This window comes from Dendropsophus ebraccatus, chromosome 6, assembly GCF_027789765.1.
Source record: "Dendropsophus ebraccatus isolate aDenEbr1 chromosome 6, aDenEbr1.pat, whole genome shotgun sequence".
NCBI classification, from domain to species: Eukaryota; Metazoa; Chordata; class Amphibia; order Anura; family Hylidae; genus Dendropsophus; species Dendropsophus ebraccatus.
The window spans coordinates 40,402,925-40,475,013 of NC_091459.1; the positions used below are offsets into that span (position 1 = coordinate 40,402,925).

The 72,089-nt window shown below is 42.1% G+C and overlaps 1 long non-coding RNA gene across 2 annotated transcripts; it reads left to right on the forward strand.

Moving 5' to 3' along the window:
* Window positions 1-2,031: 2,031 nt before the first annotated feature.
* LOC138794774 (uncharacterized) lies at window positions 2,032-47,353 on the forward strand. Of its 2 annotated transcripts, XR_011363497.1 has the most exons (8): window positions 2,032-2,106; window positions 3,242-3,358; window positions 4,156-4,274; window positions 8,841-8,933; window positions 10,312-10,551; window positions 25,485-25,691; window positions 46,442-46,608; window positions 47,119-47,353. It is a non-coding gene; the product is annotated as an uncharacterized lncRNA (long non-coding RNA). The 2 variants fall into 2 exon arrangements; XR_011363496.1 differs by lacking the exon at window positions 10,312-10,551.
* The last annotated feature ends 24,736 nt before the right edge of the window (window positions 47,354-72,089 follow it).

The window sequence follows — 72,089 nt, forward strand, 5'->3', positions numbered from 1 at the left end:
GCACAATGCACACTACGTATGAGCTTACGGCCGGATCGTATACGGCGCAGTGAAAAATGAACAAGACCATTGTTTGAGGACGGAAATGTTCCAACTCACGGCCGTGGATTTCCTTGCGGTCCCGTACGGAGTACTCATTTCAGCCAAATTGAACGTGATTTTTAGATCCAAAAGGTTCTGTGAGTTTTATTGGGCTGGGCGAAGATTTCCAAGTAAATGACCTGTTTCAGATCGCTTCGAAACAAGCTAGGGAAGCATAACTCTACTACGGGTGTATGTTCGCGGTTCGCCCGCATGTTCGCAATCCGGCCGCATGTCTATTTTTCCCACGGCTGTACTTTCAGCCGCACATGTACGGCTGCGTACGAACTACGGCCGGAAAGATATAATGTGTAACTGCAGCTCAGCTCCTATTCACTAGACTGGCACCTGGGCTGCAGTTACAGATCGTCACTGGTATTGTTATATCCTTACCTTCCAGCGCTTCAGCGACATCTTCGTCAGCTGCAACGCAGTACCTGACCTCCAGGAGCGCGCTCTAGCAGCTTCACAGTAACGTTGGATGACGTCAGGGATACCCAACAGTGTCCCTAGTTACCAGAGTGCGGTAGGTTTGCGTCATCCAGCCGGAATTTTTGAATCCCACAGCTGGGCTGCTCCCTGTTGTCTGTGAAATCTGCCAGTCAAGTATAAGTTGATACAGCTGATATTGCTGAGGATCAGTTGGCCGGTCCAATCATGTTCTAGAATGGGCCCCTGGTCTTTTTATATTATGTTTCCTAATCCTCTCAGTAATTATTGGCTATTAGACTAGCATTTGTAACCTATCGCAAGTTAGGGACTGTTGCCCAGTTGCAGACAGTCCCCTAGGGCTGTCTGAGGCAAATAGGCAGGGACCAGCGGGAACAAGTTCAGGGTTCACTGTCTGTGTTCACCCCGTCCCTTTCCTGACCATTCTCTACCTGCGGCATTGTGACTTATTCTATTTGGTCTGTAATACTGCTGAAAAGTGCTGAAAAGTTGATCGCCGTGGGTGCTGGGTGTCCATAAATATCTGGTGGAGTATTAGCTTTGGACAGGGCCACTACACATGTTTTTTAGCCCACTGGGTCAACATCGTGCAGTCTGATGCTCCACCGCAATAGGGCTAGGCATTACTGACACCTACACAATTGTGCCAATCCAGCTCAACTTGGCACACCTTCAGGCTCCTCTCCGCCTCATGCACATCATTCTCAACAGACAATTTAAAGTCCTCCACAGGCCACTGGGTAGCATACCCTCCTCCTCCTCCAAAGCGAAGCCATGCCATGCTGTGTTTATTACATTCTTCTTAAAAGATTGTAGAAGTTAAAGCATGGGTCTCCAAACTGCGGCCATCCAGCTGTTGTAAAACTACATTTCCCATCATGCCCGGACAGCCAAATCCAAAGCTTTAGTTGTCCAGGCATGATGGGAGTTGTGGTTTTGCAACAGCTGGAGGGCCACAGTTTGGAGACCCATGAGTTAAAGGAATGAATAAATAACAATGAAGTCCTACGGTCCTTGTAAATCTAGAAAATTCATCTGTTGGAAGGCATTAACAAGACATAGGAGCTCTGAGCAGCTGCTGCTTAGCCTATGTGTCTCAGGAGACCCTCACCCTACTAACACTGTAGTGGTTACTTCCCGGAGAAGGCCATGATGCCCCTTCCAGCTTCTACGATGGTGTCTGCCTCCAGTTTCTTAATTTTCAATTCTATAAATCTCAAAACTAATTTGGATTCACATCTAGTCTAATATGAATCATTGCATATATCATACTCCTACCTTATGGTCTGGCATGTTAGCTTGTGAATGTGTCCCTTTCTTTCTGAGTAGATATATAGGGGGAGATTTATCAAACATGGTGTAAAGTGAAACTGGCTCAGTTGCCCCTAGCAACCAATCAGATTCCATTTTATTCCTCACAGACTCTTAGGAAAATGAAAGGTGGAATCTGATTGGTTGCTAGGGGCAACTGAGCCAGTTTCACTTTACACCACGTTTAATAAATCTCCCCCATGGTTTACATTGAATACAGTATATAATGCTGCACTGTGTGAACACAAGAATGTAAGCATTCAGGTAAAGCTTGTCATTTTCAGTAGGATATAGCTGCCACTTTACCTTGTTCCTTGGAATATTGGGTTATATAGCAATTGACCCTTTTATACCCAAATTGTAGATAGTTATTGTCATGACTGTACCTGTTGGGGCCTTGTTGCGGTCCTTGGCTCGAAAGGGATGACATAGACTGAACTTTTGGAATTGGTGCTTATTCTGTGTTTCATATGCTTCAGTGTGAACACAGCTTTATCCGTCTGCTCTGGTATTTATATTGCACCACACCCATCTCCTCCCTGTTTAGTTCTTATTGGCCACTTCACAGTTCACCTCTGTTTTACCTAGCTGATTGACATCTGTATTTCCACTTACTGTAGCTGGATTCTGGATCTCTGGTCCAATACCAATCTGGACTGGACCCCGACCTCTTATATATATATACTTCCTTAGTCTGTTAACTCTTTGCCAGCTACTAGTCTTCTTAGTTCTGTAAAAAAAAAAAAAAATTAAAAACAAGCTGCTAGTTTCTGCAGGGACCATCCCACAGCCATACAACTTGTCACTGGCCCACTGGAGGATCCATGAGGTATATGGGCCCCATAATGACAATAAATGATCAAAAACAACTCCCACACACTCCCCCATTGCTGCAGCTTTCCCTGCATGGGCTCTCCTCTTCTGTCATTCAGCATAGGCAGCAGGAGTTACAGATGTTGCCTGCACTGGAAGTCCCATCCACCTGTCAGTGTTCTGAAATTGACCTACGTGCATGCCAGGAGAGGTGCAGCAACGGGGGAGTGTGTGAGAGGTGAGCTGTTATCCCCCCCCCCCCATTCTTTACTGGGGGGGGGACTACACAGGGGTCATCTACTAAAGGGGGACATACTCATCTACTATAGGGTACATTTAATCTGCCACTGGTCCTACGCTATACATGGTATAATTTATGCTGGATCACATTCTATATTTGGTTAATGTACTAACCCTTTTTCTTCTTTCAAAATGTTTTTTAATCATTTTGAGAAATAATAAATATACTTGTACAAAAAATAATAAAAGGATACACTAGCATATACTAGTATCTGTGAAGCTGCGTGCTACAACTAGTGGTTACTGCTACCACTCAAAAAAAATCGTATCCTTTGTGACGTCACAGGTACTACGGATCGCTATCAGGATTCGTAATTAACCTGTGGGAAAGCCGACCCTATTGATGTTTCTACCAGAGACGTAAAGGACTACAAGTCAAAGTATAACCAGCTAAGCGGACTTGGTTAGTGGTGTTTTTTTTAAACCATACTTATGAAATAGAAGTGTAGGCAGTTCTTTTATTAGCTTTCCCATACTATTGGACATTTTATTAGCGCAGCACAACATGGTTATGTTTATTTGCAAATAATAAATACAGATTTATTATTTGGTGGCTCTCTGCATTTTATTAGAGTTCTGTTAATTATGGTTTGACCACAAAGAACACATAATAGGCACAATATAAGCACATTAATAGGCCATGCACTTGAGTGCCTTAGACAATTGCAACAACTGAAAAAAAATATTGATGCATGACATAAATTTTGCTTGTGGGCACTGCTGCACATTACAGCCAGTAGTTTCTCAGCAGACAGAATTAAGCAGTTTTATTAGTTTTATCAGTAACCGTCTACACCTTTTTTCCCTGATGGAACACATTTTGATTGGTTGGAACCAATAAAGATTATTGCCAACAAATGTTTATGGCCAGATTGTCAGTCTTAGATTTAATGGGATGACAACCCTGTGATAAAGCTGTCAGACAGGACTCACATAGCACTGTATCTATAAATGCTCCAAGCCTCTAAATAATATAGAAGGTAAAAGCAGAAACATTCCCTATCCAACTGGTTACATCCAATAAAAGGTCATTCAATTATCATTATACCTTCCGACAACCAACAATATTTTATAGAAGAGAATTTTAAATATAGTCTATAGCTGTTAGGCCCTATTCACACATCCGTAGCTCTGTCTGCAATTACTCATCCGTATTTTTTATGGATTTGTGGACTGATGTTTCTTCTGTAAATATTACAGATCTGCAAAAATTACGGAGGTCTCCATTGACTTCTATGGGACTATCCAATGTGTTGTAATTACGGTGTGTACTAGAGCTTGTCAGTAATTTTTGCGGCAACAGGAGTGAAATAATTCAGGTAAATATTTGCTCTTACTCATAGCCGTTTTAACCCTCTCATAGATAAAAATCTAAGCGGGAACATAAATAGGGGCGTAGTGTCAAAGGTTAGTTGTGATTAGACTAAGTGCTGTTCATTAACCTGACTGCACCTACTTTATGTACAGTAAGAAAGCCTAGGGGAGAATCACCTTCTGCTTATAGACAATGACTAGGCAATATCTTATCTTACTATACATTAATGTTCACACATCATATTTGTGCAGGAATACAGTGGTTCCTTGGATTACGGGCATAATTCGTTCCCGGACTCTACTTGTAATCCAAATCCACTCTTAAACCAAAGCAAATTTTCCCATAAGAAATCATAGAAATACAGACAATTGGTTCAACACCCCAAAAATAATGATTTATTATTCTGAATAACATTTAAAACAAATGAAACAAACAATCAGAAACAGCAGAATATGTGATATTATAAGTTACTGTACAGTAATGGAGAGAATGGGAAACACAAGGGCTGACAGAGACTGCAGGGAGCATGAAGGAATGAGCAGGGCAGATGTGGGCACAGTATAGCAGCACTCTCTGTCTGGGGAGAGAGGGGTTACAGCTATGAAGAGATTACCCCCACTGTCCTGTCCCCTGATGCAAGCCCAAGCCTGAAGTGGATCTGCTATGATTTGGAAGGTGAGGGAGACTTCCTGGGTCAGAGTACAGGGTTGTAGACCCTGCTATGCAGACCATGCCCCTCCTCCATGCCCCCTTGCGCTCCCACACAGTACAGGGAGCTCTTAAACCAAAGCAATGCTCTTAATCCAAGTCACAATTTTAAAAAAACTGTGAGCTCTTAAACCAAAACATTCTTAAACCAAGTTACTCTTAAACCAAGGTACCACTGTAGAGACCTATACCGAAAATAAGACCTGGCTTCATTTTACAGGCTTTTTGGAGTAGACTTTAAATATAAGCCCTAGTGCAAAAATAATCCTTAGTTATAGTCAGCTGACCAAATTCCTGACACTGGGTGGCTGAGCATCGGCCAATCAGTGCCAGACTTGTTATGCCCCGCCCCACCTGCTCAACACAAACTAAAGGGGAGGCAGAAGGGGGAAGAAGATGCACAGTAGGGGACATTGAATATGGGGAGATGGAGGATACATGGGTTAACTAAAGAGGGGGAAAGGAGGTATCAAGTATGGGGGAAACCACTAAAGAGAGGAAAGGGAGGTATACGATATGGGGGCCTTACTGCAGAGGGGGGGGGTATATAGTATGGGAGAAGAACTACAGAGGGGGGAGGGAGGTATACATTATGAGGACTACCTGCACAGGGGGGACAGAGGTATATGTATATGTATACAGTATGGATGTCTAGTTACAGGGGAATTTACAATATAGGAGCCTAACAACGGTGGGGCATACAGTATGGCAGCTAACTACCGTATAGAGTGGGGCTACAATATAGGGGCATACTGTGTTTCTCAGAAATTAAGACCTACCCCAAAAATAAGCCCTCAACCTTTTTTAGGGGGGGGGGGGGGGAAATAATATAAGAACCTGCCCTATTTTCAGAGAAACACAGTGTAAACATGAATAAAGGACAGGGAACATAGGCTGGAATATTCTTCCCATATAAAAAAAATAAACTTATAGGCTATGTTCATACTACGTAAGTACCAGAGTGATTATGGCCGTTGTTGATCACGGCCATGATTTCTACGGTACATACGAAGTTCTGCCGCTGAGGGAATCCCAGACGGAGTGTATACACATAGTATACACTCTGGCCGGGAGCCCTAGCTGCACCGCAAGAAACTGACATCTCAGTTTTCTGCGGCCGCTATTCAATGAATAGCAGCCGCAGAAAACCCTGTCAGTTCACACAATGGAGCATGCGGCTCTAGCCACACGCTCCATTGTGAGCAACGGGGAATTCAGATGCAGGCGCGCACAGATGCGCCCGCATCTGAATTGAGCGGCAGTAAAGATCATCCAGCCGGAACTGCAGGTCTCTTACGCCATGTGAACATTTTTTGCTGCAGAATTTATGCAAAGATCTGCAGCATATTACAGTACTATTCCTATACAAAGGTAAAAGTATGGAATTCTTTATTACTCTCAATAAAAATACTATGAAATACACGTATAGTACAACAAAGTGGAGTTAAAAGAAAATCATGCACACAGGAAAGTACTATCATAAAGACATATGTATAACACTTTAATTCCTTTTTGTGGTACTATATGTATTTTTATAGCATTTTTATGGAGATTAATAAAGCATGACATATTTTTCGGATTGGTATTGCCTTTGTATAGGAATAGTGTTGTCATGGCCTGGGGCAGGCGGTATGGTCATTGTAGGAGTATATATAAGCATATTACAGTAGCAGCAATGTGGCCGAGATTTGAGTAAATCTCATTCACATGGAATTTCACATCCATAGCGTGTCAGTGTATGCTGTAGAGTAGTTGTGTTTTTTTCCTGTTGATTTCAATGAGGATGTCACAATGAGGATGCAAGAAATAAGCTATTCTATTGTATTGTTGGGGATTTTGCTGAGTAAGCGCTGATTTTCACAGCTGCAGATTTTAGCACATTGATTTTTTTTTTTCATTTACATACATCACACTTACAATCCACAAAGGCAAGTCTGCAACGAAAAATAAAACGATCATTCCATATACCTCTGAGCCTTTACCCATGAAAACAATGAATCATTTACACTGAAGAGAATCAGCATTTTGAAACTATCCTTAGAGTGTATAAAATATTATACTTTCACATATGCAGCAGCTTTCTATTACCTAGAACCAATTATGTTCATAACATACACCTATTGATTAGTATTGATTGTCAATCAATCAAACCAGATCATTGACTAAAATTGTTACATCTATTACTTAGTCAAACGATTATCAATGTCTAGTTGGCTGATATCAACTGGCCATTTAGACACCGAAACATTTTGATAGGACCACTCCATCCCCCATCTTTCTGATTTACGTGTGACTAAACAATGTCACTCTGGCATTGGGTCAGTGCAGTGCGTTCCTATGGAGGAGGATGAGTGACATCATGGTCACATGTCCTTCCTTCCCCCATAGTGTGCCTTCTTATGGACTGGATCTCTGTCCAGCTTTACCAGACAGACAAGGGATGGTGGGGTAGGAGCTTTTTCATAATGCAGAACAAGGACAGAGACTGACTATAATCACTTTATAAGGGTCTTTTTACATGGTCCGATAAAGGACACAAAAAAGTGCTGATCAGTGAGATCATGCAGTCATTAACATGCATTGTTAACCCATGTTTTAGGAAAAATAAACCACTCAACATTTTTTTGGCCGTTTGACAGGTTTTTTTGCAGACGTCATTTTGTGCCCAATGTATTAAAACAAAAAAATACAAAAAATGTATTATTCCAAAAATGGCCAAAAACAGAGAAAAAAAGACATTGAGCATTGCAAGACATTTGAACGGTTGTAATCAATTGTCCGTTGTTCTATACTGTGTGAGTCTGATCGTTCGGCATTCATTCATGCAGTTGTTTGCACCCCTAGGGAGTCTGGGAAATCATGGATACAGCCATAGGCCATTGAAATGACACACGTTAAGACTCAGGACATGCTCGAGTTGCGCTCATCTCTAATACCCACACATTTTCTTGCACACATTAAAGCCATAAAACCTCTTCATGTTTTATGGAACAAAACCTAGATGACCATAGAACTCTATAAGAATCTATCTATGTTTGGTTTATTAGAATTACATTTATTATAAGGACTCTGTGCATGTAAATCCAGTTTATGGTGGTATAACTTGCCATTGACATAATGATCAATGCTATTAATCTAAATGATTATATGATCATTAACAATAATTGTCTTTTATTGGTTCTTCTGACCAATTTAAGTCTATTGCGTCAGTTGAAACCCTTATTATCCCATAGTTCTGTTACTGGAAAATGCTCTGACAGTTTTAGGCAAATACGTGTGAGGAAACATACAATATTTCCTACAATACAAACTATTTATACTTATTAGCGGGAATGGGGTAAGATTTATTTCCCTTTTTTTATGGTTTATATTTGTTTTGTAAATTTCTTAGAATTGGACATCTCTGCTGTGACGTTTATTAATGCCGCTAATTTGGCCTGTTTTGTTTTGTAAAAAATAAAAAATAAACAAACCTAAAAAAAATATAAAGTAAAAAGCTGCAGTAGATTTTACAGGCCACTTTTTTTTCAGATGCTTCTGTAACATCACTTTCCTTTAGGGACTAGATAAGTCTTTTGGGAAGAGTTTACAACATATAACATCATACAGAAATGATACTGAGGTTAATGTTACATCAGACCAAGCAGCGTAATAACACTTATAAAAGTTACAAAATGCATCAAAAGTACCTACTCTTTTTATATACATGAAGGGATGATGTATATTCCCTGAGTTATTTACTGTAAATCCTCAATTCTATTTTTACAACCAATTTATTTCTGAAATCTTGGATTTTTTTAAAGCTTTATCAAATATCACTATTATGTAACTACAGTACACAACAACATACTTATTGCTTTAGGCTCGTGCCAAGGATGTGATGATTGAAGGAATGATGGGGCTTCGAGTGTTATCATTGATACAGAGTATCTGACTCATCCACTAACAACTAGAGGTGAGTGTAACTCGAGCATGCTTGAACCGGATCGCTCGGCATTTGAATACCAGTGGCTGAAGAAGTTGGATGCAGCCATCAGAATGCCTGGAAAATATTGATACAGTCACCTATGCTAAATCTAACATCCTTACTAAATATGTACTCCACCTATCCCTGCCTGGCACTACCTTCTTAAAGGGGAACTACCTGTATTGACAGGTTAGACAAATTTAACCTGCTGATATGTCCCTATTGCTCTGTGCCGTTCTGGTGCAGTTAGTTATGTTTTCCACTGACCATTAGGAATACTGGGGCACCCATTAGAAGCACTGCCCACCCCATAATGCTGGTCTGCCCTGCCCCTCGCCCTCTTCAATAATTATCATTAGAAAGGGATGAGATGTCCGGGGACAGATCAGCGCTATGGGGTGGGCAGTGCTCCTAATGGGTGCCCCAGTGCTCCCTTACAGTTTTACTGGACTGCAAAGCACACGACTAACTGCACCAGACCGGCGCAGAGGAGGAAAGACAGAGACATACCTGCATCCTCAGCGTCTCCTGTGCAATAGGGACATATTAGCAGGGTAGATTACTCTAACCTGCTGATAGTTCCTCTTTAGGGCTACTTCACCAGTTTATCTGGTAGTTTTGCCTTTGTAATGGTGTGATATTACTGATCTGCTATCTTGTACCTCACCTGTGCCTGTTTATTGGATATCACTTCTGCCTAACCTGTGTGTGCTACATTGATCCCCACCCTGTATGGCCTGACCGCTGATCTTGAACTAGTGCCGCCTGTCACAACTCTTCTGTGAGAACCTGATGCTGTACCTGTGCCGTCTTCCATAACTCACCTGCTTAGCCCTGACTGTGCTACCAGCTGCCAGCCTACCACTCCCACTAGCACCGGCTTATGTTCTTTCAGTGTCCCTGGTTCTTTGGCCCGGAGCTGTTTGGCCCACTTGGCCAGCCATTACCCATATCATGACAACTGTTGGTGTAGCAACCTGGTACACTCTACAAGCAGAAGTCCAACTTCAGGAGACCATAACATTTTTGTGGGGTGTCCCAATTCTCATTAAACATTAAATGTCATGGAGAGAGGGATCAAATATGTAAGATTTGAATGTACCTGGTGCTAAGTTTTCACGAGCAATGCATGCTTAGCTTTGCTTGCATGTGGGGGAATGAAGAGCTCTGGGCTTTGGCAGCTTTTTGAGGTATTAGGTGTCATCTTCTATGTATAGTTCTTTCACTCTGATATCATTCTGGAAGGAGCCGAACATTCAAACACTTGATTTCAAGTTATATAACCTTTTGACATGTTTCGAGGCTTGTTTTCTGAGAACTTCTAGACATCCTTGTCTGTTTTCCTTCTATTTCTTTTTCTTCTCAGGGATATCCTATATTTTACATGACTGATGTATGTGGTGGGTGGCTCAAAGTGTATATCTGCTAGCAGAGGGAAACAGGAATCTATTCCTCCCTTGTGTCTATTTACTCGGATTTCCTCGTGTCATAAATCAATGGGACTTCCACTGCATTGTTTACTGTGCCTTGACACAAATTAGGAACTTTTCAACATGTGAACATTTGCTGCTTCCTGTTATCTCTTTGGTGGAATTCGAAACAAAAGGTATCATGACAAGTTTAAAATTCTATATACAGCTATGAAATACCATATATAACGTCATTATACTGAGGTGGTCTATGCCGCCGGCGAAAATTAATAGGCATATGATAAAGCAATCGGTAATTCATTTTAAGGGTACAAACACACACGCCGTATACGCAGCAAATACGCAACAGATATGCAGCAGATACGTAGCAGATTAGATCTAAATAACTGAACACAGCATCAAATCTGCTGCAGATCTGCTGCGTATCTGCTGCATATACGGTGTGTGTGTTTGTACCCTAAAAGGTGGTGAAGATTTAAAAACAAAAACAAAAAAAAACTCTAAAATCTTAAAATTGCTGTATCTAAATGTAGCCAGAATGAATATTTTATGTAATTTATAACTGTCATCGTAAAGATATTACCTCCTCATATTATTGTGCTTGTCCATCAAAAATGTGTTGAAAATATTTTCCTGCTTGATTAATTACCCCTCGCCACAAGAAGATTCGGCACAGCCATTACTTATTTATGAAGAGAAAGGTCACATATTTGAAGCACATATTTCTTCAATGGGTGTTGGTAGGATCCGAAGGAAAAGTAAATAGAATATATCAAAATATAGTATACAGTATTACAATTTATTATATTATACCTAAAAGAACGTCAGTGCTTACTGCATTAAGCTTTGCATGCATTTTGTCCAGTATATTTAGCATTAGCTTATATACACCTCAACATTGCAGCTAATAACATATGTGAAAAAAAATACTGAGCACATCAAAAAAAAAAAAAAAAAAAAAGGAAAGATAGAAATGTTTGTGGCCCTTAAAGGGAACCTCAGATTTATCTCCTCAGTACGAATGTCACCTTCTTGCTATCCAGGGTCCCAGAGTGTCTATCGGCTATATCTTCCTTCTTCTCCTGTCACTTTCTAAAGCTCAACATGGACAAAACAGAATTAACCATTTTTCCCCCATCTTGCTAATCTGTCAATCACTATCAATGGCTGCACTCTCTCCCCTGTCCCTCAACTCCGCTGCCTTAGGGTACCCTTTGACTCTGCCCTGTCTTTTAAACTGCATATTCAGGCCCTGACCACCTCCTGCCGCTTTCACCTCAAAAACATTTCCTGAATCCGCTCTTTTCTCACCCATGACTCCACAAAACTGCTGGTCCATGCTCTCATTATCTCCCGCTTGGACTACTGTAACATCCTCCTTTCTGGTCTACCATCTAACACCATTGCTCCCCTCCAATCTATTCTTAACTCTGCTGCCCGACTAATCCACCTTTCCCATTGCTTTGCCTCTGCCTCTCCCCTCTGCCAATTCCTTTAATGGCTCCCCATTGCCCAACTTATTCACTTTAAATTGTTTACCATGATGTACAAGGCCAGTCACAACCTGTCCCTTCCCCTACATCTCCGACCTGATATCCCGCTACCGTCCCTCACGCGACCTCCCATCCTCCAATGACCTCCTTTTGTGCTCCCCCTTGTTTGTACCTCACACAACCGCCTCCAAGACTTTGCCTGAGCCTCACCATACTCTGGAACTCACTACCCCGACACATCCGGCTCTCATCCACCATCAAGACCTTCAAAAATACCTGAAAACCCATCTCTTTAAACTAGGCTACAACCTATAATAATTCTGCATCACACTTGGCTGGCTGCACTTTACCTCCTGTTTCTCTCCCAGTACCTTATAGTTTGAGAGCTCTCAGAGAGCTCTCTCTCCTCCTGTGGGAGTATGGACCACAGTCTGGCCCTATGCATAACATTGATTGTTGATTTCTTTAAAAAAAAAAAAAAAAATTGCAACAGGTATGCTTTAAGAGGTTACATCGAATATTCAAATGCACAAAATAGAATATATAACTTTATCCTTTTTACTTTGGTTATTTTTTTTATTTTTTCATTTAAGACCAATAAAAATGTCTCTTGGGTTGGGTAATAGCTGGAACTATGTTTGTCCAAATATTTTCCAGACAATATCTAATTCAAACTATTGATTTATATGTTATTTATTAAAGACAAATTAAAGAGATCCCACCATGTGAAAAAAATGCAATTTAACTGAATGCAATCCAGGCCTTGGCAATCCTTACTTTTCAAAAGAGTCTCATGACAATAAGCTGATTGTGAAGAGTTTCCTTGCTAGACCCTTACCATCAGCTTTTATCTGTCGGAAAACAAGGCAGTTACACCCTGATGTACCAAAGTGTGTCAGAAACTGGTGTAAATTTTCCACAGCAACCAATCACAACTCGGCTTTTATTTTACCAGAGCTGAAAGATGAGCTGTGATTGGTTTACATCAGTTTTTCTTTTACCTAGTTTATTAAATCTTGGTCTTTGTTTTTATTTTTCTGCAGCACAATAAAAAGAGAGAATTTCACAGTTTCCATTTAAATCAATAAATTGTCTTTGTAATGCAGGACAGGACAGTCCCTGCATAGTAAGATAAACTAACAGGGCTTCAGAGGCATCCTTTGTCCATTAAGTACAGCAGAGGGTTCACTGCTGACAAGGATTTTGTAAATATATTACATTTCGTCTTGCACTGGTCTGAACACTGCTTTATTTTACTCTTTTCACTCTTTTCTGTGTTAATTGGATTCTACCGCATCCATCTGTTTTTCCTGCTAACTTTATTCTGGGCTGCAGACGGTTAAGCTAGTTGTGATCGACATTTACTTCACTACTGATATTTCTTTCTTACCTGTCTGTGTGGTCTGGATGTTTGAGGACTGGTCCAATCATGCCCTGGACAAGGACTCTACTCAGTGCTTGCTATAAGTTGTTTTGCTTAGAGTTAGATTTGGATTCCGGTATAGAACATGAATAGAAAGTCAGACAAATCATCAATAGTTTAACATAGTTTATTGAAAATATAATATATCACTTACCACACTGTCACACTTTATTAATGAGTTCCGAAATGGGTTTCTTCAGGAAAATATCACCAAGCCTTAGCGACAGGTCACTTCAAGGAGCTTTAGGCGTCCCCAATCACTGCTATCAATTGATGATCACAAAGGTATGGCTATATTTAACATCTTATATACCCTTATTTGCGTCATTAAAAGTAGGCAGTTGCAGGTGGGTTCCCACATCTGTAAGGCATCACTTATCTTACTAGGATGTTGTTCAACAAAACTGGCCAAATTCCGCCGAACGGCCTCCTGGAAGAAATACGCTTCCCATAACATATCAAGTCTGACAAAGTTCAAATTTAAAAATATTGTTCACTTACATAAAATGAAAAACAAGGTGAAAAACAAGGTTACATGAACTGTTTCACAACAGCCATCTTTGTATGGTGCAGCACCATTCTGTGTGGTTTGGCGGACTCTGACCGCCATCTTATATGCCACGGCAGTCATTTTAGCTTTTGTATCACAAGTCGAGTTTGGATTTGGCTTGCGTATACCTGTATCGCTATTTTGGTTCTTATGACCTCTGGCTTACCCTTCTCAGACTTCCCATTTCTACTTATTTGGTATTGTATTTGTCCGCTTGGTTTTATGACCCATTTCTGTTTGACTATTTTTAATGTTTGTTTGTCTTGTCTCGTTTCAGCATGCCCTTTGGCGTAGGAATAAAATGGTCCGTTGAGCAAGTAGGTACAGACATTTGGGGGCCTAGCACTAGGGCTCACTAGGGCCGTACGTTCCTAACAGAGACTCTTTATAGCTACTGTCCACCCTGTTCAGGAGATGAGGATCCAAAATAGGGAACCTCTACTACCTCAGAATTCTAAGAAAGGATATATGAAAATAGGTTTTCTAAAAATAAGACAAACCCTTTATGGCTGTCATTTCCTAACTACATCAAATTTCCACCTATTACTCAAAATTACTTAGCATATTTTGTGAATAAAGGGTGACTTAACCAAAGATAACCATATTTCTCTTAAGTTGAGGTCAGTCCTATTCTACCATACCAAACTCTACAAACCATTTTATGGACATTTCCTTTTACTCACCCAGGAAATAATAATCACAGACCATTACCTGTTCTTCATTAGACTTAACATTTATTAGTTATACTTCATGGAATGTGTTTATAACATTAAGTAAACCTAGATTTGTTAACAGACTACCTAAAGAGTGATTTATCACTCCAGATAATGTACATCCACTTCTCTAGACTCTATTGGTTATGTGTTCTCCATAACACTTGTCAACACTTACCGTTGCACGCAGTCATTTCAAGGCTGTATGTTTCTGCTCAACAATGGAATCTAAATCTAATATGATCTTAATGAACAGTTCTGCTGATGTTGCTTCCTTAGGAAGGTTAACACATGCCAGTTACCTCCGCAGTTACTCAGGAGAGTTACTAGCATTTTTTTTTTGTTCAAATTCTATATGTATAGCTGGCAAAGCTGTTGATCTACAACAGTAAATAAGCTCAACATTTACAAACCTTATCACCCTTTTGATTCTAGAATGTTTACATTAAAATAAAAATAAACCAAATGCCAAAGGATTGCTGAGTTTTGGTCGCACCATACATAAAAAGGTCCCATCTAAACCAAAATGGTACCAATAAAAATATGAACTATCCTGCAAAAAAATGCAACTTCTCTAAATAAGATGGCCCCATAATGACAAATAGATATGAGCAAATTTACAGTAGGACTTCGTTCCTATCTGCATTCTGCTCATTAGACTCTAAAGCTTTGAAGTTTTCTCTGCTTCCTGACGCTCCTCTCTGGGTACTGGGAAAAGATGGATCCAGACCTGGGAAACTTCTCCCAGTTTCCCAGGATTGGATCTATGTTTTCCCAGCACCCAGGGAGGAGGGATAAGTGGAGAGGGGCGGCACAGAGCAAACTTCATAGCCCGCAGGCTGATTAGCAGAATACAGATAGGAACGAAGTGCTTTGCTTCATTCCTATAGTAAATTTGTTCACCTCTAACGACGATAAATGATGGGAAAAAAACACTCCCCCGTTACTGCAGCTCTCCTGGTGCGCTCTGCTGTTCTGTCTTCACAATTAACCGAGAGCCGACAGGCGGCAGGGACTTGTGGCCCACGCAGTATATGTAACACATTCTGCCTGTTCCTAAAGACAAAAGAGGAGAGATGTAGCCATGGGGACATGTGGGAGGTGAGGTTTTTTTTATTCCCCATCACATATTGTCATCATGGTGGCCATCTACTTTAGAGGACTGCACAGGGAACCATGTTCTTTAGGTGAGCTGCACAGGGGGCCATCTACTTTTGGAGAACTACACAGGAGGTCATCTGCCAAAGGGGGACTACACAGGGGGGCATGTACTAAAGGGGACTACACAAGGGGACTTATATGAAGTAAGAAGGACGGCAGCAGAGTCAAAGAGACAGGAGCTAGGCCAGCAATGCCTCTCAGTAATACCTTTGGGCTGGATTATATCCTCCTTCACTGTATGAATCTAGTGCTTGCACCATTGCTAGTGAGGCAGTGCAAACACACTCATTTGAGCAAGCTCGATGCTCTAGGGTCCCATGCCAGTGCACAATGGGGTGGTGGGTCAGGCCAGGGTTGGCGGACAGCCCGAGGCTCAGGGTACATTTAATCTGTCACTGCCTTAATGCCAAAAGTTGCTGAGGAAGTAAGGGATTAACGATACAATTAATTTTAGACTTTAAGAATTAAGATATCAATCAACCATTTTTTTTATTTCATATAGTAACCACATAAAAGTGATAATACATTTTTTATGCAAACGTCCCATATCCAAATATGTGATGTATAGCTGTCTCCAGTAATCAAATTAGACCCAAAAGTCACTATCACACTAATGCAAAGCTACTCACTTTCAGATAGTGACCTCAAGTTCTTCCCACATGACCAGGCTTTAATGGCCCGTGTAGAATGAGGGAGCACACAAACAAAACTAACCTCTCACCCAACGAAGGAGGCAAGGCACAAGATAAATTGACTTCATCTGTTTCTGACTGCTTGACATATGCATGCCTAATCTGGATGAGGAGGACGGATCCAGAATACAATATTGCACACTATATGACTTTATCTCCAAAGGCCCCCTTTGTTTCCATAAATTTTCAGCTCTGCTATTTTTAAGAAATTCTGATTTACTGCATGTGATACGGATACAAGAAGTCACCTAGAATGCTTCTTCTTACTTGTTTTTAACAGTTCTATTCACTCATTAAGCTGAGTGGACTCCATAAGGCGGGGGGGGGGATTTATTATTTTTTGCTGAATTGCGTTTGCATGACAGGCACTGAACTTTGGCGCTAGAGATGATTAAGGAATAGTAAATTACCCATTATGTTTCTATGCTTTTACTATAGATTTTTTTTTTAATAAAAAAAAAAATACAGAAGTATTCTTAAGGTGTGTAGACATATGCCAGAGAGGAGAGAAGATGGGAAGGGGTGGGGGCGCCTCCTGGTGCAATAAAAGATGACAAGAGTAGCAAGCACAGGGGAAGAAAGTGTTGCACTCACCTAGTAGAGTTGTGCTGGATTATAGGCACAACTCTATATCAAGCATGGTAGATAGAACACCGCAGCTCCTGCCGGGGTACGTCCAAGGGAGTCGTACAGTCAATGATGAAGTATACCAGCCGCAGCAGGCTTTAGGACCATGTGGGGTCCCGGCTTGAATAGGGCGCAGGTGTCCAGTAAACCACAGATTAAAGCGGTTGTTTCATGGAAAGGGTATTTATTAAAATCACGACGCGTTTCGGCCGCCAAGTATGAGGTGGCCTTTCTCAACTTGAGAAAGGCCACCTCATACTTGGCGGCCGAAACGCGTCGTGATTTTAATAAATACCCTTTCCATGAAACAACCGCTTTAATCTGTGGTTTACTGGACACCTGCGCCCTATTCAAGCCGGGACCCCACATGGTCCTAAAGCCTGCTGCGGCTGGTATACTTCGACATATGCCAGAGTTATTCTGTATAAAATGGCGTAACATGGTACACTGTCTGATTGATAAAGCATACTACACGTCATAGATAAAGTAAAGCATTTCTGACTCCACTTGTTATTGCATCAAATGTCTGGCCACCTTTTATCATGATTATTAAAATTACCAACAGTGCTGACTGGGAGGCACTTACTATTTCCTGTGTACCTGTTTAGTAGCTCCACCCCCTTTCTGGTCCCCTTGAGCCACCAGACGGCTCCTCTGTCCATACATGACTTCATATGGAGGATCATGTGACCAGACATGCCACTGTACCATCTTCAGAGCAATATACTAAACTAAAGGAGCGTAGGGGCCGTGGAGAGACTCTGGGTCAGATTTATGAATCTGTGCCCCTTGTGTATACCATGGAAGAAGTGCAAATTTTACACCTTGGTGTACACCAACTATAAGACCTGCTTGCAAGGGGGGTGGCATGGTGAGGAGGAGGCGTGGACTCCTCTTGCACCTAATTTTTCAGGGTTTACACCTTTAAAGAGGGGTAAACCATGTCAGAAATCTACACCTTCTCCGGAAAGGGTAGAGATTTTTACACAATCCCGAAGACGGGTGCAGGTCCCGCCAAATTTACAAAGAGGTGTGTGCCTCTTAGTAAATCCAGCCAGGTAAATTGGGGCAGGCTTTATTTAAAGAGGACCTGTCACCCCCCGTGCCGGGGTGACAGGCTCCCGAGCCCCCGTTAGAGCCCCCTATATTCACGTGATCCCGCCGGGTCCTGCTTCCTGGGCCGGCCAGGTCACGGAGATATCAGCGCCCGAAGCCCGCCGCGCGCGCTGACAGGAAAGTCCGATGCCCATAGAGAATGACGGAGCATTGGACTCCCCATTAATTCTCTATGGGCGTCTGACTCTGCTGTCTCTGTGATATCTCCGTGACCCGACCGGCTCAGGAAGTGGGACCCGGCGGGATCAAGTGAGTATAGGGGGCTGTAACGGGGGTCAGGAGCCTGTCACCCCGGCACAGGGGGTGACAGGTCTCCTTTAAGATGAGTATGCCTGTCTTAATAAATCTCCCCCTTGTGTCAGTGGTGTGAGTGGCAGCTCCTGCACAGAGCAAGTAAGGAGATCGGGGCATCAGCAGCCCTGAAGTTCCTGACACAAATGTTGGTGGCAATAGAGCTGTGTATCAGCTCTTACTGCTGCCACACATAGTAAAATTTTATATATATATATATATATATATATATATATATATATATATATATTTATTATTTTTTTTTTATTTTTTTTTAATAGTAGTACTTTTTCTTTTCAGTTTTTATATTACAAAGTTACATGACTTCATTCATGAATGAGTATTTATCATTGTAACCTGAAATAATGTGGGAAAAACAGTACTTACAAACATTATGCAAGATTCATAGAAGTACGGCGGATACACTTGCAGCTCTGCACAGTCCTAGCTCCACACCTTTGTTTTCTTACAATGCACAAAGCTCCAGAAATAAACCTTCTGTTTGTGAATCCTATATCTACACAGTGTTCAGGAGTTATTGTCATTGTACCTGCAAGGTTTAGTAATAGATCAAGCTAAATCAATATCTCAAAGATTTGCTCAGTGAAAGGACTGTGTGAATAGCTACATGCACAAACACCAGTTCAGTAAACACAAAAAGCTTTTTATGCTATGCCAGACGTGAACAAAAATGTTTTATCTTGGCAAAGCTGCATAGGTGATATTGATGTCATTACTGCCACATCATCTAGTAAGGCAAAGAGCTGAAGACTGTTTGAAGAGAAATACTCCTAGAAAGAAGGGAGGCAACTTTTTATGTATTCTACTATATTTACACGTTGTACAAAAATGGCATTTTCCAAATGAAGAGGCCCACTTGCCCATTGGGGTGTTTCAGAATTTATGGGGTTTATAGTGTATTACAATTTGGGAGTCAAATGTTTGGAGGTATGTACATGTTTGTTGTACACGTTTTATGCCTGGAAAAATTGGGTTATGACTAGAAAAGTTTCTTGTTAGGGTGCGTTCACACTGAGTAAAACAGGCTGAATTCCGTGGTGGAACCCCCCGCCACCAAATCCCGCCTGCCAGTGTGTCAATGGGATGCCTCGCATCAGAGGCGCGCGAGGCATCCCACTGACACACTGAGGCAGGCAGGGTTCCGTGGTGGGGGTTCCGCCGTTGTATTTCGCTTGTTTTACTCAGTGTGAATACTAACGATATCCACAGCTTCTTGAAAATGTAGAAAAACTCTATTGGGCGTCCAACATCAGGCAGAAGAAAAACACACAGTTAAAAAACACGTCAGTGCTCAGAGTGAACATATCCTGTGGGTTCACACCTGTATTTTTCTCTGTTATTGAACAGACTTGTCCATATCAAAGGGGAACTATCAGCAGGTTTGACTAATTTAACCTTCTGATAGCTTCCTATTGTGCATGGGGTGCTGAGGATGAAGCTATGTCTCTTACCTTCATCCTCTGTGCCATTCCAGTGCAGTTTCAATGTAACTGCCCCCAGATTGCCGATCCAGGCCCCCAGATTGCCGATCCAGTCTGCCCCCAGCCAGCCCACTCCATTGATATTCATTAGATGGGATGGGCTGTCCAGAGCTGGATCGGCGCACTGGGGGTTGAGAACTACAATAAAACTGCCCAGGAAAGGCACTGAGGATGATGGTAAGAGACATACCTTCATCCTCAGTTGCACATTACAAAATAATCGATTTTTTTTTAATGGTTCATTTGCATAGTGGCTTTAAAAAACTGGACTGTTTACATCCATTTGCTGCTTTCGGCATCCTTTTGCTTATCAGTTTATATTCCTTACTGGTTTCTCTCCTCCTTTGCACATGCTCAGTAAAAAAACTGATAATGACGGATAACTTGCAAATGGGCATGACAGATCCGCTAGTTTAAGTTTTTCTGTCAGCAAAACAGAAAAGAGAAACGGAATTGAGGCAGAGGGTAAAACACTGGTGTGAATCCAACCTAAAGGGGCATTCAGACATTCCATATACAGACGATGTGCTACAAACGGAGTTTGTAATCATGGAACGTGTAAATGCCCCCTTAGGCTATGTTCCCATTACGTTTTTTTTTAAGAACGAATGCTAATTGCAATTAAGAACGAATGCTAATTGCAATTAAATCAGCGACCATTCTTTTCTGCAGCGATGGCATTGCATTAAATTCAATGCAATTGCCGCCCACTGTGTACTGACATCTGTATTTTAACGTCCATTCTTTAGAACAAGCGTTAAAATAATGAACATGCCTATTCGGCAAACAGCGTCCGGAAAGTATGGCCGGCGTCCATATTTTACATTGTAGTCAATGATTAATTGAATTGCGGGCACACTAAACAATGCCCGCAATTCAATTGTAAAAAGATAAAGTTCCTGCAGCCGATACAGTAGTATCGGCTACAGGAACATGCCGAACGCCACCCGGTGTCCGGCAGTATAACACTGTCCCTTGCAACGGACGGTGTTATACTAAGTGTGAACATAGCCTTAGACGGTACCCAGTGGTAGATACAGATGCAAATAATCAAATTAAAACATAAAAGGTAGGTTATAAAAAAAGTGCACAAAGTAAACCTATGATGGAAGTTTTTCACAAGTTGACTAACATTTACAGGAAACAATATAAATGTTGTCACATAGCTTATAAAGCTGTCAGCAGCTTTCAGGAAATACAGATACAAGCACCACATTAACATAACTTTGTTATACAGTATTCTTTATGTTTGATGTAAGACAGAACGAGCAGGTATAATGCTGGGGCACAATGTTTTTCCTTCACATGAATTAAAAACAGGTCTAAAGTTTTTTTTTTTAAAGTTTCTTCTTCTCAAATTACCGCTCAAGGGAAAGAATAATATTTAACCACTTAAAGTGTAATATACATGGAACCAGGAGCTTAACAGTTTACCACATTGTTCTGGTCTTAGGATTTAGCTTTCAAAACCCAAAGGACTTTTCCTAATGTCTTGCTTGGATAGAAATTGACATTGCCGGACCTTCATAATGCTATGGGAAAAGAGGATCCAAATAATTCTCAAGGCAGAAATGTTTTCTTAGATGCTCTAGTTTTCTCAGAAGGTCATTTATTATCGTGTTAGAAACTTAAAGAGATTTTGCTACAAAGAACGTGCAGTATAAGAAATGAATAGATGTAAAGTATTAGAAACATCCTTTGCACAGGAATTAGAATTTACTTTAGTGACTTCTAAGTTCGGCTGCTTAGGCCGTATATTATATTCTGAACTTTCCTCATTGTGGGCAGGCTGGGAATGTGGGAAGACTACTTAAATTACATAGGACATTCTTTAAATAACTCTTTCCCATATGGAGCTATCTAAAACAAAATACAACCATCTTAATTCTATTAAAATATCATTATTGACAAATGGAATGTCTGTGTAACCTATCTACATAGAGTTACAGAAGAGAATGTAGAGTATCCTAATACATTATTTCACTGTATATTGATGCTTCTTTGTGTAAAAAAAAAAAAAAAAAAAGTATATGTTAGCCATTAGTTATATGTCAAATACTAGGTCAACTATCTCCAAAATCATCTTCATTGATAACATTTTTACAATGGGGCCTGTTGAGTGCAGTAACCAGGGGCAGCACATACATAACCAGGGGCAAGATACTAGAGCAGTAAAGAAATTAAAGGTTGTAAATTAAACCTCCTGTCCGGCAGAGGTAGTAGTGTAAGCTGTGTAGCTGTGAAATTGCCTTTGTGTGTCCTGTCACTTCAAAGGGTTAACTGCTCCCAGGAGAACTGTGGAGAGCAGTGGATCGCTGATATACAATAAGTCATTGTACGCCAGTGATCCACCAATTTCCACAGTCCTGTCCTAATACTGTGTCTGACAGCAGAATAAGTGTCATTGACAATGACACTTATTCTGCTGCCAGACATGGTTTTAGAACAGGCCACCTGACGTTACCTGGTGGGTGCTTCATAGGATTAACTTCACCTAGGAGAGCTGTGGAAAGTAGTGGATCACCAAGCAATTCTGTGTTGTCTATGGGGAAGTTAAGCCACAGCAAGCGCGTATCCTCCAGGTAAGCTACATACTTCACCCTCAAGAGTCCAATAGATTGTCACTTTCCAAACTCCAAGATAAATTTGAGTTGGCAATTCATTCATTCAGTATGGCCAGGTAAGGGCCTATTGCACGTCTAAAATTAGAGATATAATGAGAAAAGTGATATCTGATAAGTCTGAAACTTTGTTTAAAGCAGACCATAAATGCTCCATGTTGGTTCTGTATGATTATTTACAGTGGTAGTTTAATTCTTTTTATCAAAAGAAGTATTCTATTGAGGATGGGAGAAATTGCTAGGTTCTGATGACGTATTGGATGGCGTACTTAAAGGGATATTCTTATCTGTTAATGTTTTTATGACTGTCAGATAATGTAAGTAAGCAATTTTGCAAATGCTTTTAATTAGCTTAATTGCATACTTATGCTGCTGTGCCCAGTATTATCTCCTAATTGCTGTTTTCTGGATTTCTTGACTATATTCAATAAGCAAATGAGGTGTGTTGGTCCACTACCACCTTCAGTGCACTGATCCGCCACCCCCACCTAGTAAATATAGATGTGTCATAACTGCAAATCTTTAATATTAATTCTGAGGGTCACTCGTCCCCAGTGCGGCAAACCGCATATTAAATAAAGTTAAAGGAGAAGTCTGGTGAAAATTTTTATTAAAGCAACTCTGTACCAACAATCTGACACCCCCCCCCCCCCCCCCCCCAAACCACTTGTACCTTCAGATAGCTGCTTTTAATCCAAGATCTGTCCTGGGGTTCGTTCGGCAGGGGATGCAGTTATTGTCCTAAAAACAACTTCTAATCCTACAGCGCGGTGTCTAACGGCCGGGGCTTACATTTGTATAGGCATTAGGCTGGCACCACCTCTCCGTCCTTCCTCCCCACCCTCCTCATCATTAGGAATGACCCAGGAACATTTACTACTGTTTGAGCTTCGCACAGGTGTCTTAACGATGCAGCCCATGTTCATTATACACAGGTGGGGAATAGAAAGAAATCTGCCTGGAGCATTCCTAATGATGAGGAGGGTGGGGAGGAAGGACAGAGAGGTTGTGCCAGCCTAATGCATATACAAATGTAAGCCCTGACCGTTAGACACAGCGCTGTAGGATTAAAAGTAAATTTTTAGAACAATAACTGCATCACCTGCCAAACAGACCACAGGACAGGTATTGGATTAAAAGCAGCATCCGAAGGTACAAGTGGTTTGGGGGGGTCAGATAGTGGGTACAGAGTCGCTTTAAAGTATTGTATTACCTCCCAAAAGTTATGAAAATTACCAATATACACTTATTATTGGAAATGCATATAGAGGGGGAGATTTATTAAAGGGTGTAAAATTTAGACTGGCGCAAACTGCCCACTGCAACCAATCACAGCTCAGCTTCCAGCTCTGGTGAAAGAAAAGTGGAGCTGTGATTGGTTGCTGTGGCAAGTTTGCACCAGTCTAAATTTTACACCCTTTGATAAATCTTCCCCTATGTGTTTTTTTCTCTGCACTTTCTACTGCATCAAGGCTTCACTTCCTGGATAAAATGGTGATGTCACGACCTGACTCCAAGAGCTGTGTGGGCTGTGGCTGCTGGAGGGAATAATGGCAGAGGGATGCTCAGTGTCAGCTCTGTCCCCCTCCTGGTCTCCCTGCTGCAGCTCTCCCACTGGGAGTCCCCCGTTCTCCCCCCTGCAGCAGCTGAAGGGACATCTCCCTGCTGGGATGTTAGTAGTGGAGTCCTGGGTGGAGGAGAGAAAGACAGCAGCGGCGGCGGCTGGGAAAAAAAAGAGCTGGGTGCCAGTTAGTTTGAATTTGCCGCTGTACGGGGCACACGGGGGAGAGTGTTGGGTGCGGCATAATAGGGGACAGCAAAGGGGGTCCCTGTGAGGAGCGGCACCCTGGGAGAGAGCAGGGGGGTCTCGGTGGAGAGAAGCACCCTGGGGGAGAGCAGAGGGGTGCCCTGGTGGGGAGCGGCATACTAAGGGAGAGCTGCGGCAGGGAGACCAGGAGGGGGACACTGACACTGAGCATGCCCCTGCCATCTCCAGCAGCCACAGCGACACAGCTCTGGGAGTGGAATTTGTGCATTTCCCGTAATAAATGTGTATTGGTGATTTGTATAACTTTTGGGAGCCAATACAATACTTAAACACAAATTTTTGTCTGACTTCTCCTTTAAAATTTCCAGAAAATTGTGCCTAAGCTCATGGCCCCATGCGCTATGGGGACATAATAGGTTAGATGCTTCTAACCTGCTGTTAGTTTCCCCTAAAATTCAATAATAAAAAATCTGTTATATGGCCATTCTAAATAGGCCATCCAGGATATTTTTTTTTGCAAACGGTTCTTAGAGAATAAAGTAGGATTTCTTGTGTAAACATATTTTGGCTGATGTGACATACACGGGTTCTCTGATTCTCATTTCCCCACTTATATCATTTCTTATTGCTGCTTACATTACCCATGATGCTTCTGGCTGTGCAGAGAGAGTATTATTACTGCACTTGTTTGGAGTCCTATCTACCTAAGGGCAGTGAGCTAGATAAATCAGTGACATAAATCTTCTGTCCCCAGACTCAGTGTATAGCAGGGGTAGGGAACCTGGCTGTCCAGGCATGATGGGAGTTGTAGTTTTGCAACAGCTGGCGAGCCAAGGTTCCTTTCTCCTTGTGTGGAGTGTCATATAGGATACAGCTGCTGCCTGACACTTTGACTCCCTGCTACTGTAGCTCTAACACACAGAACATCAGTGCCAGGCTCCATCCCACAGGGCACATTACAGAATCTACTGCCAACACACAGAAGAGGCCGTCAGTGTGATCAGTTGAGGGGTATAACTCTATAACTTCTGCTTATCAGCCTGTGGACACTGTGGGAAAACTGGTGATAAGTATGCAATATATGTGCACCTGGAGTGCTTCAAAGTTCTTAAAAGGTTTCTCCTGACGGTCCCCATTCTCTCTCTATTACAGGAATACAAATCACTTGAACAGCACCCATTATATTATTGACAGCATTGCCAAAAGAAGTGATTGAATACTTAATTTCCTTGCACCTGCTCTTCTACGTTGTCTGAATCCTCCCAACACGTAATAGAATTGTATCTGCCAAAAGGTGTATGTAGAAGAGCTACAAATAAAAGCCCAAATATATGCAAAGTTATGCCGTGACCTATAACTGTAAGTCATTTTCCTTTCGGTTTTGCAGGAAACAATAGGTGGTATAAAAAAGAAAAAGTATAGTGAATGAGTAACTGAGACACTATATCCAAGACACTCCTGGAATTTTTCTTTCACCACTCAATTATTGTTTTGCAAATCGACCTCTATTGTGCAGTCTCCTATTGTAGAACGCAGCAGGAGGCTTCTTGGAATGTTCACAATTTTATAAGAAACACCCCACAAGCCAGCTCCACTCTGTTACTAGCTGTGTATATATAACTAACAAATAACTCATATGTTTACATAGATCAGAATTTTCTTATATCGTGTTGTCCGTATTGATTTCCTACTTCTTATCATTTATAGAACAAGAGCTTATATCTCAAGTTGAGATTCTCAACCTATAACTTCTAATTTTCCCAACTGTTGATAAAAAAGTTGGAGTTTATGGTTTCTATTACAGAGCTTTTGCATTTCATATAACTTAAACAGCCAATTGTTAATATTTCTCAACAAATAAACATATATGTATATATATATATATATATATATATATATATATATATATATATCTCAAATTTATTGTAAAGGCAATTTTGTCAGACAAATCGTGAAATTCTATACATAAACACCAAGTAATGGCAATAAAAATGTGACAATACATTTTTATATCCCACTAAAAAAACAAGGTTTATTTTCAAAAGAGTTAAAAATTGATCATTAGTTTAAAGGGGTAGTGCGGCGCTAAACATTTATTCACAAAATAACACACCTTACAAAGTTATACAACTTTGTAATGTACAGTATGTTATGTACTGTATGTAAATGTTATCCTTCCCCGTGTAAATGTTACCCTTCCCCGTGTAAATGTTACCCTATGTCGTGTCATCAGCTGCTCAGCCGCGATTGGCTGAGCATAACTGCACTCAGCCAATCGCGGCTAAGCAGCTGGTGACGCGGCAGAGGGGGGCCGGCATGAGGGACTGATGGAGCGGTTCGGCCGGCCTCTCAAAGACTACGTCATTGTTCCAAGATGGCAGAGGGGGGTCGACACGAATGCAGTAAGTATAATGCACCAACACTTCCGGGTCTAGCGTGGCTGGGCGGGAACACAGGGAAGGGGGCCATTCACATACATAACACACATGTGAATAAATGTTTAGCGCCGTACTACCCCTTTAAAGCAAGCATGCTCGGTCAAGCATAGTGCTCAATCAAGCAGCGGGGTACACAATCGTGCTTGACCTTGTGGTGCTCTGGGTGCTGTTTAAATATTCACGCTACTGTACTGACACAGCATGCCAGTATAGTAGCGCAAATATTTAAAGAGTTTTGGAGCTCACAGCTTCATCATTCGTAATGATGCCGGGAGCTCTGATACTGTTTAAATACTAATTTAAATATGTGTATATTTTGTTTATAGATCCCTTTAAGGGGCAAAGTATACAAAAGTTAAAACGGAAAAAATGCAATAGGTTACTGCAAGACACATTAGAACTTGACTTGACTTCATACCACCGGAGTTCTAATGTGTCCTGCAATAAGTTTCTGCATTTTTTCATTTTAACTTTCCCTTGAAGAGATGTGTAAACAAAACATACAAAAATTTGAACAGAAAGATACACTACATTTCCGCAATCCACGTTAGAACTCTGGCAGTATGTCAGCAAATGATGGCATACCACCAATGTTGTAATTATGTCTTGCAGTAAAGTATTGCATTTTTTGTTGTAGTTTTTGTATACTTCATTTCCATATCCCTTACAAAATGGAGTATATAAAAATTTGAACAAAAACCTGGTTAAATGCTTAAGTCTCCCATTGGTTTCAATAGGGCTCTTTACTCACATTGAGCACTCCAGCATTGATAAATAAGTAAAGAGCAATCGAGCACTTTGGTGCTCGCTCATCCATATTGACTAGAGATGAGTGAGTAGTGAAATATTCGACTTTCGAGAATTCTAATCAAATAGGCACCGAGATTCGACTATTCGAACGAATATTCAATCCCATTATAGTCTATGGGAAAAAAATTCTCGGCCCTTGGAAATCCAAATTCGACCACTTGGAGGTCACCAAGTCCCTCATGAAACCTCCCTAAACGATGCCAACACCTGCAGAATGACACTGGGACATCAGGGGGAGCATGCCTGGGTGCACCCAACAACCCAAAATCGCAGTATAATGACACTCTCCGCAGTTGCGAATGAAAAATATTTGCGAACGCTTTACAAATGTTCACATATTTCCTTCGTATTTCTTGAGCAGCGTTACATACATGATTCCAATGTGCGTCCGTAGAGCATCACGTTATTTGCGCATATCATGCATCATGCTGTACGAACGTTACAGGAACAGTATGTATGACGTGCCTTTTACTAGGCTACTGGAACAATAGCTACACGTGCCTTTTACTGGGCTACTAGAACAATAGGTATCACATGCCTTTTACTGGGCAACTAGAACAATAGGTATCACGTGCCTTTTACTGGGCAACTGGCACAATATGTATCACTTGCCTTTTACTGGGCAACTGACACAATAGGTATAACGTTTATGTGCCCTTAGTGGGCTAAATCAGGGACACTATAAGTCACTTGTATACACAGGGGACTGGAATGAAAACAGCTGCTGATGCTGCTGTTATATCTTCTATGTCTTAGTCTGAGAAGTGCTTTGGATTCAGAGATGACTTTTTCGCTGGATCTTAGCCCTGCAAAGGACTTTTGGGTTCAGTAGTAATCCTGCCTAACCAAAATGCTACTTAAAACCTATCTCTCTCTGCTCCAAGATCTTTCCCTGGCTAGGTTGAAAGCTCATCTGTGGTCGAGAGGCGGAAGTCAATTATTAAATATTCGAGGTCATGTGGTTCAGCCATCCAATGAGGGTAGACGCCGTTTTCGCGCTGCGTGCGTACTCCCAGGGTTCCTCACGGCCTCCCTGCATGGTGATTCGATAAAAAAAAAGCCAACTGCAATGGGAGGGCTTTCGAATGTCTCCCGCGTATTCGTCACACTACTCTATTGAATTTGAATCTTTCGAATACCAGCAATATTCGATCGAATACCATCTCGATCGAATCGTATTTGCCCATCTCTAATATTGATCATCCATAGGTAAACAACAGTGGGCTAAAAAAACTGGTATAATTTTCTAACATGATGGATAAGACAGAATTTATCAATTCAGAATGACACAGATAGCAATACAAAAGACTCAGCAATTAGTTACCCACTTACTGAAATGAAAAACCAAAAAGTATAAAATAAAAATAATCATGATCTTAATTTATACAGTATCACATTTTCAATAGAACTGTACAATACAAAGGTAACATGTGCGAACAAAATCAAGCATAACATACCAACAAACTGATTACCAATTCCAATCGGAAGACTCAGGGTGACAGAGGTAAAAAATCCTTTGTACAATAGTCAAACATAGCATTTCCTTCTAATAAAAGTATTCCACAAATGAGTAACGTAAAACCCAGTATAGGAGGCAACAAACTGAACCAGGTCAGTAGTGATAGGAAATGAGAGTACAGTAGGACAGGAAATAAATCAGAAAACTTTCTCCAAAATGTACATGACCAAGCTGTCCAGCTGGGGAATCGGAATTACTGATAGCGCTGCTTTTAGTTTAACCCCCTCAGGACTGGACCAGAGTTCATTTTGGTTATCAAGTTGTATACCAGGTTATATTTGGGTGCCATTATTTATAGTACATGAGGTTTGGTTTTAATATATATTTATTAAAAGTTATATTTTAACGTGATTTTGTGCATACCCATTTTTTAAATCTGACCTGTCTCACTTTACGTAGTTTAAAGGGGTAGTGCGGCGCTCAGCAATTATTCACAGAATAACACACATTACAAAGTTATACAACTTTGTAATGTATGTTATGTCTGTGAATCGCCCCCTTCCTGTGTCACCCCACCCCCGCTCGTGTACCTGGAAGTGTGGTGTGCACATATCGGATCCGTGTCGACCGACCCCGTCCGCCATCTTCTTCAAAGACGTCATCTTCGGGAGGCCTGCCGACCCGCTCATGCCGGCCACCCCTCTGCCGCGTCATAACCGTGCTCAGTCGCGATTGGCTGAGCACAGTTATGCTCAGCCAATCGTGGCTGAGCAGCTGATGATGCTGCAGAGGGGGGCGGCATGTGGGATGGCTGCAGCGAGTCGGCCGGCCTCCCGAAGATTGCATCGACAGAAGACGGGGGTCGACACGCATCAGGTATGTACATCGCACCACACTTCCGGGTACACGTGCGGGGGTGGGGGGACATAACTTTGTAATATGTGTTATTCTGTAATACTTGTTTATACTGTAATACTTGCTGAGCGCCGCACTACCCCTTTAAGCTCCTTGATGCTATAACTTACTTTTTTTGTGACATATTTTACTTTAGGTTAGCTGTAAATTGTGGCCAATATTCCTACAATTTTCTTGTAAAAAATTGCCCACATTTCATGAAAAAAATTACAAAATTTGCATTTTTCCTTAAATTTTTTTTTACTTTTTTCCTTTTCTGCATTTATTGCATTAAGGGCTATGGAGATTATGTGCGTTTTGTCCTTTATTTTTTAAATATTTTTATTTGAGTGTATTTGTTTTATACTTTTTCTTTATTTTACTGCCCCACCTTGATAAGCACCTTAGCAGCTGCTGTATGTCCTGCAGGAAGTGGTGTATTCTTTCCAGTCTGACACAGTGCTCTCTGCTGCTATTTCTGTCCGTGACAGGAACTGTCCAATGCAAGAAAGATTTTCTTGCATTGGGGACTTGATACTGCTCTGGACAGTTCCTGACATGGACAGAGGTGGCAGCAGAGAGCACTGTTCCAGCTGATAAGTACTGGAAGACTTGAGATTTTTAAATAAAAGTAATTTATAAATCTGTATAATTTTCTGACACCAGCACTTTTTTCCCTCTGGAGTACACCTTTAAAGGGAACCTGTCACCCCCCGTGCCGGAGTGACAGGCTCCCGACCCCCCGTTAGAGCCCCCTATACTCGCCTAATCCTGCCGGGTCCCGCTTCTGGAGGTGGTCGGGTGATGAAGATCTCAGCCGTTGCAGCCCGGCGCGCGCGCTGAGAGATGAGTCCAACACCCATAGAGAATGAAAGGAGAGTCCAGCGCTCCGTCATTCTCTATGAGCGTTGGACTCATCTCTCAGCGCGCGCGCCGGGCTGCAGCGGCTGAGATCTCCGTCACCCGACCACCTCCAGAAGCGGGAACCGGCGGGATTAGGTAAGTATAGGGGGCTCTAACGGGGGTCGGGAGCCTGTCACCCCGACACAGGGGGTGACAGGTTCCCTTTAAGTTAGGACAACATAGTATATTTGCTCAAGTATAGAAGGGAAGTTGCTATGTAGTTATATTTAAAAATAATAATAATAATAATTTACCAGGCATATTTCTATTTTAACAACATACAAAACAAGAATAAAAAGGGATGTAATTGTGTGTTTACATTTCCTAAAAAGTTTCACTTCTGCTTAGTTTCTGCGCTGCCTCTGATGTCACTGATATGTCTGGCCAGTAAACTCCTCTTCAGCATATACACAGGCATATCTAAGTAAAGGAGCGCAATAATAAATCCAGCAAGAAAAGCAGGTTTTTGAAACCGATACCCCAGAAATAAGGCTTTCCTTTGCTACTGTCAGAACCTCAGATTGCAAAATAAGCCCCTGAATTACAACTACAGGAAGTAGTGCTTGTTTGTATATAGTGTACAAAGTTGTGGACATGGAGTGACTTTCTGTATCACTTGTGTTCTGTAAGCTCAAAGTTCACTCGTTCTTATAAAAGTATATACAGACAATGTAATAAAAGATATAATAAGAGTGATTTAATATATAGGGCAGGATTAGCATATCCTATCCTCCTCAGTCACTAAACAACTATAAGTACTTTAAACAGAATGGTGAAAAAAATAAAATAAAAAAGTTACCTGTATACAATAGGCTATTGTTACCAGATCCCATTGATTTCAGTGGGATTGGCTGCGAGTCTAATGGGTATTAGGGAATATGACCTGTGCACTGATGTCTCTACTCTTCTTAACAGTTCAATAAACATGCAAACTCCAACCTTATGAGAAAAATAAATAAATAAATAATAATAATAATAGAAGAGAGCACTGTGTCAGACTTAAAGGGGTTATCCAGCGCTACAAAAACATGGCTACTTTCCCCCCTACTGTTGTCTCCAGTTCAGGTGCAGTTTGCAATTAAGCTCCATTTACTTCAATGGAACTGAGTTTCAAAACCCCACCCAAACTGGAGACAACAGTAGGGGGAAAGTGGCCATGTTTTTGTAGCGCTGGATAACCCCTTTAAGAAAACACCACTACCTGCAGGACATACAGCAGCTGATAAGTACTGAAACACTTGAGATTTTTAAATAGAAGTAGTTTAAAGGTCTGTCTAACTTTCTGACACCCCTTTAAGGAGTGGTGGCCTCACAAGAGCTGCATGCACTTTAGGGGCACTGTGTACCAGTGTTTTATGGGAACAACCTTGAAGTTAAAGCATTACCAATCCAATCCAACTCCGTGACGTGAGAATACCTGCAAATGTTTCCTATGAAATTCAGTGTTGTATCTAGCAGGTGTTTGTTCAGGCTATCAGATTTCTGTGCAAACCATCAAAAGATTTATTTCTCTCTCATAGCTCGGTTTGTCAGGAGGTGTCAGTTGACAGAAACAGCACAAAGGAGGGTGAACCCATATGTATTACGAAATTGTGATAATAAATAAATAAATATATATATATTCTACATTGACTTTGTGGAGTTAAATAACATTTAAAGAAAAAAAAAAACATATATATATATATATATATATATATATATATATAATATAGTATTTTTCTAAAGTGGAACACACAATACATGAAAGATTAGCCTGGTCTCTGAGATCAGTAAATAATGCTTAAAAGAAGCTGATAGTATAGAGAAACTAGACTAACCAGTTTGGTCAGTTTTCTAAGTCTCACAAAAATGTGAAAATCTATAGTATATAGTGAAGGCTCGGAAGAAATGACCTCAGCAATGCAAGCGCTGCTCCTGCAAAACTTCCAATATGTTCCACATGACACACAATCTCAGGGTTGTGCTGAAACGTTGTGTCAGCCCCTGCCTGGTGATAAGCAGTGTCAATATTTGCCTGCTAATAGACACATATGCGCGGCCGCAGCTATTGTATCTGCTATACTTTTATTTTACACTCCTCCATTGGACGGACTGACAAGGCATTTAGCCACAGTAATTTACCAAAAAAACATCTACTTTTAGAACATACTGTATATCATTGCTTGTTTCTTATGGATTAGAATTGGATTTTATGATTTTAAAGGGGCACTGCAATGAAAAAAAAAAAATATATATATATATATATATAATATATATATATATATTTATAATTTTTTTTTTAATCAATTGGTGCCAGGAAGTTATACAAACTACTTCTGTTTAAACAATCTCAATAGTTCCAGTACTTATCAGCTGCTGAATGTCATGCAGGAAGTGGTCTGTTTTTTCCAGTCTGTCACAGTGCTCTCTGCTGCCACCTCTGTCCATGTCAGGAACTGTCCAGAGCAGGAGATGTTTTCTATGGGGATTTGCTGCTGCTTTGGACAGTTGGCAGCACTGAGCACTAGAAAGAATACAGCACTTCATGCAGGACATACAGATTATTTTTTTTTAATCACTAGATTGCACATACTCAATTCCTTCTCACCATAAAAATTGTCAAATTATACCTTTCCAGAATAAATCATTGTATGAAAAATGCATGCCAGGTGTGGCGGCTTAACTAGTCACTGTGGCTTTTTTTGCCACTAATGGTTACTTTTAGAGATAAACTAATCAGAATCTGAATTTCTCAAAACTTTTTACATTTTGTGCTACATTTTCAGAAGCTTCCCTCAAGAGAATGGACTCCTATGGAAGGCAGGACTCCCTGTTTCTGTACACTGGTGGGTCAGCAGTGATGTTGGATGCATCTTGGCTAAAACTCACTACATTAGTGTAATGTATACAGCTGCTTAATGTACTGTGCAGGAACAGGGACTTCTGGTTTAGAGTCCCTACACACTTCCAGATCTGAATCCAATACAAAGCTGGCAGTCGTAGTAATTGTAGTAATCCTGAAAGAGGAGTAGATGCTTGGAACAAACTTCCAGCAGACGTGGTCGGTAAATCTACACCAAAGGTCCTATTACATGGAGCGATAATTAGCAGAATCGGGCTGATTTGGCCGATATCGGTCTGTGTAATAGAGACAACGATCACCCGATGAAACGATTATCGGCGGATCGTTGGTTTAGATCCGGACCTAAAATCGTCAGGCGCCTCGGTACATGTAATAGCGATGCACAGCTGGCGACTAATGATTGCCCAAACACCTGATACCTTATGGTGGTTTTACACGGAGCGATAATTCGCCCAATCACACGATTAACGATTTTGAATAAACAATCTTTTTTTTATAACGATCAGCGTTTAGACGGAACGATACATTGTACGGAAAAATCGTTATGCGATCGTTTTGCGATCGCTTAAGCCTATCTCACACATAGGTGAAATCGTTGAAAGACTGTTTACACAGAACGATCTGCGAATTTTTTGCGGACGATCAACCACGATTTGAGAACTTGTTGAAAGATCAAAATGAACGATTTCTTGCTCGTCGTTTGATCGTTCGCTGCGTTTACACGTACGATTATCGTTCGAATTTGATCGTTATCGTGCAGATTCGAACGATCAATCGTTCCGTGTAAAAGAACCATTAGAGAAGAGGAAAGAAGACCGGGAGCCCTGAGTTGTATGGTATCAGGTGTTTGGGCAAGGGCTGTATGGACATAGCTAACAATGTCCATGCAGCCCTTACTTCCCGATTATCGGGCCGTCTAAAAGGTCCAGTAAATGGGCGCCGATCAGCGCTCGTTTACTAAAATGATTGTGTCGTAGTCAGAACATGTAATAGGACCCTAAGGGCCTTACTACACAGGACAATTATCGTGCGGAAATCTTTCCATGGGTATGCAAGAAACGATCGAAAACTCTTTCATGCGTTGTTGACCGGAACTTTTAAGGTCATCATTAATCATTCTCTAAATTTTCGCCAATTTTCCCTGTATGTACACATCGTTCGCTCTTTTGCTGTGATCAGTAGGAGTAAACGATCTTTGTAACAATCGTAGTAATGATCGTACTTAATGACTATCGTTCTGTGCGTTACAGTGACCTATTCCATTCGTTTGCGAACGTTTATCGTTAATGAAAAATCGTTTTCTCTAATAGGACCCTTAATGAAGATATATTTGCCTGGGATAACCATATATCTGTCCTAAGATAACAGTCAGGGACATACCACTAGGGTAGACTAGCTGGACCAGGTGGTCGTTTTTCTCCCATGTTCCTAAAGGGCCGATTACACGGGTTGTTAAGAGGAGCAAATAAGCACTCTCAGCGCTCGTTTGCTCCTCGTTCCCCGCTCGCTGCCGCCGCTATTCAACGCGGCTGCAGCGAGCGGGTGAGTGCGGGAGGGGGCGGCGGGGAGCTGCGCAGGGGGGGGGCTGCCCGGGTGATCGCTGATCGTCCGGGCAGCCCATAGGATATAGCAGCGTCTGCTGCCGACGTTCCTATTCAACGGAGCGACGGCAGCAGATCGCTGCTATATCAGTTGCTTCTTTTTCAACATGTTGAAAAACAAGCGACTGCAACGATCAGCCGACATGAACGATGTCAGCTGATCGTTGCACTCAATTCCACGGGACGATTATCGTCCGTAGCTGCCAATATCGGCCGAATAGGGCTTTAAGCCTTATTGCTCACAGCCACAACGTAGTGAAACTTCTGTAAATCTCGGCTGTCATTGCGCATTACTCCTAAGGGTCTTTCCACTCCTTTTTAAGTCACTTCCTTTTAACCGAACATTTTCTAGTAACATTGCTGTGAGAAATCTGTGATTTTCTTGGTTTTGTAAGCCCCGAGGTATACGCGTCTGCTTGATACTGTCAGCACTTGAGTAATATTTCCTGAGAGTGGCACAAAAAAAAAAAAAAAAAAAAGTCTCATCCTCAGCTTAGGTTAGTTAATACATATGTCATATGTCGTATCTGAAAGATGAGTCGGCAAAACTGGGAAATCCAGATTTCCACAACCGACAGGAAGTAGAGTGTCTGTGGCCGGGGATTCAAACTTTTACGCTTGGTAATGCAGGGGCGTGCGATACATAATAATAAAGGGGTCTGCCATAGTTATTATAGGAACTACTAATAAAATCAAGAATATGGACGTCTGCTGTATCTTTGACTTTCTCCTCCTGCTAATGGCAAGACCCCATCTGTGCTAACAGAGCAATGACTGGGGCTATATAAACAAGCCTTGGGAGTGCTTTTAAATACGTTTCATCTGGTAATCTGCCTCATTACAGGACTTCAGGATTGTAAAAAGACATTAGAGATCATTAAATCCTAAACTTAAGTAGGAACATGCATTCCTCCCAGTAAAAGGGTGGGCAACAGATAATTTATCCCTCACACCACAGACAGCTTCCTTATAATAACATGCTGACTGCAGCAGCTCCCATCCACCGCTGTTACACTGCACCCACAGCCAGAAATCAAACTCCAATTACATGCAGGAGGTCACATGCTGCGGTATGGAAAGTTACTGTCATACGTTGTGGAAGATGTGTGAGCACGTACTGTATACTGCTAGGGGACGCAGAATAGAATCATTGCAAGCTGAAAGTGAACGGTTAGATGAATAGATGGATTTAGACATTGTGTATATTTTGTAACATTTAACCCCTTAAGGGCAGTCTGTTTTGGCCTTGGGGACACAGACTTTTTTTTTTCTCTTTCAATATGACGTGTACACTTTATGTATTAAAGGGGAACTTCTGCAAATTATTCATTTATTATATATATATATATATATATCTCCAAATTTACTGGTACCAGCAAGTTATATAGATTTGTAATTTATTTTTATTGAAGTCTTCCAGTACTTTTCAGCTGCTGTAGGTTCTGCAGGAAGTGGTGCATTCTTTGCACAGTGCTCTCTGCTGCCAGCTCTGTTCATGTCAGGAACTGTCCAGGGCAGAAACAAAACCTCTACTGCTCCGGACAGTTCCTGTCATGGACAAAGGTGGCAGCAGAGAGCACTGTGTAACATAGTAGCATAGTAACATAGTAAATAAGGTTGAAAGAAGACAAGAGTCCATCAGGTTCAACCTAGGGAAACCCTACTGTGTTGATCCAGGGAAGGCAAAAACCCCCACTAGGGAGACGACAACCACCCCACCACAGGGAGAAAACTCCCCCCCCCCCCCCCCCCCCCGACTCCAATGGCTACCAGAACAATCCCTGGATCAACGTATCACCGGAAATCTAATGCCCATAACTTGTAATATTATATTGTTCAAGAAAAGCATCCAGGCCTCCCTTGAACTTATTTAATGAATCGGCCATGACAACATCATGTGGCAGAGAGTTCCACAGTCTTACCGCTCGTACAGTAAAGAACCCGCGTCGATGCTGATGATAAAATCTTCTTTCCTCTAGACGTAGAGGATGCCCCCTTGTCATGGTTACAGACCTAGGAGAAAAAAGACCGCTACAAAGATCTCTCTACTGTCCATTCATATATTTGTACATTGTGATCAGATCGCCCCTAAGACGTCTTTTTTCTAGCGTAAATAACCCCAAGCTTGATAACCTGTCCTTGTACTGTAACCCACCCATTCCCTGAATGACCTGGGTCGCCCTCCTCTGCACCCGCTCTAGTTCAGCTGTGTCCTTCTTATATACCGGTGCCCAAAACTGTACACTGTATTCCATGTGTGGTCTGACCAGTGATTTATAAAGAGGCAAAACTATGTTCTCATCTTTAGCATCTATACCTCTTTTGATGCATCCCATTATTTTATTAGCCTTGGCAGCTGCTGCCTGGCGCTGATCACTAAAGTTGAGTTTACTGTCCACCAATACCCCCAGGTCCTTTTCGGAAGTAGTTTTACCCAGTGTTTTATTATTTAGCACATAACTGTATTTATTATTTCTATGGCCCAAGTGCATAACCTTACATTTATCCACATTAAACTTCATTTGCCATTTCACCGCCCAAGCCTCTAGCTTCTCCAAATCCCTCTGTAATATGATATTATCATCCTCTGTGGTGATTACTTTACCCAGTTTAGTATCATCTGCAAAAATGGAGATTCTACTCTGTAGCTCCTCATAAAGATCATTAATAAAAATATTAAAAAGAAGTGGACCCAACACTGACCCCTGTTGTACCCCACTAGTAACTAAAACCCAATCTGAATATGTTCCATCAATGACCACCCTCTGTTTTCTATCACACAACCAGTTACTTACCCATTTGCATACGTTTTCCCCGAGTCCCAGCATCCTCATTTTGTAGACCAACCTTTCATGCGGCACAGTATCAAATGCCTTTGAAAAGTTCAGATACACAACATCCACAGCCTCCCCCAGGTCCAGTCTATAACTTACCTCTTCATAGAAGCCGATCAGATTAGTCTGACAGGATCGATCCCTCATAAATCCATGCTGATGCTGCATCACAAGATTGCTTTCATTAAGATACTCCAGTATAGCATCTCTTACAAACCCCTCAAATACTTTACCTACTATAGATGTTAGACTTACGGGCCTGTAGTTTCCAGGATCGCTCTTTGACCCCTTCTTGAATATTGGTACCACATTAGCTATGCGCCAGTCCTGTGGAACAATCCCTGTCGTAATTGAGTCTTTAAATATTAGGAATAACGGTCTGTCTAACACAGTATTTAATTCTTGCAAAACTCTAGGATGGATACCTTCTGGGCCCGGTGACTTATGGATTTTAATGTTTTTAAGGCGTCTCCCCACTTCTTGTTGTGTTAGGCAGGTGAGATTTATGGGAGGATTTATATTATTCCTAGTCATGTCGTCTGTTATGGGATTCTCCTCTGTGAATACAGTAGAGAAGAATGTATTTAGTAGATGGCCTTTTCCTCTTCCCCCTCCACCATTACACCCAGATTATTTTTGAGGGGACCAACATTTTCAGTTTTGAGTCTTTTGTTGTTTATGTAGGTGAAAAACATTTTGGCATTCGCTTTACTTTCTGTGGCTATCCTTCTTTCTGTTGCTATTTTTGCTTCTTTTATTTGCTTTTTACACATTCTATTCTTCTGTCTATAGTTGCTCAATGCTTCCTCACTACCTTCTTGTTTTAGTTGTCTGAATGCTTGTTTCTTATCATTTATTGCACCCCTTACAGCTGAAGTTAACCACATTGGATTTCTCTTATTTCTACTACTTTTATTCCCATATGGTATGTGCCGTTCACACAATTTACCCAGGATGCTCTTAAATATGTCCCATTTCTCTTGTGTACTTTTATTTCTGAAGGCATTGTCCCAGTCTATGTTCCCAAGGTCCTCTCTTAGTTTTTGGAAATTAGCCTTCCTGAAATGTAATGTTTTTGTAGCCCCTCTGCTAATTATTTTATTGAAGGATAATTGAAAACTTACTATATTATGGTCACTATTACCTAGGTGACCCCCCACCTCTATTTTTGATATTCTGTCTGGCCTATTGGTTAAGATCAGGTCCAGAAGGGCCCCCCCTCTTGTTGGTTCCTGTACTAGTTGGGAAAGGTAATTATCTTTTACTATTTCCAAAAACACGCTTCCCTTCCTGGAGCTGCAGGTTTCTGCTTTCCAGTTTATATTTGGGTAGTTAAAGTCCCCCATAATAATGACTTCCCCCTGCTTCGCTGCCGCATCTATTTGTCTTATAAGAAGATTTTCTGACTCTTTCACTATACTTGGAGGTTTATAACTCACTCCTAAAAGAATTTTATTATTTTTCATCCCTCCTCTTATTTCTACCCAAAGAGATTCTACATTATCATCACTTATATCCTCCCGCAGAATGGGCTTAAGGCAGGATTCAGCATATAGACAGACCCCTCCCCCTTTCTTATTTTTACAGTCATTTCTGAATAGACTATAACCCTGGATATTAACAGCCCAGTCATAACTCTCATCCAGCCATGTCTCGCTTATCCCCACTATATCATATTTCTCCTCAACCATTATGAGTTCTAATTCCTCAGCTTTATTAGTGAGGCTTCGAGCATTAGTATACATACATTTAATATGTTTGTCCATATTCCCTTTCCTCTTGTCACTAGTAACTGTTCTAACCCCTCCCGCCGCTCCACCCCCAGTTCCATAATCTAGGCCCAGCTCTCCATCTACTCTGTCTTCACTTACTATATTGTAGTTGCCCTCCCCCCCGGTCCCTAGTTTAAACACTCCTCCAACCTCTTAGCCATCTTCTCCCCCAGCACGGCTGCACCCTCCCCATTGAGATGCAGCCCATCCCTACCGTAGAGCCTGTAACCGACCGAGAAGTCGGCCCAGTTCTCCATGAACCCAAACCCCTCTATCCTACACCAGCTCTTGAGCCACTTCTTTACCTCCCTAATCTCCCGCTGTCTCTCAGGTGTGGCTCGTGGTACAGGTAATATTTCGGAGAATATCACCTTGGAGGTCCTTGTTTTAAGCTTCCTGCCTAAGTCCCTGAACAATGATAGGGATACACCACTTCCTGCAGGACATACAGCAGCTGGAAGACATGAGGTTTTTTAAATAGAAATAATTTACAGATCTATTTAACGTTCTAGTACCAGTTGATTTGAAAAAAGTAAAAAATAAAAATTCACGGGAGTACACCTTTAACAATTATGGGATGCTTTTACCTAATGTGTTTCTTTTTTCTTTTTTTGTGGCTTATTCCACTCTATGGTCTTGGTAAATTGGAGTTGATACTTACAGGATTACTTTATTGAAAAATAAAGTTTTCTAAATGTAGAGAAGATAGTCATGCCATATAAATTAGATATTAAAATATGAAATCACATTTAAAATATCTCTCCTTTGTATTAGCATCATTCCTTAAATATGCTTTTAGTTATTATAGAATAGAGTTAGTTTAAGGGTATGTTTGCACAATGTTTTTTTGAGGTGAAGATACGGTCGTATTTTGGTAATTACGGCTGTAAATAATAATCTATAGAAATACCCCATACGTGGATGGTGCCATGTGGGTACACGGCACGGCTCTGAAGGGACGGATCGCTTATGGGGACTGGATTTGGCAGGAATGGAAGTTGGGGGCAATGCTACGTTTTCAAATGATGCCAGGACCTTATCATTTTGAAAATTGCATCCTTTAAAGAATATAACGAGGAGTGAAGTGAGCATTTAGGCCCAATAGGGTTTACAAAGATTTTTGGTACAGTGGGTCATCAAAATAATTTTTTTTATTTTGTACACTCACGTGTTGTTCTAGACCTATTTTTTTATTTTTACAAAGGAGTAAAAGGAGGAAAAGTCCTAAAAATGTGAACTGCAATTTTCCTTGTGTACCGAAATAGTCCATATGTAGATGTTAAATGCCCGGCTCGGGAGGGAAGGACCATAATGTGCAGCTAAGGCCTAAATTAGTGATGACTGAAGTCCTCATGTAAAGCCCTAAAAAAAACAGACAGGAATTTAACAAGAGGTGTGGTAAGCACTCTGACCCCATAAGTGTTTTCCAGCATGTATGTGCAGCAGATGTTGAAAACTGAAAATCACAAATTTTCACCGAGCTAACCGAGTTCAGTGCCTAATGTACTGGGCTTAGCTTGTGCCAATGTGAAAAATCCAAACTTTATTGAGGGTCTAGTGATCATTTGTGTTTAATACATTTATTTTCCTTGATTGAATACACTGTAGATGGTGAAAGGTGACAATTGTAATTAATCTAGGGGTGAAATAGTAGTTTGGGTTTTTCATTTTATAACAAAGTAAAATAATTAAGGTGTGTGGTCTACATATGGGTAAAATGGAAAAGGTAAAAAAGGGGGGGGGGGAGTTCATACAATCAATAATCTATAGACTTATGATATGCTGAGAAGCAATTCTGGTTTATCAGGATAGGAGTTTCACTGATAAGTGGTTCCTTTCTTATCTCCCTTTTATGATATACTTTGCAAATTTTCTTGGATCTCTCCTTCTTAGCAGTGTGTGGGACTGGTACAATACAGATGCCTTTAAAGGCATTAGAAAAACATGGCCACTTTCTTACAGAGACAACACAACTCTTGTCTCCAGGTGGGGTTTGCAGTTAGGATCAATTCACTTAAATGGAACTGAGTTGCAAAACCCCACCCAAACAGGAGACAAGAGTGGTGTTGTCTCTGAAAGAAAGTGGTCATGTTTTTCTAATGATGGATAACCCCTTTAGTTCCTGAAGAACTTGGGCCCGTTCCTTGTCAGGTAAGACACATATTAATGCCTTGATTACTGCCCCTTGAAACTGAAGGACTGTCCCAGTGTGGCTGGCCCATCACAAGAGCATTGTATCATGTGCATGGCCAGCTTTTTGTACCATACACATACAAGGCACTGTATGGCTTAAAGAGATTCTGTCAGCAAGTTTAGGCTGTCCTATCTCAGGGTAGCATAAAGTAGAGACAGAGAAGCTAAACAGAATGATGTATCATTTACATTGTTCTGTGCAGCTGATCCGGAGATATCCTCCTGAATAACAAGGACAATATGTAGTCCTCTCCATTACAAACATGAGCCCAGTAGGCCACATAATTCATGAGAAGCAGAAAACTCCACCCACCAGCTGCTGATTGGCAGTTATCTATCCATGCTGTGTATAGGCAGTCAACTGTCAATCAGAAGCTGGAAGGCGCAAGGTGTGGTAAGAATCCTATTCTCCTGCATATTAGAAGAATGGCTGAGCAGAATAATGGACGTAATACACAGATCTGTTCAGTATTTCTATCACTAGTTTACGCTGCCCTCATTTAAGGCAGAATAAACCAAGTGACAGATTCCCTTTAAGGACTTGAGGGCTCCCAGGTTCTGACTGAAGTCCACAGTGCAATCCGGTTGAGGGTCACAGTAGTCATACTTTACACAGTATGCCGTTACCGTGAATTGTGGTCAAAATAAGGACATGTTTTTTGTCCTTATACCTGACCAACAAAATGTTTTCACTAGAAAGGACACTGCTCTCACCCCTTGGGATCGGTTGTGTTACTGGATATCTCTGAAGGCCTCTTCGTTTTTTTTGGACATTGCCACAAGCATCAGTAGCTCAAGCAACAATGGAATGTAAGAGGGGGATACTGGTGTAGAAGTTATCCACATAGAGGGCGTAACCCTGATTTTTCTGCTAACTCCCAGGCATTCTGGAGGTGTCCCTCCCTTCATGCACTCTAAGGCTATGTTTCCACGTATTAGACCGGCCGTTCCGTTACCCGGCCAGGTCAAGAAACTGAAAAGGTCTCTGAAAAGATCATACCGGCTGGTGCTGATGAAATCTTTCTCACGGCAGAGTTCTGATGTGGGCACATCCATCATCCGCATCAGATTTCCCCACAGCACACTATGAAGCGTGCGGCCGCTATTCAGTGAACGTCAGTTTTCTACGGCGCCAGCGAGAGATCCCGGCCGGAGCGTATACTATGTGTATACGCATCAGCCGGGATCCCATTGAAGATAAGGCAGCGTATCTTTTCGTAAAAGTATGGACGTTGTTGCCGATTGCAACAACAGCCGTACTTTTACGAAAAGATACGATGTGAGATGCTCTCAAAGAATTTAGATATTTTGAGCCATACCTTACCAGTATTGGCTGAGTTAAAGCCTCACTTTAAAGCTAATGAGGGAATTGTCAATTGGGATGTATTTCTTTGGGATAAACACAAAGACCGGCCTTTTTTTGGACAAGGGTTCATATGTGGGGTCATCTCAAGGCCGGCACATTGCATTATTATTATAAAAAAAATAATTTTAAAATTCCTTCAAGGTGTGACTGTGTCATTGCTATGCGGTAAATTGGGGTGTCTTACAAAACTGCCTACTCTGAAACTGCCTAGTCTTGTTATTTTTTTACTAGATCCATAAGTAGCACAAGGTAACATAATGTCATCGATGGGGTCTAGCAAAAAAGAAGTGGGCTTCTAAGATAAAAAGTTGTTGGGTGTACAAGTTGGTTTGAGCTGCTATTACATTTACAAATTAATTAATGAGAAAGATATTGAAAAAGTCAATTTCTGTGAGACCTGAGGGGTCAAACTGGATCCTTGGGCAGCCCACAAAGTCAAGAATCTGCTCATACATTGGGTTACATATACGTCATGCATAGGGAGTAGGCTTCTTTCTACTTTACAATCAAAATCCTTTGTCATAATTACTAGAGATGCAAAGTGCCTCGCTAGGCTCGGTGTTGTGAGCCGGCTCCCTTTGAACTCTGTGCTGCTCCATGCTACACCACTCTGGGTGCCTGGAAAAGCTGGATCCAGTTCTACCATGTTTCCTCGAAAATAAGACGCCCCACCTACTCTACCTTCTAACCTAAAGTAAGGCACCCCCCCAAAGTAAGGCACCCCCCATTCCCCTCCCGCCCCGCCACTCAGGACTCACCTAATCCCCTTGTGGACCTCTGAAACCGGCACAGCAGGCAGCGTGGTCCATGTCCTTCTCACGTCCAGACCGCAAACATGGCGCCGCCACACTCCTGATCTGACGGCGACGCACGCCGGACCCGATGCCGACGCACGTCTGACCCGGCGCACTCCTGACCCGACGCCGCTTGTCTGACCTGATGCTGGCGGTGAGTATTATGGGTGTGTCTGGTGAAAAGTCTTATTTCTCTCCCCCTGGCCAACCCCCCGAAACATCCCCGTAAATAAGACATAGGGGGACATTTATGAAGTCCAGCGTTTTTTACGTCAGGCTTACAAATGTCCCTGCAGCTCCTCTACATAAATCCCGTACACACAGAGCCCGCCCGTGCGAATAATCTGAAACCTACGCCACCTACGCTACGCTGGCGTAGGTTTCAGCATCACTTTCCCCCCGGGAAAATAACTGCTGCGCTCTGCGTGCTGACACGTCCCCCCCCCGGTAACGCCCCCTCTCCACCCCACTGGCGAAGGTGGCGCAGACTTTTGTGAATATTTATCCGTCGATCGGGCCGATCTGCGCCTACAAAAGGCATTTTCGCCTTTTAATACATGCCCCCATAGTGCCTATTTGGGGGGGGGGGGGATGTAAGGCACCGTCTTTATTTCAGAGAAACACGGTAGGAAACTGGGTGAAGCTTTCCAGGACTGGAACCAGCTTTTCCACGCACCTGGAGCAGCCGACTGCCGAGCCTAGCGAAGTGTTACGCTAGGCTAGTACTGTAAATTGGCTCATACCTACCAATAATCCACCATGTATTAATTCTATATACCCCCATTTTAAAACATGCCATGGAGAATGTAAGGAATCTAGAAACAGATCATATATGCATTTCTAGAATAGTTTACCCAACTGTAATATATCTTATTTACACCAAAACTAATGTATAGAATATAAGAATACACACCATGAAGAATGTGGAGAATTAAAAACAAATGACATATACATTTCTTGAATAGTTAACCTGACTGTATAGTATCTTACACAGTGTATCTTGTACAGTATCTTAGTACAGTGCAGTTGAGGCGAAGGGAAGTAAATCAGAGTATGTCCTTGTTGCCCACAGTATCACATGTACCATAAAGATAGCTCATTGCATCATTACTCTAAACTAGAATCATTTAGATATATAATCACATTAGAAAAATCTAACAAAGGTAAAAATAACATTTCAGACGTTAATAGCACAAAGAGGTAATCTCCAATGCAGAACATGACAGTATATATAATCTTTAGGAACAACATGACCAGATGTGATTGCCTAATATTAGGTTTCATGTGTCCTGCATAGTTGAGTCTCCAGTTGTCTGAGAATCAACCAAAAGCTCCAGTTACAATGAGCTCTGGACTGTAGTCAGTCCGCAACAGATGTAGGTTTGTATAGCTGATCACTTCTGATCAATACATGCATCTGCCTAAGGCTACTGTGGTCTGAAACCACCAAATTCTCCAAAGGGATTCGGAGAAAACTACTACTCAGAAATCTACTCCACAGGGGAAAAATGGGCTATAGGCTATATATGTATGACTAGTTGTAAGTTATTATGGGAAGCTATTGTTGTGAGCAGCTACAGTAGGGCAGTATAGGTTTTTTTATTTTATTTTTTTGCGATTATATCTACGAAGGAGCAGGGTAAAGTTCACTGCATATCTCATGGGGTGAATCTTATGTACATATGTTTGGAAAGAGCTTTACAGAGTGCCATATAGATATGAAAAAATAACTTCCTTCAGGTCAACCGGGGTTAAAATCAGCCTATAGTAGAAAGATTTACATGCTAAAAGTGAGGTTCAGAAAGTTTGCTCACCTATACTTACCTGTCCATGCTCCCTCAGTGTTCTCCTTCTTCGGTCTCCAGTGTCTTCCGCAACTGCCAAAATCCCGCTCAGCCAATCACTGACTGAGATGAAGATAGCACCACGGCCAGTGATTGACCAAAGTGATTGCCACTCAGCCAATCACTGGCTGCAGTGCTTTCCCATCTCAGTCATTGATCGACTGAGCGGGATATTGCCGGCTGTGTGGGACCGGGGCACACCAGAGACAGAGGAGCCTGGACAGGTAAGTATAGAGTGACAAGAGTTAGTGATTGGCTGAGTGAGCTGGAAGCAGCTGGAGACACCAGCGACCTGGAGAAGGACCCTGGAGGTGTGCAGACTGGTAAGCATACCAATTCTTTTTTCTTCTTTTTTTTAGATGTACAGCCACCATCAGTTCAGTACCAAACCGAACATTACGCAAAATTCGGTTCAAAAGATTCGATTTGCTCATCTCTAGTTGTGATGATAAGATTTTCACTCTTTGTGGAATGGAACAATGGATAAGAGCTCATATACATCACATTTGGGCCCTCCATGGTACAGGTACGTCAGCCAAAGGTCATCCAAGCATTGATAGCCACTCATACCATCGATTTTAATGGCTGAAATATTGTCAGCTACTGACTACGTTCAGGTCAGTTTTTGAGCATACAGTGTACATGTTTTACATTGTGGTTTACTATGTTTTTGGGTCAAAACATGTATATGTTTGGAAAATAGCCTGAACGTAGTCACTAACTGATTACATTCAGAACACTGAAGTCAATGGGGCTTGTGCCTGTCTGTGCACAGATACATTAGCATCCCATTATGTAGAAGTATCTGTGCCACTGAGGATATAAATGACATGTAAACCTAGCCTAAGGTAAACTATTATCTTGGTACTTTGGGATACTTAGTGGGTGCAGTTCCAGCAGGACCACAATCTACAGTCCTGGTGGGAAAAAAATTCACCTATCAAAAAATACCTGAAAATTCTCAGAATTGGGGATAAATCTGGTCTATGTTTCATGGACATTACCATGCACCAAAACCTTATTTTGTTTCTTACAGGCAAATATTTACTGTCGGTTTATATTAGGTTTACAGCAGATGAGCCGGCCATCTGTGAATCCCAGACTGCAACCCCTAGCACCCTGCTTACAATCCATCACTGACTTTTACTTAAAATGCCTATAAGGAGTAAATAAGATTCTTCACATAAACAGCTATACACTTCAGGTCTTTCTTTAAACAATTGAAAACTAGACAAGGAAGCCAAGAAGATACGGCAGAGACTTCTAAGACATGCCATAACCCAGGAACTTGCAGAATCTGCCAGCTTTTTTGTTTTTTTAAGCATTCCCACCAACAGCAGCATCTTATTTTGCCAGATCCACTGAAGGCTTTGTGAAGCATTTTGTCCAGATTACAAAGGATTATGGGAAAGCGAATGATAACATGCTTGTGTTCTGGGGATGTTTTAATGACCAAGGAGTTTAGCTTACCCTGTCCAGGAGTAAGGGTCTGTTTACATCCCAATTTCACAGTGCATTCAGTGTGTATACCTCAGTATACTGTCAGAAAGAGATGCAGACATAGACTATGCTCCCACTAGGTAAAAATGATGGTCGATTTCTTGGACGACCTCCATTTCACAATAACAATAACAAATAATGTCTGTTATTATATAAATAACAGCTGTTATAAATTAACAGACCTTATTTGCCCTGAAATGATGTCCATCCAAAGAAAAAACGGATGCCATTTTAATGGTGCGTGAACATAACCATATATTGTAGAATACTATCAGCAGGTCCCATGAGTTAAATAGACTGAACATAGTGAACTAGTGTCTATTTCCCACTCGTAATGGTTTACTTTGTGGCCAATTTTAAGTTCCACAGTAAATGTATACAAGCAAATAGACCATACATAGTGTAGTCACTAGCTGACTATGTTCACACTGACTTGCAGTTAGTTGCTCAGAAATCTCTGTAACTTTACTGGTCCTATTGTTCTCTGCTCTCCTCTATCTCACTGCCCCTGTTGCATGAAATCTAATGCTAAAGGCCCACTGAGCTACAAGTTCTACATACTTCATACTTCAAAGGGATTTCCAGCTTGATTACCTCCAATATTGAAGTGGATATATTTTGGTCACTATTTGGTCACTATTAGAGTTGAGCAAACTTTGATCACACACAGGCACACGCGGCCATAGGTTGCATCCATGTTTTCCAGGACTCCCAAGGGCTGCATACAACTTGAGCAGCCACTGCTGGTCAAATGCCACATGAGTGTGTTTGAAATTCGCTAAACTCTAGTCAGTATTATAAGCCAACAAAGGAAAAGAAAAGTGAATGTGTTATAGGATGGATTACACACACAACAATGAATCACCTAATGCATGGGTGTCAAACTCAGGCCCTCCAGCTGTTACAAAACTACAATTCCCATCATGCCTGGACAGCCAAAGCTTTAGCTTTGGCTGTCCAGGCATGATGGGAATTGTAGTTTTGTAACAGCTGGAGGGCCTGAGTTTGACACCCATGACCAAATACAAATCTTAATTAATTACAAAAACACCAAAAGTAAGTTAAAAACATAAAAAATGACCACATAGAGTCAATACCAAATCTCATGCACCAACACAATTACTGGGGCCAGGGCCGCCATCAGGGCAGTATTGGTGGTACAGCTGTCAGGGGCCCGGGCTAAAACTAGCATCCAGGGGGGCCCGGCAGTCCAGCCTACCTGTGTGTAAGCTCCTGACAGCTGTACTGCACAGGCAGGAAGACACAGGGCCTCCTCCTCACTCTCCCAGGGCCCCCTCCTCTTCCTCACTCCCCCGGGCCCCTCCCCCGCCCCACACAACCTTCTCTGGCAGCTTTCTCCTGTGCTGCGATGTCGGAGGAGAAGGGGGAGGGGCCCGGAGCCGCTGTGTGAGGAGCAGGAGGAAAACAGGAAGCACGTGGGTCCTGGAGCTTCCCAGCAAGTAAGTGTAGATGTGTGTGTGTAATCATGTGTGCTGGGGGGGGATGATGTGTGCTGGGGGGGGGGGGGATGATGTGTGCTGGGGGGGGGGGGGATGATGTGTGCTGGGGGGGGGGGGGGATGATGTGTGCTGGGGGGGGACGATGTGTGCTGGGGGGGACGATGTGTGCTGGGGGGGACGATGTGTGCTGGGGGGGACGATGTGTGCTGGGGGGGACGATGTGTGCTGGGGGAGACGATGTGTGCTGGGGGGGACGATGTGTGCTGGGGGAGACGATGTGTGCTGGGGGGGATGATGTGTGCTGGGGGGGATGATGTGTGCTGGGGGGGAGATGATGTGTGCTGGGGGAGATGATGTGTGCTGGGGGGATGATGTGTGCTGGGGGGGATGATGTGTGCTGGGGGGATGATGTGTGCTGGGGGGATGATGTGTGCTGGGAGGGATGATGTGTGCTGGGGGGGATGATGTGTGCTGGGGGGGATGTAATCCCTGATCCCTGCACCCTGTCTGCCCCCACATCCCAGCAGTATTATTTGGTACCAATGCGTAGACATATTTTGTGGCCATGTATAGGGGGCTTGTGCTCCTGATCTTTTAAGACCCCAGCAACACTCCTCTCAGACCACCTTCTTTATTTAACTATGACTGTGTAGTGGTTTAATGTCTAAGCACTTGGGGCCCCACTTTTAAATTGTGCACAGGGCCACATTTGACCTAAAACCGGCCCTGGCCCTTGGGTTCCATAGTTTTTATTTTAATTAATAGTGCACGGAAGTTGGCTGGCGTGGGATGTATCCAAAGAGACCCAGCTTTCCAGAATTATCCCAAAGCCACCACAAAAATACGTCCCATGTTTTTTTGTTAATGGGGGGCCCAGACACTCCGGCTGTATGGGGCCCCGAAATTTCTTATGGCGGCCCTGACTGGGGCAACACAAATGTACCAGGTAGACAAGGTCAATAATACAAACATAAATGGCCAACACAGAAATATAACCAAAAATGGACAATATAGTAATTGAATAATGAAAGTTACACTAGACTAATAACATAACATAATTAAAAAGTGCACTATGCCAAAGAATGATGCCATGTTCTCAAATAAATGTACATCCTCTTGAATTGCCCTGCTGGATTCAAGAGGCGGTCAAGGTGACAGTGGCCTAAACTGCCATATGGTGGGGGAAGAAATCTACACCTGCACATTTCTGTGCAAAGCCAAGTGGGTGGGCAGGGGCACGCCAGGGGCTGCAGCCAGGCCAGGTCAGAGTTGGCATAGGTATCTGAGGCTGCTGTGCGCCTCTTGATAAATCCAGCAGGGTGGATGCAAAGAGAGCTTTAAATTAAAATGACATAAAAAACGTTGCCCTTGATGACTTCCCCCCAAAGGGTCCTTTCACACAGCTGAAACACTACTGCAGCTGATAATTGGCCCATGTATAAGGGGCAGCGATTAGCCGAAGGCTGAGCAAACACCTTATTATTGACTTAGAAAGACAAAGAGAAACTGACAGCACAGATATGTATCTATTGGGTTCTGGGATATGTATATATCCATGCTGTCAGTGTCCAGCTCACAAGCAGCAGTCTATACTTACCAGCCACGCTGCTTGTGATCCGGCATCTGGTTCTCTAATCCTCCGTTCAGCCAGAACAAGGAAGGGAGCGCCAGATACCGGATCCCAAGCAGCGTGCCTTGTAAGTATAGACTGCTGCTTGTGATCTGGTAGCTGATAGCACAGATATATATGTATCCTATATACATATCTGTGCTGTCAGTTTCTAGGGCTGCATGAATGATACAAGGATCTTTCATGCAGCCCATCTGCTCAATTCCTAATGTAAGGGCACAGCAAACGAGCGGTTGATCTCACTGTTCGGCACTAATTTACAGCTGCCACTGCCAACAAATTGCTTCTAAAAGGACCCTAAGGGCTTATTTTGAAGCTGCAGGTGAAGCTCAGAAAGATACCTGGACACTGGTGAAATCCAGAAAAGTGAGAGAAGATCCGAGCGCTAGGTAAAATATTACATGGGTTTACTGTATATATTTTGAGGAGCTTATACTGTATATCCATCTTTTTATATTTGGCTGATGTATATTGCCTCGACACCACATCAGGAGAAAATGACTAGCTCTATCAATTATAATTTCACTTAATACTCAGTGAAGAGCGCCCAGGTTCCTGCAGAGGTAATTCTATCAGGGAAAGTAAGGCTGTGTGCAGCATTAATAATCCTCCCCAAGCAGTAGAAGGAATATAACAATATTGAGCTCATTCTCTCAAGGGTTTATAACACAGCAACACTGTGCTGTATATGCAGCAGAAAACTGAAGACAGTGTCACTTGATTGCATCAGGTTTACTTTGCTCTGTTGGGAAATATATTTTTACATTGCATAAACTTTTCAATTCAATAATGGATTCTACTTATTATTAATACTTTGAGCCATCACTACTGTAACACCGATAGAATACGTCATGCAAAAGTTAATCATTTGGACAAATTTCTTGCAAGATACTCAGGGTGGACTGGGACTTAAATCCAGCTCTTGCATTTGTAAGTAGAAAAGTCCAAATGATGTCTGGTGAAGGTGAAATATGTTTGAGTGTTTGCAGAGTATGAAAAGGTATGGTGAGTGCAGCATGAATACGTATCATATTCACATATATATGTTTAGGATCTTTATAATCATACTGGCCTATAGCATAAAGGTAACATGTTACTTATACTGTACAGTAAACTGCGCAAAATTTGTAATTCAACATCACAATGGAACAATTGCTGTGTTTCTTCCCCCCCCCCCCCCCCAATCAACTGAACCATACAAGACCTTGTTTTCGGGGTACCAATTGGAAAATATATATATATATATATATATATATATATGTGTGTGTGTGTGTGTGTGTGTGTGTGTGGTGGCTTTTGGGTATTTGTTGGGAAAGCTATTCAAAACAGGACAGGAACGCTGGCCCAATCAAGCTGGTGCTGGCATTCCACGTCCACTCCCTGCTCCTAGTCCTAGATCATAGATGAGGTATTGTTAGCTCACCTATGATCTAGTGTATCTCGCCATCTCATGTGCTTACTCTGTGTGACTTAGGGTGGTATTACACGATGGGGGCCCGATAATACCTGTAAACGAGCAGCGATCTGCTAGATCGTTGCTCGTTTACTTGGCCTATTACACGGCCCGATAATCGTTAAACAAGGGCTGCAGGGACATCGTTACCGATGTCCTTGCAGCCTTTATTTAAACTGTATACATACCTAATCCATGGTCCAGGATTCCTCTTCTTCTTAACTTCTCCCCCGGTCCGCGCACTTCAGCTTCACAGCGGCTTGTCTCTGCTGACAGGCCGCTCGGCCAATCACTGGCTGCGGCGGTTCCGGCCTGTGATTGGCCGAGGGGCCTGTCAGCTGACACAGACCGCTGAGAAGCCGGAGCGCACGGGACCCGGTAAGAAGCTCTGAGGAAGAGGAACCCTGGACCATGGATTAGGTATGTATTCTTCTTTGCTAATCGTCAGCGTCGGCCGCGCACCGCTATTACACGTAGCGGTGCACGGTCGGCGCCCGACGATTATAGGTCTGAACTTATATCAACGATCAGCCGATGACAACGATCATCGGCTGATCGTTGTCTTTAGTACACTGAACGATAATCGGCCGAATCGGGCCGATTCGGCCGATTATCGTTCCGTGTAATAGTACCCTTAGAATTTTGACAATTTCTTCCTGTGTTCTGGACTTCTGGGGGGGGGGGGGTCTTTTATCATGTTGTGCAAGTGGCTCAGACAGCAAATAGTCACATAGTTTTTGCCTGACCGCTCTGTGGTAGGGGGAGGACAGGGCAGTGGACACAGCTGCATGCAGAGGAGGTGTAGCCTCTACATGCGCTGCTGCATTTATAATATTTTATACTAGCTTGACTAGATAAATTGTTTAGCCAAGGGGGCTCAGGTGTGTATTAGATGTAGAGGTCTGCGCCCCTACATAAATCAATAGATAACTGACGGCCGAACGATCGCTTGCCCACCAGTTGTTGAAAGTGTATGGTGTATGAAGGTGTGTATATATATATATATATATATATATATATATATATATATATATATATATATATACTGTGTACCATACAGTGTGTGAAATTGGCCATATAGGAGGTACAATTAGAAGAAACTAAAAGAAATGAAAGCAAGTCTACATAACAAAACAATGCTCAAAAAGAGATGTCAAGATTAAAGGGAATTTCCATCACCAAGTCAAAATTCTAAACTGGGGATTTTAGTCGGGAAACCACCGCTATTATGTTATACCTTGATCAGTTTAATCATCTACTAAAGTCTCAAAGTCAAAAGTGAAAGAAAACAAGAGTAGGAAACTATGGCTACGATTGATAAGCTATCTATAAACAGACTCATATTTACCATGTAATAATTACTAACCACCCAGCTGGCCAGACAGCTATTACCGAATCACTGCTAGCAATAAGGTGAACATACAGAGAAGCAGGGGGGACACAGGTTGCCTTCCTTAAAACCATTAAGTTGGACCAAAAAAACAAGGTATATCCCAGAGATAAATAATTTACAAGGTAACAGGAATAGACTAATGTTTGAAAAACAAATAGTCTTTGGGAAAACATGGATACAACCTATGGCCCATGGCCATATCCATATTCTGCAAGCAGTCTTAGGGCCAGTTCACACGGAGTAAAACTGGCAGAATCCTGCCAGCCTCTGTGTCATACAGGCAGTCTAGGGGAGGTTAACACGCCTCCTCTCACCGTGCGGAAGAATTGACATGTCGATTCTTCTGAGCTGAGAGGCACGGAGAAAGGAGATGCGCAAGCCACCCATAGACCACCTTTTTGACACGGAGGGTGGCGGGATTCCGACAGTTTTATTCCATGTGAACTAGCCCTTAGGGCTGAATGCAACTTTGTCAGCCATCGGTATTCAAATGCCAAGCAAGCATGCCCAAATCGTGCTCATCTCTAGTAAAAGGTAACTAGAAAATTGAGAGACCAAAGATATCTGGGCAGCAAAGCATGGTAGAAAAAGTCATCATAAAGATCTTAGCCAGCCGGTAATGACAAGAAAAGCAAAGTACACTGTATTCACTTACTGTATATGGTCCTCATAGTGCCTATATGGAACTGCTTGCTATCTATCACTTTATGATCAGTGAGTGTGGTATTATTGGTCTTTTTCTAGTGGTTTTATGATACTATTGATTCACCGTGTGGTGATAATATTAGTCATCATGATAATATTCGAGCCTTGTATAGTGGTATCATTGGTCTTTGTATGGAGAATTTTGAAACAGTACTTAGTATAAATAAATTACTGTATGGGGGTAATATTTGGCCAGTGTATGTATATGTATATATATATATATATACACACACACACACACACACCTTGGGGCTCTAGAGGTTAGAGCTGCACACCGCCTTTTAAGTTGACTGACTATGACTGTATTATTGGTACATAATTTCAGCATTTAGGGCCCCACTTTTTTCCTAGGGCCACACTTTGTCTTAAACTGTCCCTTCCCAGCTTGACCTGTCACCTATGGTATTTTCTCTAACGTCATGTTATACAATTTTCTTGAATGTTTTTAAAAGAATGTATAAATGTGTACAGAAACAGTCGAAAACAGCCTGATTCCATGAGAATATTTATTTATGATTCAAGTACAGACAAGCTGAACCAGTTGAGAAGACAGCCCTAATGAAAGTGCAGTCTAAGCAAATAAACAGGCTTGTTACATAGGAGAACTACTGATATGATCTGTAGAAATGGTGTAAAATGTGCAATGTGTGGTTCAATTAAAGGAGTTAAAATAGACTGATCAGCAATGATCAGCAATGAGCAGGTTAGAAGCATCTAACTTGTTGATATATTCCTATAGTGCACGGGTGCTGAGGATGAAGGTACGTTTTTACCTTGATCCTTTTTTCCTTTTTTTTGTGTCATTTGTAGTTTAATCCATATGCAAATGAGGTGGTTCGGTGCACCTGGGAGGCGGGACTACCGCCCTTAGTGCACCGATCCCCACCAGCTGACCCACCTTCTCTAATGCAGGTAGGTATAAATTGTAGTAAATTCAGGAGCGGGGGAAGGCCTGATTCCTTTATGTTATACCATGACCCATCTTTTCACTTAAGAGTGTGGTGCAGATGTGGCAAAAAAGTAAAGATTTTTGGACAAAAATGTTAATCTTTTTGGCGCATCTACCCTAAGCACAGATTTAAGGAATATACTCAGAGGGGGCCACATTTTAGTTAGTGGTTGCACGAGGGATGTCCATCAGCGATCAGGGGCTGTGGCGTTGTCCCACCTCAGCAGCTGATTGGCTGATGGGGCTCCATTACCATGATGAGGCATTCCCCCGCCCCACCTGCCTGTAAAGTGAAACTGGCTCAGTTGCCCCTAGTAACCAATCAGATTCCACCTTTCATTTTCCAAAGAGTCTGTGAGGAAAGAAAAGTGGAATCTGATTGGTTGCTAGGGGCAACTGAGCCAGTTTTACTTTAAACCATGTTTGATAAATCTCCCCCAGTGTCTAAAACTAGTTTACAAGGTGAAAATGCCCTCTAAATAAAAAGGACCACTTTTCTGCAATGTATTGGTTCCTTACACAATTATATAATGAATAAAAAGTGCTGCAGTAAAGTAGAGACTCCTCAGTCTGCTCAATGTTTTTTAATAAAATGTTTACCCCAAAGGCCTAGAACTTTCCAAATAATCACATTAGAAGATTAGAGACAGAGAGTCTCATATTTGTATTGTGTGTCGGCAGTGGCTGGCAAATAACATCTGCTCCCACTCTTTCTATAACCACCATTACTGCTCACTGTCCGCTTTATACATGACTGACTGATCCAAGGATTAGAGAGTATTAGGAAGGACAAACATTCTTCATTCTATGTGAAACTCTGACACATAGGCAATGTATGGTCAACATCACCCTTCTTGCTAACAGTTTTCACATGAAGCTTTTGCTGCGCGGGGTCAAACCCCAAGGGTTGTTTTATCAGATGATATCTTTTTGGGCCTAGACTTTGGCAATGTTTAAAGTGGCTGTGCCTTGACAACTGGACTACCACTGCAAGATATAACTCTGATCCCAGAGTCCCTGTGTTCTCTATGGGAACGGGAGGTGTAAGCGGCAGCCAGACAGCTCTGGTGGTGGTTTGTTTCTACAACAACAAAAAAAGGGGTCAGCCTAGGAACATTTATAAAGCGTTGAAGGTTTTCTGTGGGGATTTGCTGCTGCTCTGGACAGTTCCTGTTATGGACAGATGTGGCAGCAGAGAGCATTGTGTCAGACTGGAAAGAATACACCACTTCCTTCAGCACATACAGCAGTTGTTAAGTACTGGAAGACTTAAGATTTTTAAATAGAAGTAAATTACAAATGTATATAACTTTCTGACACCAGTCGTCCACCGGGGTGTATTCAATGTATTATCTAAGATGCAGGTAAGCATCTCTATATGCAGTAACTGATTTGCAACCATCAGCGCTATATACCTACTCAACCAGTTGATATGCTGGAAAATGATTCATTTTAAAATAGTATTCATATGTCAGTAACAACGATGCACATATGACTTGATGCTTGGTCGATAACAAGTCCATACTTAATAATATATATTAATATACTGTGTACTGTAAACTGAGCTATTCAGGTTCAGAAAGTCACTTGCAAATTTGTTTCTGCCTGAGGCAGAGAGAGATTACATGAGCTGCTAACAGAACGCGGACGTCCATGGCCGGCTACATAAGCGCTAGTGTATCTACCACATGAACTACTCCCTAATTATAGAGAATGCATCACCCAAGTGCATGTCACACAGGCTGACAGCTCCCTTCTCATGGGCATATTCATCTGTCATACTATTTCCTCTCCTGCCTTAAAGGTGACCAATACTTTAAGACATTTACTTCTCAACTTTCACATAGTAGATACATTTGGTCTGGGAGTGACCAAAGTTGGGGATCTGAAAGGAGATTTTGCAGCTTTTCTTCAGCTATTTAGACATTTCTGAAGGTATGAGGAACTTCCATTGATCTCTGTGGCACACAAGAAAATGAATCTTCTGTTCAATATACACCCTGTATACAGCTGTATTAGGCTACATTCATGTACAAGAGAAGTATGGCGGATTACCTCTGCCCATGCCCGTGGTGAGCAGCGGGACCGGCCGCAGGACCCCCACCGTAAGGCATTTCCCCCTGAGTTGTGATGACGTCACGACTTGAGAGAAAAGGCCTGTCCTGGCTGATGGACTGGCCGCTCAGCCAATCAGTACCTGGAGCGGCGTTCCGCCCCAGTCATTTACTGGCTAAGTGGATAGTCCATCACCCAGGTTGTGATGTGTCAGCTTGGCGGAGGTTTGGTGGCCGGTCTCGCCACTCACCGCGGGCCCGAGGAGAGGTAAGTTAGTACCTGTAATGAATTTCTTACAATCCACCACACTGTAGTTTTTCAGGAGCATATATGATGTTGACAATTGTTCGCAATCCTCAAAAATGTATCCGTAATGCATCTGTATTGCATCTGTAATCTGTATTTTTGCCAATCAGCAAAAAAGGGGAAGGTGATAGTTACATAAGTAGAAACGGTTTAAAATGATTACTCATCTGTATTATTTACGGATTTGCGGATGTTACAGACATTTCTTCCCATAGACTTCTATGCGACAATCCATGCTGGAGTTTAGAGATGATCGAAGTTTGAAAAATCTTAGGTTCGATCGAACTCGAACATTCCCGAACCTTCCACATTAGATTGCTGATGCCTTCCCAGTCTGTGGGGGAGGAGGAGCGTGCCCGGGGACCGCCTGGAATTTCGGGATTCAGCCTATTACCTGGGCTGAATCCCGGAATTCCAGGCGGTCCCCAGGTACGCTCCTTGTTCCGCACGGACCAGGAAGGCATCAGCAATCTAATGCGGAAGGTTTGGGAATGTTCGATTTCGACTGAACCTACGATTTTCCGATGTTCGATCATCTCTACTGGAGTTACGGTCCATTCTAGAGCTTGTCAGTAATTTTTGCGGCACCCTTTTTTTTTGCGGATTATGGACAATGTGAACAGCCCTATTGAAATCAATGGGCCTTAAATTTGTCTGTTAATGTTGACCCGCAATTATGGACAAAACTATGGAACATGTGAATGTAGCCTAGGTTATGTATAGAAATTTATTCACCCATATAAGATCCAAGCCTTATCCTCTGTATCTAGTTAATGGATGACAGTAGGTATAGTATACAAATAATGCTTCCTTACAGGAAAAAAAAAATTATTAGAAAGTTCCACCCCTGAACCTCTGAAAAATATTACATGTATTGTGGATTCTCCCAGCAAATGTACCTAACCACACAGCCATGACTAATGTACAAGCTACAGAGAATGCGAAAGGAGAAGGTACCTGAAAGGAGGAACAACTGTACAGTTTCATTTCTGACACCATAAGATGGAAAACACCAAAATATTTGTCAAAAAGCACACACCGGGGAATATTCTCACAGCACAGACAAATAGGAGAACATAAACATACGGTGAAACCTTGGATTACAAGTAATTTGATTGAGAGCATTTTGCAAGGCAAACTAACGATTTAAAAAAAAAATTGTAACATAAACAAGCAAGATTTCTTAATACAAGCCCCCTGTCCCCATCCTGACACTGTACTGGGTAGAAAGCCCTCACATATTAACCCACTGCTACCTGATCAACTCTGCCGGCGATCACACATCAGCTCTCCTACGGTGCCTGTCTGCGTCACTGCTGCTTCCCCTCTGACCCCTGGATTAACCCCTTCACCGATAGCTGCTCCAGGCAGCCAGCACTAGTATCAGCAGGGACCAGCACCAGCAGGTTTTCAGCCACCTGGGAAGTTTTGTGTGGAGAGAGAGTTAACTAATTAACCCATTCTTTACTAATGTACCACTAGATACATTGCTCTATGTTTTTTACATGAATAGACTGGCGCCGGAGTGGGGATGCCAGTGCCGCGGTCCTTTGTTTTGAAGCGCTGCCTGATTCTCGTGCACGGTGTCTATTTCCCATTACCAGCTTGGCATGAAGTACTTGGGAATAGACCGGCGTTGTGCATGGGAACCAGGGCGGCGGTTCAAATAGGCACCCCCTCGCCGATTTGTTCATGTAAAAACACAAAGCAATGTACCTAGTGGTACATTCGCTTTAAAACACCAAATGCGTCTGTCAATCAAATTACTGCCTTCTTTGTGAGCATGCAGATGACCAGGACTTCCTGCGTTTAGCACAAGACTAATAAGCTGCCTTCAGGAGACTGGGCCTGGATACAGGCAAGTATAGCTTTGTTTTAAAGCATGATAACTGAACAAAAAAAGTAAATTGTAAACTTGCTTTATATCACATCCCCAGATTTAGATTTAGATAGTTATAACACACTCCACCATTTTTGTTGCCCATCTTGGGACCTATTATATTTTATCAATATCTTTTTAAACTGGAAGACTGTTGGACATCTAGTGATCAAAAATCAAATTAGAGATGTGTAGAGCCAATCCTGTGGGAAACCATTGCCTTTATCTAGGCTGCGAGCTATCTGCAGACACTGCAAAAAAATTAGGTTTAGTCCTGGTCGGATCTGATTGCTCAAATACATCATCATAGACTTTCCTGCACTGCCTAGACTCTGCTCACATCCCCAGGTTTGGCGTATATCCCAGGAAAGCTTCCAGATTATATGTCAAAAGTTTCAGTAGAGCTAACTTTACCCAACTGATGCCAAGACAGTATTCTTTTGGCAACCATGTGGCGTATATATAATGGTATACCTTATTTTCTTTTATTTAAATTGCATAGAATAATGTACAGTAGTAAATTATACTGCATGAGATATTTCTGTTAAACATGGGAGCCAATGAGTGACAAATTTACAGGATCTCAAGCTGGACCCTTGGACTCTGCTTGACTCACTCAATGTGTATGTCTTGCTGCACCCAGAACAAGGTAAAGTGCAGTGACAATGGGAGGGTAAAAACTGACTAATTAGGACATGAGGGGCGGGGAGGGATAAATGCCCCGGGGACAAACTGATGTAGTCACACAGGTTTGTAATCTGAGAAGTAGATGGAGATCAGTGCTGTGGTCCCATGAGATTTCATGCTGACACATATTTCCTAGTCATGATTGGGTAGACACTGACTGACTTGGAGAAAAAACAGAGCAACGAGAAACTGTAATTTTTTTTATGACTATTTATCTGTTTCAAGTCAGGTCAGATATGTCGCAAAGCTTGTGTGTTTGCTTAAAAAAGACTTTAAGTACCAAATATATGAAAAGGCGTGAGACTATTTAAAGGAGTATTTAAAAGGGAAAGGTATTTGTGGCCAGGCTGCTATCAAATAGAAAAAAATACTTAGGGCCCTATTATATGGAACGATATTCTGCCAAATCAGGCCGATTCGGCATATTATCGCTCCGTGTATTAAATGCAACGATCAGCTGATGACAAGGATCATCTGCTAATCGTGTCTTTAGGCATACCTCCCAACTTTAGCTGAATGCAAAGAGGGACACGCCCCAACTACACCCAAAGACACGCCCCCCTGACCACACCCATATTTGAAGACACACCCCTTAACCATGCCCAAACACTTCTCCCACTGTAAGATACTGGGTGACCACCAACATACTAAATATACGATTCTGGAAAGCTGGGGGACCTCTATCATACTGACTAAAAAAATGCTAGGAAAGCTGGGTGACCTCTATCATACTGACTACAAGATGCTAGGAAAGCTGGGTGACCTCCATTAAACTGACTACTATACATGATGCTGGAAAGCTGGGTGACCTCCATCATACTGACTACAAGATGCTGGAAAGCTGGGTGACCTCCATCATACTGACTACAAGATGCTGGAAAGCTGGGTGACCTCCAACATACTGACTACAAGATGCAGGGAAAGCTGAGTGACCTCCATCATATTGACTACAAGATGGTAGGAAAGCTGGGAGACCACCATTATACTGACTACAAGATGCTGGAAAGCTGGGAGACCACCATTATACTGACTACAAGATGCTGGAAAGCTGAGTGACAACATCATACTGACTACAAGATCCTGGGAAAGCTGGGTGACCTCCATCATACTGAATATATGATGCTGGAAAAGCTGGGTGACCTCCATCATACTGAATATATGATTTTGGGAAAGCTGGGTGACCTCCATCATACCGAATATATGATGCTGGAAAAGCTGGGTGACCTCCATCATACTGAATATATGATTTTGGGAAAGCTGGGTGACCTCCATCATACCGAATATATCTACCTGTGAAGACGTGTCTCCTCCACACACCCCCTCCCTGCATTGATAAAGCTGAACCTCGAATAAACTGACCTGAATTCATAGACTGCTGGCGAGTGTCCGCTTCTGTTTTCTAACTACTTCACATACTGAATATATGATGCTGGAAAAGCTGGGTGAGCTCCATCATACCGAATATATGATGCTGGAAAAGCTGGGTGACCTCCATCATACCGAATATATGATGCTGGAAAAGCTGAGTGACCACCTTACTGCCACCTGTTATTGTTGCCACCTGCCCATAGAAGGCAGGTAGTGGGCGGTCCCCAAAGCTCCCATTCATTGGAGAAGCAGGGAGCGCGGCCTGTGATCTCACTGATTCAAGACAGGTGGCACAGCAGCTAAGAAAGAAAGTAGTGCTCTGGACTGGGCACTACTTTCACTAAGTGACACCAACATACACCCCCCTTCCCACCCGCCAGGTCGCGTCCGCACTTGCCAGGTGCTGACGCCCGCTGGGTCCAGGTACTGATGATTCCTCCTTTCTCCCCAGATATGCCATAGATTGGGGAAGTGCAGCTACCTGCACTTTTACATCACCTATCCACACTCCATCTGTGGATGAGAGCAGGATCTGTCCTTGTCTGCAGGGATGGAGCAGAGGACACAGGAATGGTGCCTGTTCCTAGGCTCACCTCAGACCTGTACGTCCACTTCTCCCGTCTAAGGCTTTAACTGCGCACCAATTCTATTGTTATAGAATCGGTGCAGATCGCGAAAGGCGGGGGCATGTCGCTGTCTAGCGCCGCTCATTGAGGTCCGGTACAGGCAGCAGGTTAACCCATCTGGTCCTGGGTCAGTCTGATGCGGCCGCAGGAGCTTCTCTTCTTCCCCACCGCTACTAAACGAAGCAGTGAAGCGTGACACTGTGGGTGCCGTTCCGGGACGGCGAGACAGCACCCCAAAATCGGGACTGTCCCGTCGGATCCGGGACGGTTGGGAGTTATGCTTTAGGTCCTGACCTAAAATCTTCGGCCCCCGACCACGCATTGTTATGTGTAATAGGGATGCGCAGCTGATGGCTTATGACTGTGTAAAGAAAATAATAACGTTCATACATTACCTTTCCACTCTCCCCGGTGTTTTCTTCAGTTCTCCCTGCTCCTTGCAGCTTGCAGTGAAACTTCAGAGCTGGTCTCTGAAGTGACAGGCTGCTCAGCCAATCACTGGCTGGGACAGGACCACCCCGGACAGTCATTGGCTGAGCAGCCTGTCACTTCAAAGATTGGTGTAGAAGCTTTAGCAGTGGCTGTGAGGAGCATGGAGAAGCAAAGAGAACACAGGGAGATAATTATGAACTTCTATTTTACATTTGTAAAGCAAGGGCTGCACGGACATCGCTAATCGGTGCTTTTTACTATCGTGATCGGGCCATCTAATATGGTTCTCACCCACCCTCCTTACTTCCTTGATGTTGTTCTGAACAAGCGCAGTCCCACTGTGCACTTTTCTTCTGTTTAACAAGTCTGAGCAAATTTACCTGTACAATTTCCTCCCCAGAATACCCCTTTAGACTTCGTTCACACATACAGGATCTGCAGCAGATTTGATGGCCCAGATGGGATTTGCTTTGAATCTGCAACTTAAAATCTGCGCCATCAAATCTGCCGCAGATCTTGTACGTGTGAACGCACCCTTAGGGTAGCTTCACATGTACTGTGCCGCAGCAGATTTGATGGTGCAGATCCATAGGGGATCTGCAGCAGATTTGATCTAAATAACTGAACACATCATCAAATCTGCTGCAGATCCTGTATGTGAGAACGCTTTCTTAAAAAATATTTTACAGAAAATTTTGATTGCCACGATAAGTGGTAGTGACTAGGCAATAGAAATCAAAAGATTTTTATAGGTGAGCAAACTTTTCAAAAGTTCAGTTCGGCAGGTTTGCAGAATTTTGAGGCAAAGTTCGGGTTCATCCAGAGCTAACCTTAAATGAACTGCACTAAAACAATTGAAGGTCTTTGGCTGTTTTAGTTCAATTCAGCAAGTTCGCTTCTCTCTACTTACCTGTATGTTCTCCCCCGCTTGTCTTCTTTTGTGGTGCCCTCTGCAGCTGCCTTCAGCTCACTCAGCCAATCACTAACTGAGATGGGACAGCACTGCAGCCAGTGACTGGCTGAGGGGGCTGTCACTCTAATCTCGGGAGTGACAGCCCGTTAGAAAATCACTGGCCATTGCACTGTCCTCTCTTAGTGAGTGGTTGGCTGAGTGGGCTAGAGCGAAGACAATGGATACCAATAGGAGGACATAGGGGGAGTGCGGACAGATAAGCATACCTCCCTTTTTAGGCTGGGTTCACACTACGTATATTTCAGTCAGTATATTTCAGTCAGTATTGCAACCAAAACCAGGAGTGGATTAAAAACACAGAAAGGCTCTGTTCACACAATGTTGAAATTGAGTGGATAGCCGCCATATAACAGTAAATAACGGCCATTATTTCAATACAACAGCCGTTGTTCTAAAATAACAGCAAATATTTGCCATTAAATGGCGGCCATCCACTCAATTTCACCAATGTGTGAACAGAGCCTTTCTGTGTTTTCAATCCACTCCTGGTTTTGGTTGCAATATGAGGACCACAATGCTGACTGAAATATACGTAGTGTGAACCCAGTTAATGTGTATTTTATTGTGTGTCCGCCATCTTTGCCTGAACTTTACAAAAAGTTTGTTTTGATACTGAACTAAACTTTATGCAAACTTCTAAAGGAATCTCAGTTCAATTTAGTGTTCATCCTATCCTGTGTCATATTCCCTTTTATTTATCATCTCTCCTTCTTCTATTTTACACTTAAATTCTCTTCTTCTGTTTCCCAGATCCCTATACTTTTACAGTAAGTGATCACTAGCTGTGCTTTCCCCCTAAGATTCCATAAACAGCAATGTTGTTTGCCCCTATTGTGACTGCCATGCCGGCCGCTCTGGTAATAACAGCTTTGTGCTCCATCATTTTATTTAGTAAATTTAATTTCTTTTAACGACAGTTTCACACTGAACAAGGATCAAGTGAGTGTCCCTAATCTTTGCCGCTCACTTACTACAGCCGAGTGTCTGTGTGTGGTCTGTGAATGTCAGTCAGACATCTTCAGCATATAGCCCCAAGCACATGGAGCACGAAATGCAATAAACAAGGCAGAGCGTGGCAAATGCCTCTAGTTAATTTATTATGCAGGTTGTATAATGCAATTTACAGTATTCATTATGTGCAAGCACTTCCAATATTTATGGTGTATACAAGCACAGACATCATACAGAGTGAATTGTTTATAACTTTTGTCTTTCAATTGAATCAAACAGCTCGAATAAAATGAACGTATCTTGATTAGTTCAATAGTTGTATATTTGTCTGATGTAATACCAACCGTAGACATCCTGTTAATTTAATCAGAATAAAATACTCAGGTAACCGATAAACTGCAATGTCTCAATGACAGCTATTATTGATGGCTTATCTCACAGATACCCCTATAAAAGCTGAGGATTCTTTTTTCTATAATTCATCCTTAAATATAGAGGGCATCATAAGGATAATGCATCGTTGGGGGGCAAGGGTGTTCTTGTGATAGGTGTGGATGCCAGTGGTTGGCCCTCTACCTCATACTTATCACCTATCCCATAGACAGGAAAATTTATAATCTTTGGCTAATCCCTTTAATTTAAAAAGTAATATGAAACAATAAACTTTTTCCAATGAGCAAGGTTCTGCATGGTAAATACAGTGGTCTCTTAACTTACAATGGCCTTAGGTTACAATATTTTCAACGTATAATGGTTCTTTGTGGACCATCATAATTTAAGACCAGACTCATACAATGCTACAGACAGTCAGGATCTTCAGCACATGTGAATAACTAGATGATCTTGTGGCCTCCTCCCGCACATAATTTATCATGGCTTATGCCTGGAAACAGGCATAAACCATGTCGGAAATCTACAACGGTGTAGACCTCTACACAAGCCTTGAGACAGGTGCAGGTCCTGCCAGATTTACTAAGAGGTGTGTGTCTCCTAGTAAATCTGCCCGGTGAATAAGGATGATGCTTGATTTAAGACCGGTGTACAAGTTATTTCCATCTTAAAGGAGTTATCTGGTGAACCTTTTTTTTCACAATTGTGCTCAGGTAGGTGGAAAATCCCCCTGACATTGCTGTCCCAAAGTAGGCCGCTGGTTGGAGATTATGCTGATCGGCTTCGTATCGCATAACAGATCTGCAGAATTCTCAATTGTTCTCTTCTTCTCAAACCACAGCAAGCCAAACTGTGAAGGTTCTCGTCAGTACACTTTAGTTTAATTGGATTGTATAGTCTAATTGTATAGTGGCCTTCGAGCATGCTTGTGTCCGTCCGAACCCGAGGGTGCAGCATTTGATTAGGGATGGCTGCTGAAGTTGGATAAATCCCTATGGCTGTATCCATGTTTTCCAGGCAGCCTTAGGGCTGCATCTAACTTCATCAGCAAACGCTAATCAAACTTTACATACACAGGTTCGGACAAACTCGGACATATTCGAAGATTGCTTAACTGTAGTCATATCCCATAACCACCAAGTTACAAGTTTCTGCTATAGTGCCTCAAAGTTAAATTCTTCAGTTAACCTGCTGTCTGCAGTGAGCTTAAAGGGAAAGTGACCAAAACTCTTTACTAATAAGAACTGCTTAGTAAAGTTTAAAGTTGTTTCTAGGAATCCTAGTGTCATAAGTTATTTGCCTACACTTTGTATGACTAAAATAGCTCACTGAAAAGAAGTGTGTGTGTGGTACACAGTAGACGCAAGCATAACCACTCTGTTATGTGACATAGGCACTACACTTCCTTTTGCAGCCCCTTGCACTTATCACAGTTAAAGGGGTTATCCAGCGCTACAAAAATATGGCCACTTTTCCCCCTCTCTTGTCTCCAGTTCAGGTGCGGTTTGCAATTGAGCTCCACTTACTTCAATGGAACTGAGTTTCAAAACCCCACCCAAGCTGGAGACAAGAGAGGGGGGGAAAGTGGCCATGTTTTTGTAGCGCTGGATAACCCCTTTAAAGAAGCTTTTTTTAAAATCTCTGCCCCTGCTGCACACTGGTGCATATACTTACTACTGATGATGGGTTTCCTGTGGCGTGGCTTCATTCCGGTACTACGGCGCTGTTCAAATCCAAGTTCATGGCTCTTCTGACCCCTCTTGAAGACCGGGCTCTGATAGAGTTGCATTGGAGACTCTTGACTTCCAGCCTCTCTAGTTGCACGTGACGGCGTTGTGGGACTGGACTGAAGCTGCGCCAATTATTAATAGTAAGTGTATGTGCCAGCGTGCTGCAGGGGGAGCGATAAAAAAAACCATGGACTACTTCTTTAATCATGCTGAAATCAAAAATATTTGGCTTTAAATGCTTAACAAACTAAAACCTGATTAAAGATTCTTCCCTCCCTCCTGGCTGCAATTAATTACATTACTCTTTGGATCCATTCTCTCTCATTAATAAATAAAGAAGCTTTGGATCCTTCTGTACTCTAGTAGTAAATTCATGCCTTGGTTTTGTTTTCTGGGAGCTCATCCACACAAACCTATAAACTTCTGCCCTGTGGATACCAGCTATAAAATCCATACTTCTAGTAATCAGTAACACAGATTTGTACAACTTTATGCAATGGGGTCTGTTTAGTGGACTTTATAGCTCTATTTCCTTTCATTTCGGAAGAGTACGTAGATTGACTACCACTAATGGGTCTATGATTAAGAATCAAAGCCACTGCCCCACAAAGCTTTAAGGCTAGTTAGTGTACTGCCATGAAATAGCATATCAGCTCAATTAAAGGAGAAGTACGACAATTTTTTTATAATTTGTTAGCTGGTCAGGGCAGGGGTGGGACATAATAAACAATCACTACTCTGCACCACAGGCCCCTGGACCCTGGCCGGAAGACATTTTCTTCAGAGTTCCAATATAATGAAAATACTCAACCCGGCTGATGGATTGCCCCGTCGGCCAATCAAAAAATGCAGTGGTGTCCCGCCCCAGTCACTGACTGGCTGGACAACCATTTCATCAACCAGGTCGTGACGTTCAAGCCAAAGGTGGTCCCGGCAGAGGTCCGGCAAGCCATCACTGCAAAGGCACAGGGAAAGGTAAGTAGTGATTGTTTATTATGTTCCACCCCTGTCCCTATGGGCATACTCCTTTAAATAGGAGACAGAGGCGTACATGGAGGTCCTAGTGCTTGGCCTGATCAATAGGTTGATTTTACAGTGATTGTAAAGAGAGTCTGGTGCAGGTCCCATGATAATGAAATTCTGGGTTTGTTTTTTCCCTCCAGGAGCTCTGCAGCAGCTGTAGGTGCTACCGCTATGGTGTATGCCTGCAGACAATTGACTGCATGTGGTTCGATGGTAAAGTCAGGTCCTGTTTTTAAATGAGTGCTAATCTCTGGGATCCATTTACAGAGTCTTCACAAGTCACGATGGCTGGATTGTCTGTGCTGCTTTTCCTATCAGCTGTTGGCAGCACATCTCCTATTACATTGGTTGACTACTGATGATTTTCTAGGTCTGAAAGGCCTGATCAGTTGACAAAGAAACTTGTGGGCTGATGGCTATCCCTATTACACAGATATCTACAAAGCATTGAAATATAGACCACTTACAGAACTTGTAACCCCTGTATAGCATAAAGTAAAAAATAAATAAAACACATATAGCAGAGTTCCATTGAACTGGAGACAAGAGTGGTGCTGTCTCTCCAACAAAGTGGCCATGTTTTTCTAATACTGGATAACCCCTTTAAGGACTCTCCAAACAGATTGTCTCACAAAGGAAATTGTGACCACCTTTAGTATGTGGCCGTATAACTATAGCAAATAGCCATATGAGAAAGAACCTGCACTTTACATTGACACTAAATGCACTGAATACTAAAATGACATTGACTGTGTAATACAAATGCGTGCACCATGTAAGAAGCTTTTCCTTGAGTCTGGTGTGTGCCAAATGGGATGAATAAAACATTTCATGATATCCTATTACCAACAATCTGCTTTCACACATTAGAAACATTTATGTCACCTCTGGAAACAAGATAACCTGAATCCAATAAAGCAGAAAGTGGAAATATACAAGTTTACATTGTCACAACAAAATCTGAATTTGTCTAGACTGTGACGTCACATAAATGTCAGATGCACCAGGAAGACAAGGGAATATGCTACCGTCAAAATAGTAAAATATTTAGTCATTTTCAAAGCTCTGACATAGGGGCACAATTATGGCCTTGCCTATAGCCGCCAGATGGCTGAGGGGCTGTACATATTGTGCAGAGTATATTGCAACACGCACATTGCTTGCAGTGAAGGGTGCCCAGAATCTCTAAAAGCTGGAGCAACCGTATTCTTATTGAGGTGTGGGGGGGGGGGGGGGGGGGAACTTTGCTAGGCTATGGAGAAGGGTTGACCCCTCACAGCAAAACATAAAGGAAGACTGTGAGCCGACTGTCAGTATAGTACAACCAAACTTGATGGGAAATTCTATGGAGATCAAAGTACCCATCCCAAATAAAGGACTAGAGATGATCGGACATCAGGAATTTTCAAGTTCAATCGAACTCGAACCTTTGTAATTTTATTACCGATGCCTTCCCGTTCCATGGGGAAGGTGGACACAGCACGAGTTCCGCCTGAAAAATAGGGATACAGTCTATTACCTAGGCTGTATCCCTGTTTTCCAGGCAGTACTCGGGCTGTCTCCCCCTTCCCCATGGAACGGTAAGGCATCAGGAATCAAATGACGAAGGTTCGAGTTCGATCAAACTTGAAAATTCCTGATGTTCAATTATCTCTATGAAAGGACTACCCCAAAAAGTTTGTGCAAGTTTGTCTTGGTGGTTTATTGACTAGCACCTCAGTCTTTCATTGACCAGGTCAGAATCTGCAGAAAGCATGCATGTTCTCCATATGTTTGCATGGGTTCCTCCAGTTTCCTCCTAAACTGTTAAATTTGACTGAATAATATGTAACAGGCCCAAGACTAAATATATACCTGGTGACCGATACCATAAAGGGCCAATAGGAGTTCATGGAGATACAACAGTGCCCACCGGTCAAAGTTAATGGTTACTCCCACCATGTTGGATTTATTGCATTAGTGTCAAAGTCCCATAGGGAAAAATTGTGGTCTTCATTATTGGATATCTCCCTGTCCAAACAGGAGATACAGTATGCAGCTGATAACAAAGCATGTAATGGATACAGCCGCTTGATTAATCGTGCCCTGCAAGGGCCACATATCGGGCTGTTTAAAAGGGTCCTTAGGGTTCTTCTTACACAGCCCGATAGGCTTTCGGTTGTAGATTGGGCCTTTGGAGCATTTAGATAACAAAATTAACTTCTCACCGAAACAGTCATAAAAGAAAAAAAAAAAACATGATAAAACAATTTTCATAGAAGAAAACAAAAGGACTGTATAATATGATGATCTATGGCTTCTTACAGGAACACAATGTGTGTCCTATTAAGTCTCCAGAGCAGTCTGTCATCAGGTCCAGCCCTCATATGCATTGTTGCCAGTGAAATAAACAAAAATGGAATCTCTTTCTCCTTAATAATGCAGTGGGCTCTTCAGATGACAGATTTATTAAGAAGCAGAGTCATGCCGTCTGCGTGCTCTTTATTATTTTCAGGTCAAATTCATCTTTGCATTATTACCAGTCTTAAAAAAAAAAAAGAAGCCCAGGAAGTACAAGGTATTGTATATAACGTTATAAACGTTATTAAGCATTTTAAATGAAAACCTAATATACAAGACAATATGCAGATAAGAGACAATTTACTAAGCATGAGTCTAGTCTGGACAATCCTTATTGTATTGCTGGGTCCCCTGATGGCTAGCTGATCCCAAAGAATTATGGATACTTCTGCAGGGAACTGACTACTCCTTCTGCCTGCTGCTATGCCGCATAACTTCTATTAAACTCAATGATCCAACCACTGATTTCAATGGACATGTCTTTCCCCGTTGAGCTATACAGCCAGTCTGCTCTATTCATTTTTCTGTGTTCTGTCATTTAGGGGAGGGAATGTCTTGTAAACCAAGCTAAGTGAATGATCGATCAATTAAAAAAGGACATTTACAGTTTTTATTGTTTCAATCATGTCCCTTTAAAGGGAAACCAACAGCAGCTCGGAAAACTCTATGGGGGAGATTTATCAAACATGATGTAATGTGAAACTGGCTCAGTTGCCCCTAGCAACCAATCAGATTCCACCTTTCATTTTCCAAAGAGTCTGTGAGGAATAAAAGGTGGAATCTGATTGGTTTCTAGGGGCAACTGAGCCAGGTTCACTTTACACCTTGTTTGATAAATCTCCCCCCAATGTTTCCATAGATCATGGGACACTGAGAATGAAGGTGATTTTCTTACCTTTATCCTCAGCACTGTTCTCATTAAATATGTTTAATTATGTAAATTAGGCAATTTGGTGCACTAGGAGCAGCGCTCCTTTCCTCTGTGCACTGATCTGCCCCACCAGATGGCTGGTTCATGACTTTGACAGTCTACTAGTGACTGGGTTTTTTTGTTGTTTTTTTTTTTTTTTGTAGGAATTAAAAATGCAGTAGACCGTTCTTTTAAGTCATGAAAAAAAAATTATACGTTCGCAAAGAGATCAAATGTAGTCCTTAGTGGACAACATTCAATTCATTAAAGTGGAAGTGTGGGTACAGTGCTGTACACATCAGTATAGCTTTTGGCTGGAATCCAGATGTAGTACACTTAATAGATGTAAAAAAAACATTTTCATAATATGTTATGTGAAATGAATTTTCTAAACTTAGCAACCCTTTTGAGAATTAAAGCTTTTATTGGATGCTATGTGGTCAATAATACTATTTTATCTGTGCTACTATTTTATAGCTCTGCATGTCTACAATGGATATAACAATGGCACTGCTGGCTGTCAACAGGTTTGCTGTTTAATGATATCTACCAGTACACCGGGGTTGACTGCTTAGGGTGGGTTCACACTGTGTTTTTGCAATCCGTTTAACGGATCCGTTTTTTTTAACGGTCAAAAAAGTAGTGTCAACAGTACTTTATTGTGCGTCAAAAAAACGCCTCCGTTTTGATAAGGGATTTTTTTTTATAATGGAAGTCAATGGAAAAACGGATCAAAAACGGATGCACACAAATGCATCTGTTTTTTGCTAAAAACGGATCAGTTAAATGGATGCTGAAAACGCAGTGTGAACCTAGCCTTACTCTAATTCATGGCTTCCATGATCTATGTTCCTATAACCCCTTTCTACTGTGTGTTGGTGCAGAGAGTACAGGAGAAACTTTAGAAAGGTTAACTTTATTTAAACGTTCCTTAAGGTGCAGATACAAAATGTGGTAACAGTCTTAGTGGATACAACACTTCGATCATGAGTGAGAACAGCTTGGGATCAGGTCTGACGTTAATTCCCCTTTAAGAATAATTGGAAACACTGCTTTGTGCAGGAATAGAGAATTTAGGAGACTTGAGAATACTTGCTTTAGTGGTGAGGTTAAAGAGACTCTGTCAGTAGGTTCATGCTGTCCTATCTCAGGGTAGCATAAAGTAGTGACAGAGAAGCTGAACAGAATGATATATCACTTACATTGTCTTGTACAGCCGATCCTGAGATATCCTCCTGAATAACATG